The sequence below is a fragment of the Schistosoma haematobium genome, chromosome 1 (genome assembly GCF_000699445.3).
Source record: "Schistosoma haematobium chromosome 1, whole genome shotgun sequence".
Lineage (NCBI taxonomy): Eukaryota > Metazoa > Platyhelminthes > Trematoda > Strigeidida > Schistosomatidae > Schistosoma > Schistosoma haematobium.
This window is the reverse complement of record NC_067196.1, coordinates 65168048-65230714: the sequence shown is the minus strand read 5'-3', so window position 1 is coordinate 65230714 and position 62667 is coordinate 65168048. Positions and strand designations below refer to the sequence as shown.

Here is a 62667-nt window from a genome sequence, read left to right as displayed (position 1 = left end):
ATCTAAATACAGAATATGTTACTAGTTAAAGTGTTGATAAACTTCATATACTTGTGGCATCATCAGTGGCAAACCAAAAGATTGATGTAGTAGTTTTCGGATATCCCTCTAGATAGATGGTTTCGCTTGTTCCTTAATGTAGTTAAAGATCACCGAGTGGCTTTTTAATGTATAGATGTTTTGACTCGTTTGTGACTTTTTGTCTTCGATTTCAGAAGTGATAATAACTATTCTAAAGAAGAGCAAGCTATTTATGAAAATTTCTGTTATATTCATTGTCTTCATACTGAATGATCGAGAACAAATGAATTAAATAAGAAATATAATACCGTTGTTTCTGGGTGTATATGAAAGTACTTGAATTAAGTAGGATGTATGAGGCCATAAACAATCAAAGTATTATACGGCTCAGTGGACACAACTGGACTGAGATATTAGTAGTATTAGAATAACACTAGAATTAGACCTCTTTGTGATTTGATTGGATTCGTATTGTCACTAGCACTTAGAATCACTGGCAATTGTATTAGAATAGAGATAACTGTGGGGTTAAAATAGTCACCAACTGTGTTCTAGTGAAGTAAATCCGGGGCTGCATTATACCGCTCTAATCTAAATTGAATTAACTTCAAGCTGTCTGGAATAACAATTTGTCAGCGTGTCCCAAGTACTCGGCATCGATATGGTAATGGAATGTAATTATCAGGCAGATGTGTAAACAGCCAACCAATAAAAGAATATTGTAGGGATTCATATACAAAAAATTCTAATCAGTTTGATTACAATATACGTAATAGGACTGAAGTAATGGATTTGACAGTTAAATGCTCACTAAAATGTCGTTTATCAAAATTAGTATGTGTATGCACTTCATATGTCTGATATCTGCGTCCTAATGTTTACTTCCACACATACTGTTTTACTACACGGCAGGTGAGTTCCTATTCAGGTTAAAGAAATTCTGTGAGACCATGTGATAGGTTGTGTTCCTTTGAAAGCTTGACGTATTTATGTAACTGTATTTATTCCCCTCGCTGAACGGAAGTTAATTAGAACATAGCAAACCATTATTCCGTAATTAGTGTTCTGACTTCTATTTTGGGGATTACAGAGAATGCACTACTATTCCTAAGACTTTTAGTTTTCACTTTGGATGAGGTTATGTATTTTCCTCTCTACTTACGAAGTCAATAAACCGTTATTGGGTTATCGTAGACATTATTAATCTACGTGGTAAATGGATGAGTGTTACGCATTATGGTGCAGATATACTACATGCAAGTCCTCAAGGCGATATCTTATCTAAATAAAGTTTACTTCGAATAAAACGATTGTGACTGATTTCGCTGGGTAGCTACAGTATACACCGCTAACTTGTTACATATAGTAACTCGATAAACACATACGACTGTCATGAGCACTAATGCCCGTTGGAAATACCAATCTACCTTCTCATATCGCCATAATTATCAAGATAAGAAATATTTAGTGACTGCTGAGTATTTTATTCAAACACTTGTAGCGTGGAGTCGAGTCGCGATTGACTATGAACACCACTACAAGAAAACATGTACCAAAAAAATCAGAAGGCGAAGATGGAGCGTAACCAGATTTGTTTCGTTGGCGGTTTCGTGGTATCGAACGAATACCGAGATCGTGCCAAAAGGAATACAAGCGGAATTAGTGGGCAGGAGTACAAGCGTACAAGGTCACAGTCCACAGGAAAGTAATGAAGAGTAATGGAGCAGCAATATGGCTGTCTTTAGCACAGTTAAACAAACGACCACAGCAAAACAATCACTGGTACAATTGGTTATAATAATGATTGCTTCCATTACACCCATCGCGTTCTCTTGATAAAAGTAGGTCACTACACACTCTTAATGCAGGAAGTACACTCAGTCATGCTTTAATATTGAGTACGGTCATATAATTCAGCTTCCCTTAAAGTCACCTCAGTATCTGGACAACTGAAGAAGATTTATATTTCATTGGTAACGCCAACTACCTGTATGAGTATGTTTTTATGGAGTCAGTGGGTGCACGGTATTATGACTAGGGTAAATTACAGGAAAACGAAATGCTCACTTGTATATTGAGGGTCTATATTTAGTGCCATACCTTTCACGTTGCTTCGGATGAAAGGTTATTCCCAAAGCTTTCAGTATTCTCCTGCTGTGTGTCCTCACAGATTGCATACTTTGCAAAAACTCGATCGTCTCGGGAAAGGGACTAGTTTGGTTGCCGTTAGATTCGAAGTTGGTGCCAAATCCAATCGTATACAGAGTCCTAATAAATTAGCTTCTGGTAATATTAAAATTTCAATACATGCATCACCTACTTATAAAAGTCCGACGTCTCAAAAAAGCAAGCAACATTTACCGGTATGCGCAGCAGTATGTTCTTAATTTTCTGTGAGTTCATTTCCAGGAGATTAACTCAACTTCATAAGCAAAGAGCATATAATTTCGCGTTCCATACTCAATATATAAGACTTTGTTAGCAGCAAACCTCCATCAGTGATACTCACAACAGGTTTTTTCGGGTATTTCTTCAGCTGAAGATGCTGTGACTTAACTATTTTGTTGGTGGAATTACTCAAGGTTAAAGCATGAGCTTTACGTGCAAGTCCCCATATTTCTCTGTAGTACAATTAGTATCTTGTAATACAGTGTTGGGCATACCTGATATTACATGTAAATAATAGGTAAAGCAGTACAATGAGAATGGTTTACAGCTTACTATGTAACGTGTTCAGTTAGCACCGACAGACACAAATAAGATTCTAACAAGAAGTCTCGTGACTGCTTACGACTGTTTAAATGCATATCAAGTTACGCTTACCTTCTTAATAAATTTCCGGCAAATATGGAAATTTCCAAGTATTATGTTGATATATCTGTATGTTAGGCTAATAGCCATTATCTCAGCTCGAACACAACCCATCACGACTTTGTCGGTACGTTATGTATCTCATAATTTTACTGAATATATTTTATATCCGTATGACATCGACCGTCCCTTCTTTTCCCACCCTTAAAAGCACAATATGACGTTCATGTACATAGTTACCCGTTACAGTAAGCTGGGACGATGAGTATTTATGTCTGTGTTTATAAAGTAGCTTTCTTATCTTGCTTCACTGGTGTTGTATGTGGAAACAATGCAAATTACTTCAGAATATTTTCGACGTGGCCTTCTGTGACTCAAGTGGCACTACACATCAGAGAGTAGCGTCGGAATTCATTTCAGAAATTTTAACGGTTTCAGTCTTATAGTGTTTTGAAATCACTGCATCTAACAACGGAAAACCCATTAGAACTCGATAAAAATCGAGCGACTACAAAATTATGATCTAGTTCAATGTTAGTACATTTATATTTGCTACTACAATAATAGATCGAACCCTTGAATTGTAAATTTGTCATGATGTGACCACTTAATCTACAAGATATCACATGGAAGCCATATCCTTGTCTATACTGACTCGTCCTATCATGACAATTAGCAGTACAACTTCTAGTAATTCTGAAGAATTCACTTGGGCTGGGAAGAGAGTAATATATTCAACACAAAAAAAAACAAGAGGTTATATAGAATGACCATGCTTTCACGACTGAATCATGACGTTTCTACTAATTGTTCCCGCGTTCACCATTACTGACCTTTTCTATGTCCTAAGTGTTAAATTTGACTTTTCTCAGTAATCCCATATTTAGCTTTGAGGATGTGTGGTTAGAACCAATAGCACGAAAAGACCATTTTTTTACACAATGTGATTTTCATTCTGTTTCACCGTCATTTTTTATCTGATGTGTTAATCACTCAGTATAGTATTTGTTTTATGCCGGTTTGACATTCATTCAGTAGAATGTTCTTTGAATTTATATTACTAGTCCCGATGACCTTGTAGTGTGGCGCCGGGTCGCGTTTAACTACGATCACCACTGCAAGAAGATTGCGTACCAGAACAGGCTAAACCTCCGGGTAAATCAGAAATCAGACGGCGATTGAAAGTTGTAGCGAGATATATTTGTTGGCGATCTCGTGGTATCGAAATAATACCGAGATCGTGCCAAAGGAGTACAAGCGGAACTACTGAGCAAACGTAAGTTCGTGCAAGGTCACAATCAACGGAACGAAGAATGTCTTTAATACAGTTAAACAAACAAGTACAGAAAAACAATCACTGGTACAATTGGTTATAATAATAATTGTTTCCATTACACCAATCGCGTTCTTTTGATAAAAGTAGGTCACTAAAACATATTGATAATAGATATGAAAACGACTTGAATAGCATTGTTATTATCATCATCATTGTTATAGATAGAACAATCGATGACAGACCAGCTGAAGAAACTAAACTAATGTACAAGATTACAGTTGTCACCAACACATGTAGTAGTTAAAGTAAGTATCCATTTCTACAACAACGCTTGTACCTTGTGACGTTTGTATATTTTTTCTAACTCAAAGAAAATGTAGCACTGAAAGTGGTTTTTTGTACAGAATATAACTCATACAAAAATTACGACAAACTTTGACTCTCTTTTCTCAAGGATCTATCTTATCGTGATTATTCACTCAAAACTTAAGTGATACTTTTCTAGCAGTTAAAGATCTTCAATGCATCACTGGAACCAGTGTTTACCGCACACACTGGACCCTCGTCTCACAACATATTTTTAAGCTAATCACGCTTACCGTTCATTCACACTCTGAGTTTATTTTCACAGCTTAGATTTGCCATGCATTTCTCCAAAGATAAGGAAAAAAACGTTGGGATTTATTGTTACTAAATTGTGAGTACTTTTATAACCGTTAATTTGTCTTTAGGAATTAATGTGAAAATTAATATACCGATGAATGAGTTACTGTGATTCAAGGCCTTATTAAGACTGGAAAATCGGTGTGTACCAGCTTTATTAAAAATGAATATTCGTCTTCTTCTTTTTACTAGTATCACTACTAACCTTGAGGACTCTTCATACCTAGTAAACCTATTGAATAAAGATATTAAAAAGCCATCAAAACTGATAAATGACGGCCTTTTTGTAGCACTGAAAAAAGTTCATTATGATAACTGCATCTGCAAAGCCACGTTACATATGGTCACCAATTGTTGAGTGTAAGTCCTATGATCCCAGTTACATTTTAATTTTACAAAATCTCCAAAGCAAATAATATTGAATATTATGGAAGTAATGATGTCTTGTAAACTTCAGGCAAAGGTCGATACATAAATCTATGTTCTTGATCATTTGATTAAGGATGAAGTGGACGAATTCATGTTTGTAATCAGGTGATGTAATTGATGAATAAATTGTGGAAAATGAATGCATCCATTAGTTTAATTTTGTGAACTCTTAGATATAACTAGTAATGCTTGAATGGTAATAAGAATTACCAAGAGGCATACAAAATCCAAACCCGACACGACAATGAGAGCTGAAAATGTTCGACTTTCGAAATATAACACAAATAGAAACAGCGAGTGGTGAAATATCTAAATTGTGTGTTTTTGAATTCCTTTTTCTGCCCACTGGTGGATTTGGAACTTTTTTTAGCACTTCCTTTGACCTTTTTACTTTACTCTGCGTTTCGAATTTGACCTGGTTCTGCTATACCTGAGATACGATTTTCCCAAAACACCTCATAGTTAGCCTTTTCATGTCCTAATTGTTCACGTTTAGTGGTCTAGCAAAGTATCTGGCTTAAGAAACTAAACGAAATTAGTTGGGATCACGTACATTTCGAGTAAGTTTCTATTCGTGATAATTCTCCACTAAAATGTTTATATCATCATATAAACACTTTTACTCGAATTTCGTTCTACCGATTTCTTATGATTTGTAGCAATTTGACCTAATACAAAAGTGTTTTAATTGTCGAATTGCATCAATTAGTTGATTATATAACAATGTGAAGTGTTGGAAGTTTGTATTTCTGACTAAAGAACAATGTTCTTATCCGTCTAATTGATTATTCGATACATTAAAATCATTATTACAGAGCAAGTGTTCCATCAACTCAATATGAAAATTTTACGAAAATCTGTCACGAGTGTATACCAAATTTATTCTAATATAATGGGTTTAAAACTACAGTGGCAGCAATTTGTTGTTGTTATCAAAGATTAAACGCAACAAAAATCAAGATAAAACAAGAAATATGAAGTAATATCTAAAGTAAATGAGTCTATATAAATGCTAGTTCTTTAATGTGGAACTTATGTTCTTCTGATCATGATGTAATCCTAGGTAAATTAAAGTCATTATTAATCAGATATATGATTCAGGATAAAGAAACTTATTTCGAAGCACAAATGTTAAGCACAGAAAGCCAGTCAATGTCAGATTTAGAATTTTAAGACTGACTGATGATATATAAGTCATGTTAAATAGAAGTACATAACACATTGTTGATTGTTTGACTTATTGAGCATAATTCGACCATAATCTCAGAGTCTCCATTAGACAGAGATACGAGATAAAATGTTTTCTTATTTCACGATAATTCTACTATTCTAGTTAAAAATAAGACTTGTCAAGAGTGTAAACAGTCTACAATTCAAGTACTATCGAAAACCAAGAAACACTGGGTAAAACTGTTCCATTGTTTCATGAGGATTTGATGAACATTCTATTAGTGTAGATTCTATTCACTTATGAATAATCTTTCCTTTCCGCTATCAATGATAATATAAAGTTAAAAGAATTGGTCTCTAAAATTAACTAGTGAAAGGTTAGAAAAAAAAAACATAACTTATTATCTAATGATAATAACTATATTTACTGGCATAGTTTACCTTTTTTCCAAGGAATCCATCCCAGAATAATTAATTCTTACAATTTTATTGTTTGTCTAATATCATACATGGTAAAGTATTGCATTTTACTAAAGAACATACATTTCGAATACAATTTATCCAATATTAAAACGATTACCTTTATTAAAACAGGCGTTAAGCTAGGAAACTTTAGTTAGTTTTCTTTTTATAGTGTAGGCAGGAAGACTGAAAGAGCAAATAAGATTAAGGTATAAAAAATAAAGTAGAAGGAAAATTAATTATTTGTATTTCCTTTTTAAGGGTATTCATCTCTATCTGTTTTGTAAAGATGTTAATCTTTCATAGTAGAGACTATTTAATTTATTTAGATAGTTAATAGATTGGGGAACAGAAAGATAAACAGAAAGGGAAATAGGGGGAAAAGGTGCAGGTAATATGGTTTATTATATGATGTAATGCCATCAGTAATAGTGTTAGTAATAATTTAATATAAATAGAAAGTTTAATATCTAAATACATCAAGCAGATGAATGAATATATTATAAAGACAGGTGATTATGGCACAGTATGTTTAATTGGAACAATGAGAAAAGAAAATGTGTATTTAGCTGGTAATTTGTAGACTTAGGACTCGCCATAAGCTTTTTGAATAGTTTGCTCAGTAGCTTGTAAATATGGTGATCGTTCATCCATACTACGATCGAATACAGAACCCGGTGCAGGACCTTGAAAATAAAATACATAAGTTTCAAAATATTTAGATAAAATTCAACAAACCATTGAATTTTAGTAACTTGTTTGAATAAGGCCTTGAATTAATCAAATAAAATACCTATTTCAATAAACCGCTTTATAATCAATGATTAGTCTTAATATTCTCTATCCAGTACATTCATAATGGTATGGTGAGATTTCATAAATATCGGTTAATTCAAGCATATCATCTATTACTATTATCCATTCATTTACTCATTTCAACCGTCTGCATCATTAAAATTAATCGTACATAAGCTAACAAAATCAGATCTATTTTTAAATAGTATAAAAATTATGCTCAAATATGACCTAACTTGCATGAAATTAAAGAACTGCGAATTCATAATTATTATCATTATTCAGAGCTTATCTTTATCATAAAGCATAATCAAACATGCAATCAAAAATTCATGCGAAAAATTTACAAATAAACAGCTTAAATACACTTTGTAGTAAATAATTTTTTTCTCTTTTTATATAAAATTGATCAGTCAGAAAGCAGAATTATGTATAGTTATGATTCTTCTAATTAACTCTGCCTATAGCTCTTCTAGCGTTACTGACGGTCCCAAGCCCGGGTAAAGGGGTGGGGTAGGCATGGGGTTAGCAACCCCATCCCGTAGAAAACTAACTCGCTAAAAAAAAACACTAACCAGAAATATGATTTTTCTAATTGGTACTTTATAGTATTATAATATTTTTGAATAAAATGCATTTCAAAATGTTACATCATTGATAATCTTTCCATTCACAATTTCTATTCTACCAGTGAATTGAAACTAGGGAAATGTAGAAGAACTACTTCATCATCAAATGTATTATGTACAGAGTATTTATCTGTTTAATTGGGATCAGTTGTTAACTAAACATTATTAGTATCGGACACTAATATCAGATGGGTTTTGTGGATATTATAGTAATTCCAATGGTTAAGATCATGAGTCAATTGAAGCTAGACCACCGTGGAAAGCCTGGAAGCACAGTGGGTTTAGCTTCAGGTGATTCATGATCTTAACCATTGAAAGGATACTAATACATCAATTTTTTGTTGAAAACTAGACAACATAAAATTGGGTATTTGGTTTATAAGCAAAAATTTGTTAAGCTATTAGTTACCATAAGTCAAACATGCAAAATACAGTCAGACAATTTTTCTTAAGCTGTTTATTTGAATTCAGTCCGAAATAAAAACTATTTGAATTGTTATTGTAATATGAGATCATTAATTCATTATTATCTAAAGCACCAAAAATAAGCCATTTCAATAATACAGCTCATTTATAACCTCGAAATAATTAAACTTCTATATTTATTTATGTAGCCAATGCTAAAATATATTGAATCAATTTACTGAACATAAAACAACAACCCACCATACTAACATTACCTGTTATATCATAATTGTTAGCTACAACCAAAATGGGAATTTTTGTAACAGATTAACGAAATTATTCGGAAATAAATATTGAATGAAAGGTTGTTCATTCTAACCTAAGGAAGAAACTGTCAAGCACAAATACCTTTGTAAAAATCCTGATTTTCCTGAACTTTGAATAATCAGTGAGAAAGAATGATGTACCTGTACTGACAAGCTTTACCTTTCAGTGAACCTGAGTCAATCTGAATCATTTAGTATTTGAGCTAAGTGTTTACAATCACATTGATTGATAATTAAAGGGATTATTCGGAAAATGATGTGCTAGCGAGTTATATAATCTAACATAATTATCTAAAGATACAACATTTCAAAACTTTAACATATTAACCTTTACAGAAGCCTAGAAATAATTGATTTCAACATTATTGTCCCCTTTATCAATACATAATACATTTCTTACACAATGTTTTAGTTAGCTAAATGAGATCCTCTCAAATCAGTTAACTGTTTATAAACAGCTGTTTAACGAATTCATGTATAAAAATCGCTACGAGATTAAACAAAAGCATTTCCCTATCGATAAAGCTACCAGTCTCTTGATTTCACTTTTTTCCTCTAATAAAATGAAGCAGCAAAACTATAACTATGACAGACTCACTAGTTTAATATAAGATAATTTAGACTAAAATTGTTAATTTATTTTATTATGAACCCACGCCATCTTCTTAAGCTAGAGGACACTGGACAATTATTTTGTCATAACTAAGAACTCCACAGTAGTTAGTAACAAGTTAATTATACAACACTGAACCTATGAGTTTCAATATACTTTTGGAACACTGGGTTATAATCAAACGTTCCCGTTTATTCGCGACATTATTAGATTGTTATCCCATCCCATTAATGATATTCACCATACTTCCAACATGGCTGAACTCCATCAGTCACAGCTTCTCAGAAGAGTTTTGGGAACTCATCCCAAACCTAGTCACCCGTAAGCACATAACATGTTCCGTCACAGCCTACTTCACCTTAATACCTGTCAATGCTACAAAAACTTCATTATTCATCCGATGTGCCTGTACGAAATACGCGTGCTTGAGAAGTCAATAATATGACAATCATGTTTTCATGAGCCATTGCGAATAACTTAAATTTTATTTGACATTCAAATGATTTATAACTCATCAAACGTTTATTGCATTAACATTTTATACATTCAGTCTACCTATCACATTTGTTCCTTTAATTTTATATCTTGAACGTTTATGATTATCCCTAATATAGTTAGTCAATAACAAGTTCATACTGGTTATGAAGTTGAAAATACAAATTTATTCAATATGCTACTTATTTGTTAAATGAATAGTATCTAAAGTGGTTTATTGTTAGTCTAATTATTGTAACTTCGATCTATTTCTTAATGGACGTTCATATGTACCAGTTCTTTATAAATAGTAATTCGAAAAGTATGTCATTGACTGAAAGCATGTGGTAGTGTCGATTCTCAGTTGACTATGATCACCACCACAGATCGATTACGTGCCAATTACCAGGTTATATCCCTCCGTAGGATAAATCTTAGAAGGACAATTGTAGATAGGATATATTTGTTGGTGATCTCGTGTTATCAAAATAATACCGAGATCGTGCCATGGTTTACAGGCGAGACTACCGCGCGTACGTGAGTAAGTTTAAGGTCACAAACAACGGAAAAAGTGTGTTTTTGGTACAATTAAACAAAAAAGTACAGTAAAACAATCACTGGTACAGTTGGTTAGAATAATAAATTTTTCCATTTCACCAATCGCGTTCCCTTCATAAAAGTAGATTACTACAGGCACTTTGAGAGGTTATTTACCTACTGAATAACGACAGTACTTTATGTAATATTACTAAATATGGTTATACTCATTGTGCCAGACAGTTCGTGATTTTAACTTAACTTTTATAATTAAATAGTTACTTAGGTTTTATTGATTTCAGATTTTTTATACTATAGGGTTGTGGAGATTGTTGAATTTTAACTGATATCATATACCGACCAATGTCAGATCATCACTGAAAACCTGAAAGAACTGGACAGTCACTTCGTCATAGTATGGGACTCCTCAACAGTGGTTGAAGTTAGAAATTAACACCGATAGATGCCAATGTTAATGCTCTCAAGGTTAGGCATTCGTACGAAAGATCGAAGGTCCTGGGTTCTAGTCCCATGTGCGGGACTGTGGACATGCACTACTGAGAAGTCCTATACTAGTACGAAACAGTCATCCAATGGTTCCAGGATTTCAATAATGGACTAGGATTAATCATTTTATGATCCCGATTAAAACTTAGATATCTTTGTCGAAATTAAATAAATTATAGTGTAAAGATAAATTTTAGATTCCTTAGCTTCTAGTATTACTATACTCTCGCTTAAATTGAATCATTAGAATAATTGATTAACATATGTTGTTTTTTTTTTAGAAAAAAACTGAATTCGTCGAGCTCCTGCCTGTTTAAATATATTTTAGAACATAAATTACTTGTAATTCCTATAATCTTTCGGTTATCATTGAGATGTATTTAAGCAACTGTTTCAACTCCATTATATATGATTGCTGTACATTGAAAATCACGTATCACTACCTATCAAATTACTATTTCCCACTTGGAAATTAATTAAGTTATGATATTTTTATTAAATACATAATAGTGAAGTAAATTTTCATTATGTTACAGATTAGTTCTATTCAAAATAATAAATACGATGAGTACATTCTCTTTATTGATTTACCACATTTGATCAGGATTTATAGGAAAGCAGAATTATATAAATAATTAATGTAAACCAACCAATTTTATAAAACAATTACGTTTAATTAAATACAATATAATTCGGAATCATTACCAAGATCTAGTTTATAATCAGCCAGTCAGCTACAACGTAGGACAATGGCACATATATGCATCGGTCCAAGTTGCCATACCTCATTAACACAACAAGATGGACACCGGATTTATAGGAGTAGTTAATTCAGTGGTGGTAATATATAAAAGAAAGATTGCATATAAGGATGTAGTACAGGAAGAAAGAAAGATATGAAGCGATTCTAATCTCTTAGTTTAAGGGAAGACAGAGAGTGTATACACCGACGCCATTGTGATCGATTCTGAGCCATGTCACCAAGAGTCTCCAACCACTGGTTTATAATCAGTAATTACGAATTAGTATCAGAAAGGTGCCGGATCAGTGGTCTAGTGGTTGAGCGTTCACGCGCGAGACGGATAGGTCCCGAGTTCGAATCTCACGAAGCGGGGTCCTGGACGCGCACTGCTGGGGAGTCCCACAATAGAACGAAACGGCCATCCAATGCTTCCAGCTTTTCCATGATGGTCTAGCTTCAATTGACTTATAATCTCAACTATTGACATTATGAATTAAACTAATGAATTTGTATTTTAAAACGTCAATTAATTAAGAATAAAACCCATTCATTAATTAATAATATTTCTTAATGATGTAAGAATAAGAAGATTGTAAAATCAACGTTTTACATCAGTTTAATTATGCCTTGACCGATAAACATTCTCAATAAAATAAAATTTATTTTACTTTTACATGACTAACTACATTGTATTTTGTGTGTAAATAGAGTAATCAGTAATAAAATGATAATTTAACATAGTTAATATTATCACTTACCTCCCACACTTGATTGCGGTAATTGTTGTTCAAGGATTTTATATGATTTTGGTTGAACATTTTTAAATGTTGGACCACCATGTCGCCATAAATGTTCTTCAACTATTTCAGCACGTGGTTCAGGTGAATTTGAAGCGACATCAATTGGCCGATTAGAAGCAGCAATTTGTTGCATTGTTTGATTATATGCAACTACATTGAAATCACGTCTAAAATAAATAGAAAATTTATTAGTGATAACATTAAGTTCAGAATCAAGTATTTTTTAAATATCGTTTCTCTTCTTTTTTGTTTATGCTTTGAACAGTGTAAAGATGAGTAAATTTCCAAAATTTGGGATACTAAACAAAAGGTTTTTAGATGAATGATGCGTTTTACCGTAAATTCACTTGATGGGTAGCTAAGAATTACACGAAATCACTTCTTGATATAGTGTAATTGAAGAAACGACCAACAATTCGGCGTCTGAAAATATATCTCCCCATATGTACATATATATCATTTGTATTATGTTTTATTCCCGCAAGATTATCTTATTGATTAATACTAATTATCATGAAACCTTAATTTGGGATGTCTTTCGTCTACCTACAATAATCTATTATCAAAACATAGTTTATGTAATATTGGATTATTTAGACTAGTGACTATACTACAACTTAATCGATAGAATATAATCAGCACTGAAGACTAGACAGACATGATAGTGCTCATTACTCAGTTACCAATTAATGTATTATAAACACTTTTCTTACATAATTAGATTATTTTTCTGACAAAGGCTCAACAAAAGTTTCTGAAAAATGAATGACATTAAATTTCTTAAGATAAACGGTACTTTTTCTACCGGCCATTAATAGTAACCTGCCCTATTATGTGAAGTAATCAACGAAAACATTACTAATTTTGATTTAGATGATGTTGAATATCAGAATATATTGATTAAGCGGATAAGAAAAGTTACTTAGACAACAGATGAGTTGACTATCAATGTATTCTAAAACTATTTAAATTGAGTCATAAATTCAAGTTTTACTTTTGGTGCTAATAAGCAGAATAAATGCAAAATCAAGAGAATTATATTCATATCGAGGTTTAAACCTATCAAGTACATTGCTATGGTAAAGAACTGTACTGTTAAACTATTTAAACTACACCTTAAACGCATATCTATACCAGAGAATTTAAGGCATATTGTCTGATGTTGTAAAAAGTAAAAGAAATACGGTAAATAGATATGTCTGAAGCTTAAAACATCCTTTTTTCTCTACTAATGATATGTGAATAATGTTCATCAGATTGAGAAAAAGCTTTCTAAATGTTTATTAGACAATGAAGTTATTTAACATTCAGAAAGTACTGTGAGTTATCTGAATGACTCTAGCTTCGTACTGTTCATGTCTTTAATACTAGAGGTTATTTTCACAGTATACAACTTATTATCGCTGTACAGTTTTATATATTTGAACTGATAAGTTTTCAATACATGTTTCGCTCAATTCAAGGGCTTATCTGGGAGTATTTCAACAATCAATACACTACTTATAGGTGGTCAGGATCCACAAAGTGATATGCAACCTAGTGATGGCTAATTAAATTGCTTTGACATAAATGTAAAGTACCGGTGATAAATTTTGCGAACAGTTCTTATATGAATGTTTTAGTGACCGAATTTCTCTTCATAATAACACCTGGCAATAAGGAATCATATTTTCATTCCGGAATGATACTTATTACTACGTTATTTAAATGCAAATCAATAAATGACTTTTTTATAGCAGTAACTGTTTTAAAGATCCAAAAATAATGCTCACTAAAAATGTAATCGCCCCCAAAGGCCCTGATACGACAGAGGGTGAGAAGAGTCAGCTCTCCCTCTCCAAATACTCTCACATGGCCACGCGTATACAGCCAATGTCAGGGAAATCCTACTCACTGCGTTTTCGTGACGGGGGTGTTGTTCACGAAATTGCGAGGAAGAAAAGCGAATGTCCGACGCTTTAACCGGGTTGGTGGACACGAAGGATCCACCCTGATTCCAAATCAATGGTGCACATGGGCTCCAGGATCTTGAGGAAACAAAAGCCATATGAACCAGTTGTTGGTCACTGGCTACCATAGGACTGCATATCCTGACGTTGTTTCGCTGCTTTGTGGATCAGATCTTTAGGTCGAAGGCTCCGGGTGTGGCCCCTTGGAAAACTACCTGCTGTGGTTTGGGCACCCGGGCAGCATCACAGCCCGCACACAAATCAAGTGACTTTTGGGGCGTTTACCTATTTGGTGCCTCCTTGTATCAATATTTGTGTTCAAATAGAATTAAATTAAATTGAAATGTATTCAGGATTTGGTTAAATAAATCTAACTAACTTCAGTTGATTAAATACTATAAAACTAACCACAATTAATAAACCATCATTAACATTGAATATTGGACAACATAAATTTCATTAATCACATTTTAATTATCACTTATTCAACAACGTTGAAAAATATGATTCAAATAAAATGTTAACTTACTTTTTAACCATAAAATCCAAATCGTTACCAGCTCTTAAAATTTCAGCTTTCACTTGGGCATGTATCATCCCAGTGATCGGAGTTGCGCATATTTTCAATATTACATCTCCAGGTTCGAGTCCAGACTTATGAGCTATTCCATTACGTGTAACCTAAGCACAAAAGTATTAATGACATTTGTATCAGTGATCATAAATACATATTCTGTGATCATGATGAGACGACATTAGTAAAAAATAAACCTAATAAAATTTTCTAAACTAATTTTCTCAAATTATCAAAATAACATTCAAGCGCTTTCAGTAAACTCAGTTTGTTGATGTTTTCCTTGAGTAGTTTTCTAAAGTATTTTCACTTCCTGTGTTAGAAATGGCTCTGTAAAGTAACACATTTCATATAATGAATGTGACTTACGATACTGTTTGTAAGTAGTAGAGACTAACCTAATTATTTTAGTACATTTCATAGTCACCCGAAAATGACAAATTGACTTGTGACGAAGATAAGCTGTTCCTTGTATGGGATTTTATGTGTAAAGTGTTTGAAAAAGCTTCTCTCAGAGATCCCAAAATGTAAATTTCGACTAAATTCTGTATTGCTAGTGACTAATTTTGAGTTATGATTCCAAGGGTTCTATTGAGAAGTCTTAACTACTAAGACTCTGTCGGGTGTGAGACAATTATTCATCACAGGTGGTGAAGTATATTCGGGGAATATCACGAATTGAATGAAATCAAAAATGTAAACCATTCGATATGGGGTTAATCTTCTACAGGCTAAGTGCTTGCTGGTAGATCAAAGGTGCTGAGTTTGACACACTTTTGTAAATTCATGAACGCTCACTACTGAGGAATCCCATACTAAAACGAAACAACTATCCAATCCTTCATGGGGCTGGGATCAGTCTGTGGTGTAAACTAAAAGATGTTATTATTCGAAATATACCGGCAAGGTTTCGATATAACAAGCTCGGGGAAATCTTTATAAAACATGAGCACCAAAATTATTAATTTGTTTACCAAAACAAGCGCCATTCACAAGTTTAGAATAAATGTTTAGTGGTGTTTATTTAGAGTTCTTAAAACATGACGTTTAAAAAGTAATGTTAATTATGATGCGAAATTTTCCAATGGACAGAATTGTTAAAAAACTGTTTGTAGTTAGAAATAAAGTTTACACTTTATATTAACATAGTTTTGACGATTCATACATGGTTGAACAATCATGTCTCTCATTGTTTTAATCTTTCTACTTTAAAATGTGTTAAGTTTTTCTTATTTCTATTATAATATTTATTACCAGTCATATTTCATATCAAGTTAAGTTTAATAATGGATGCGCACTGCTGAGGAGTCCCGCAATAGGACGAAACGGCCATCCAGTGCTTCCAGGTTTTCGATGGTGGTCTAGCTTCAATTGACTCATGATCCCAACTATTGAAATTATAGAAAATCGCTTTTTAAGTCACAAATTATTGAAACCTAAGAAGGTCAACAAGTGACCTGATGATTTTGGATTTAGTCTTGTCATAAATATTGGACAAGTACTGTTTATATCAATGCATGTAGTTGGTTTCGGGCATGAATTCAACTGAAAAAACGTTTGCGATTTGGACAAAAGATAGAAAATATAACACTATAGAATTTTTATAAGCTTTTCATTCAAACCAATTTTTGAAGCTCAATTAAGTGATGTCTAGTTTTTATTGTACAAGATCGTTTTATAAGTTGACAAACGTTAGAGTATTTTATCACTTCTTTTAAGTTAATCAGTAGGTTTGAAAACAGGAGATACTAGTATAGATTGAGGTGTGTATAGAATTCATGAGTGAAACTTTATGTCGGCCATACACATGCGAGTAAATTTTCTAATTTAGAAAGACTATTTTGACTCTCAAGTTTCGACTGGGACAATGTTGAGATCTTGGATAAAAAAAATTCTAAAATCACCAGATAATTTTTAGAAGCTTGGCACTCAGGTCAATCAGTAATCAACAAACACATTGAAATCGATCCAATCTATCAACCAATCTGGAAAATTATGGACAAATCCAGGACCAAGAATCAAATTAATGGGGATACAGTCAAAATAAAGAAGTACATAATGGCAGGTTAAGGGTTGACAATAACTGATCAAGATCGAGGAGTCATATGAAGAGAAATTCAAACACTTTACATCTACGTGAAGTTTGTGCTGATGATGTTCAAAAGAACGATGAAAGCTCCACGACCAAAGTATCCAGCTTGGAGAACAAAGCTCCACCTAAGCTACATATCTTAGTTAATAACAGGTAGATTAAAGAAATTTGCGTATCAATAATTAGTTTAAACATGGAAAATTATTATTTAATAAATCAATTTATTTACCAGTCACTAAATTTAGATGACTGAATTATCTTCAAATGATTAGGCCACTAAGCTTTATTAACCGAAGTAGTTTAAACGTATACCTCATGACCAAAGACACCATTAATTCGATTTTAAGCATATAAGTTCTTGTCTCAGAAAAAAACAACTACTACAGACAGGTGCAACTACTGATATGCTTAGCCTTGTACCAGACATAGTAGTTACAGTTTATCCAGTTGGATGTTTGCGGCTCTGAAAAACGATAGTACTTTAAACATTCAACTTCGTTTTCAAACTTGCATTTTGTATTGCTTTCTTTAGAGTTATTTATTAAAATCTCTCATGACTTTTTGTTTTTTTGCATTCTTCCTGATTTGTTCTTATTGTGATGTTAAGTTGAGGAATCTAAGTCAGTCCAAATACTTTACTGTCAGGTACTAATTCCTATTCTATACAGAACCGCCCTTGACTTGCTTGTACAATTCAACACTACCTCAGATGTACAGGAAGCATTTTTTTCTACACATCATTCGATTAATATAAGTTTAATGGAACAGTTTAAGTTAACTTTTAAGTTTTTTTATTGAGATCATAAACCGATTGAGGTTAGACCACCATTGAAAACCTGGAAGCACTGGACGGCCGTTCCGTCCTATTGTGATACTCCTCAGCAGTGCGCATCCACGATCCAGGTTTTCAATGGTGGTCTAGCATCAACCGGTTCATGATCTCAACCAAAAAAACTTAACAATCTCCACAACCCCTAAACTGATAACTTTTAAGTGACAGACCAATGTTTATTTTCTTTTCATAGAAGAAAATTTCTCATCGACTTATTACACGCTGATTATTATTCAATAATCAGCCTCCTCTTACTTTGTAGAATATCTCAGCATATTATAAAAAATATGTAATGCATAGTTTGTAAATTTATAACAATAATTTACTTTAAGTTTGGGGTTGTGGAGACTGTTTAATTTAAGTTAGACCACTATTAAAACCTAGAAGCACACCACGGCCGTTTCATCCTAGTAAAGGATTCCTCAGCAGTGCGCGTCCACGATCCCGCCCGCAAGATCCGAACCAAACACCTTCGGTCTCGTGCGAATGCTTGAACTATAGACCACTGATCCACCGGCATTCAGTGGTGTTGATGTCTAACTTTAACTAATATACGATGTCGCTTGACCATCTTTCATTGTCTTCAGTGGATAACTGCCTCACACCCGATACGGTTCAGTGGTCTGAAGTTTAAGCGTTCTCACGAGACTGAAGATATTAGGTTCGAATCTCGGCTGTGGGATGGCGGTTGCGCACTCCTGAGGGAGCCCATACTAGAATGAGACGGCCATTCAGTATTTTAGGTTTTTAATGGCGGTCTAGGATTGATCGCTTCATGATTTCGGTGAGATTATTTATTTCTTGTTATTGAGCAAACATTAATCATTATTTTAGCTGAAAATATGTATATCCCTTCTTATGAAAAGACTCTATCATTGGAAAAGTAACTGTTGGTAAATATATAGTTAATAACTTTTTGAGATATACTAATTCTCGTGGCGGGGGTGTTGTTTACGAAAATGGGAGGACGAAAAGCGAATGTCCGGTGCTTTAACCGGATCCCAAACCAATGGTGCACATGGGCTCCAGTATCCTGCGGGAACAAATGGCGTATGAACCGATCGTTGGTCACCGACTACCATGGGAAGGCATCTCCCTACGATGCTCCACTGCCTTTTGGGTCAGGCCCCTAGGTCAAAGGTTCGAGGTGTGGCCCCCTAAGAAAACCACCTGTTTCGGTCTGGGTACCCGAGCAGTATCACAACCCATACACAAATATAATGATATTGAATATATGTGGCGCATACATATTTGGTGCCCTCTTGTACCAATATTTATGTGTTCAAATAAAACAAATAAAATAAAATACTTATACTATATTATCAAAAGTAAAAAAACTTCATAACTGTGAAACATATAAAACTTAAAGTATTTGTGTTGTTAAGACTATTTTCGTAGAAATAATTCTGTATGAAATAAAATTTTAAAGTACTTCTTAGATAGTATTTGCTATAAACAATCCTAGAACATAAAGTCCTATCATAGGTGTATATTTTTTTTCAACGATAATATATTGTTTACAGTTTGTACGTGGTTAGTTCTTCTGTTATTCACTTCACTTATATTCGAATGTAGTTAATATCACTAAATCTACTTTTGTTGATAAATAAACGTAGGTAATTAGATATACAAGAGAAGGGGAAATCATATCAATAATTCTGATAGTTGTCAATTTAATGCACCGTGAAAATATTCACATAGTTATCAATTAACTCACTAAATAATCATTCACTTATTCTACATGTAACCAATTTACTGGAAGATTACGTTTAATACACAAATCAATGATTGAATAAAGTGATAGGAAAGAAGTGAAACTTGCTTACAATAAACAATCACATTAATATATAGTAATAAATAAATAATTGTAACTTAGTAATCTTATGTTGGATAATTAGATAGAGAATATTGAAAAAAATGATTCGGAGGAAGCGAATAAGTATTACATTCATAACAACAACATAATAATAAAAATAATTATTATAATCATACTATTTATATGTTATTCTATGAAAAAATACAAAATATAGATTACTATTGTTGAGATAAGATGGTGGTTAGAGGTAGTCCACAGGAAACCCTGGACCTAGGCTTCGTGCTACTTGGCACTCCTCAGCAAGGTTTGCCTATAATCATGAGGGAACTGATGCTCCCTGACGGACTACTGAGCTATCCGGGCCGCAACTGACCTTCTGTAGGACTGAGTGGTGACGTCTCTGACTGTGAAGCTTGGTGATATGGGATCGAATCCGTCAGGGAGTATCAGTTTGCTCAAGATTATAGATACACTTTGCTGACGAGTGCCAAGTAGCACAAAACCTAAGTCTAGAGTTCCCTGTTGACTACATCCAACAACTATCTTATCTCAACATAGTGCACGCAATGTTGAGTCATCTAGACTGGTGACCATATTTCAACTTGGTCGATAAGATTCGATCTGCACTAAGAAGTACCTAGCATACATGACATTGATCATCATCCAATGACCAATCAATCGTAAGTAATAATAATAATCCTATCTATACAAGTTATTCTATAAACGAATGCAAAATACAACTATTCCTTTTTTATAGATTAAAAACTTAACCAAATTACATACCATACACTTAATGGTTACATATCACTCATTATATGTGTATAGTTTGTTTTTTTAATGAATAAAATACTTTATGAAATAATTCCTGAAATTTTAACTGTTTACTGTTCAATAAGTAATTCCTTTATCTTGAATAATTAATGAGAACATAAGTATGTAAATGTACTATTACTTCATATAATTAAATAAAACATTCATTATTCTCTTTATAAAATTAGTTTTTCTACATGAATGATAAAGTTATTGAGATTATCAAGTTGGAACAAGTACATATCAATATTGATATTAGAATGGAAATTGATTAAAGGCTTTATACATTAGTAAATAGTCTACTTAATTAGTTGTTAAAATATAATTAATTATAAGAAACAATATGAGACAGTGTGTAATACATTATTTTAGAAGCATAATACTAAAGCTTATATATACATATATTTGATGGAGTTTTGTTCTCTGAACTGGATAGTTTGGTCGTGGAGATTTCATCGGTCTTCTAAACAACATCATCAGCACAAACTCCGGGTATATATATATATAGTAATGGGGGATCATAATACTACTTACCTTTATAGTTTAGTTTCATTCTGCCTAAAAAAGCCTAATAAACTGTATAAATTGTATTTTTTTAAGCATCAGATTTACTACTTTGGTATTACTTGCAAGATTTCATATAACATTGATGATAAATGGAATTTCAAATTGAATTCTGAACACTTCTAATCTGTCAGAACTATTCAAGTTCTTCATGAAAATCCATTGATTTACACCGTACCTTTAATCATTTGTATTTTGTTATTAGTAGTATCAATTCTATATTTTAAAAAATAAAAATAAAATAGCCTTCTGTGTGAAAGAACAAACCAGCTTCCAGCTGAAGAGAAAATTAGGAAAAGAAGATGGAAATGGATAGGACATACATTACGCAAATCATCAAACTGCATCACGAAGCAAGCCCTAACTTGGAATCCTGAAGGGAAGCGGAAAAGAGGAAGGTCAAAGAACACATTACGTCGGGAAATAGGAGATATGGAAAGAATGAATAACAACTGGGAGGAGCTGGATAGGAATTCCCGGGACAGAGTTGGATGGAGAATGCCGGTGAGCGGCCTATGCTCTTTCACGAGGAGTAACAGGCGTAAGTATCAATTTTATCACCCAGACATTCTATTTTTAAATAAAACAAATCAACTACCTACGTTGGATTAACTTTTCATTCCTTTAAATATTACACAGTGAAAATCTTCCTAATCTCATACATTCATCATAGAATTCTGTTCTCCTTTCTGACGATTCACTTTCGTGAAACAAGGTTTTTTTTCTGATAAATTTAGGTAAGTTTTAATAAAGATTATGAAAATTATACTCTTATATCATATTAGTGGTTTCTCATTATTACTATACTATTCAGGCAAAATATTTCTATTTAAAAAATGATTACAATAAACATATTCCACCTAGTCTTAATGTATATTTGTTTTTGGGGAAATCTAAGTATCAAATATTATTTTGTGACTATATAAATGCAGACGACAAAAAGAAGTAAATTTTACTAAACTGAAATAAAAATTATGGATGTATGATGTTGAGTTTTGTTGAAAGCACGAGCTGATCTAAGATTTGTATGTCATTGAATACTGGCTTAAAATCTTAGAGGTTAAGCATTTGCCCGCAAGACTGTAAGTCCTGGGCTCGATTCCTGCGCGCGAGGTCGTGAATGCGCATCGCTGAAGAGTCCCATACTAGGACGAAACGGCGGTCCAGTACTTCCATGTTTTCAGTGGTGGTCTAGCCTGGATCGACTAGTGATTTTCACCGTGGAAATTGATTGTTTACAATTATTTTAACAGATTAGTTTTCATCAACGGATAGCGAAATTTACAAAGATATCTGATAATCTTACACCAAAAATGTTAAAGTTATAAGTAATGGAACAATATTTCGCAAAATATTCTTTTGCTCACATACATTTATAGATCTAACATGAATGAGTAGGATATAGCTGGTACCTTGACAGATTTTTCGAGTTTAATTAACCTAGCAACCCAACCGAGCTATGTTAGCTAAAATACCTGTTCATACGGTCTTGACTTGACAAACCGAAAAAAACTAAAAGGAGCAAGTTTTAACCTCTAGGTTTTACTTATACTGTGAAGCATACTAGATTACGGCGATAACATTGTGTTTCCTCGTTCAGTATATTTTATCTCCTCAATTTATTTATATATGATTACTGAATCATATGAGTTCATAATGTTTTGTGTTGGATCTCTTAGAGTAATTATAATGGTTTGTGTAATTTTATCGGGTTCAAAACATGATACCGGATCTAACACCAACAGATGTATATAATGACTAACATACAACGACTCCTCAACAATAATATTTACATGAAAGTACGGAGAGAAAGGATAAGATTTGCTAGAGACTTTATGTGTTTCGAGAAAAGACGATGAAGCAAGTGAGCATCACAATACATATATTAATATGCAAAACAAAACGACCGACAGAAATAGGTTTCAGTTATGTGATATCCCCAAGTCTTAATAATACTGTCGTTATGAGAACCTTCATTATTCGCATGGTAATATTTTTAGTCAGCGTATCGTTACTCGAAGTTAGCCTATCATACTCAACATAAAACCTGGTATATTTGTATATCAGTTCAAACTCCCACACCACATTAGCATACAAATCCTAGAGTAGTAAAAATAGCAACAGTATCATTGGTAGTAAAATATCTTACACATCGACAGCATGATTCAAGTATTAAGAATGAATTCAAGAAATAAAAAGTACAAGACAATTTTAAAATTCCAAATCTAAGAGAAGGTAAATAGTGGACGTATATATGTCATCATAATCAATTACGAATCATGTCACCCATTACCTCTGAGCGTTGGTTACAATAATCACACAAAACCCAACACAATTCAAAAAACAGTAAATTTTCTTTGAAACTATGATTCTGCAGAATCATTCATTGCCTAATTACTTAGTTTCTATTACTGATAAAGTTTACTTATCATAATTAACAATTCCTTTCACTCTAATCAACTTTACAATTTTTTCCGATTACTGCTTCTACTCTTACTATCTCTACTACTACGGGATTTGAATCGACAGTTGATGATTAAGCTTAAGAATTAGATTTACGGTTTTTCATAACGAACTTATATCAGTTAAAATGCCGAGACCGATATTTGACCAAATGAGTGAATGAATTCCGCGCCAAAACCCAAGACCTCTTATCCCAAATCTGATTGGTTCGTTCATAAATTATAGTCTTACCGAATTTACTTTAAAACTAGGAACAAAAAACAGTATGATAATATTTGTCTACATATATTTTAAACATGTTCTACTTATATTAAGTTAAAATAGTGATATTCTGTATACATAATTTATTTTAATATCTTAAATAGAATAAAATTAAACAAATATAAAGTATCTTCGAAAGAAAACTCTTGTGAAATTTCTACAATGCATTCATTCATTTGTAATGTAAATTTTGTTTTTAAAGAGTTTACTAAATCTTTCACTAATTAAAAGATGGTACCTACTATGAGAGAGAATAAACCAACATCCAGCTGAAGAAGAAATTAGAAAAAGACGTTGGAAGTGGATAGGACACACATTAAGGAAATCATCAAACTACATCACGAAGCAAGCTCGAACTTGAAATTCTGAAGAGAAACGTAAAAGAAGAAGACCAAAGTACACAGTGCGTTGGGAATCGGAAGCAGACATGAAAAGAATGAATAGTAAGTGGAAACAACTGGAAAGGATTGCTCATGACGGAGTTGAATGTGGAATGCTGGTGGGTGGCCTATGCTCCTCCACAAGAGGTAACAGGCGTAAGTAAGTAATATTGTGGTATAAATTGAAATTAAATCAACCTACAAGAAGAACTGCCTAATGTAATTTTTCCTGGAGGTTTTTTCATTTCATATATTGGTTTTCTTCGAAACAGTACATCACTTAGCCTTTGTACAGTATACACATGTTTCGTTTTTTCTTTTATTAAATATATAAATCTATTCGATTCATTCATTTTACAGACCTAAAGAATTAGGGATTATCTAGTTGAGTAGGGTATGGAGATTAGTTCAATGAGAATATAGTCCAAATCACAAGTTATTATAATCTGGAAAACAACAGATAACTAGGGAGGATTTGACATCTGCTTCGTTCTAGTATATGTCGAGAAGGAGGGAGAAGGCGCTAACAATGAATGACGGTCACTACATTACAAATTGATTGTAGTTGAAAATATAGGTAATTAGATTCTAACTAATTGGTTTAAAGGTAACACGCTCATTGTGAAACCTAAAGGTTCTGAATTAAATTTCTAGTGAGTTCGTGAATTTACAGTGTTTAAGATGAAATAGCTGTTCAGTGCTCTTTAGTTTCCATTGATTCCTTAGTTGATTTCAATCCCCAATAAAAACTGTTTCCATAGACGAAATTTGTGATTTGTGTCTTTGCATGTTTACACTATTAATTTAATTACACTTATACTGCTTACAGTGAAGCAAGAATGTACAACTCAACTGTACACGGCATGTTGGTCATGTTAAGAATAATTTGACTTCATTTTACGAAAACCATTATACCAAGTAAATCTTATCCATTGAGGAAACTTCAAGGGATCATTTATTAGTAAACAGTAGTTTTTTGTACAAACTGTAACCAACTACTTAGGCACAATTACCGTATTGGCTGAAAAATATTTGATAATTCGGATTTTATCAGAATGGGTTTTGTGGAGAGTTTTAGAAATTTTCACAGATTGAAATCATGAGTCAGTTGAAGCTAGACCACCATGGAAAACCTGGAAGCACTGGACGGCCGTTTCGTCCTGGTATGGGACTCCTCAGCAGTGCGCATCCACGATCCCGCACCACGCGGGGCTCGAACCCGGGACCTACTGGTTTCGCGCGCGAGCACTTAACCACTAGCCCACTGAGCCGGCATCCAACGGTGTTAATGTCTAACTTCAACCAATCCACGAAGTTGCGCCACCGTACACCATTGTCTTCAGTGAGTTGTTATCCAGGTTTTCCATGGTAGTCTAGCTTCAACTGACTCATGATTTCAATCTGTGAAAATTTCTAAAACTCTCCACAAAACCCATTCTGATAATAATCAACTGCTCATTAGTGGCTGACTTCAAGAAAAACTCCTGGAGTTCTAGTGAGAAGCCGTTACCAGTGGAGTTCAACCGGTCTGTTGTGAGATAACAACTCACTGAAGACAATGGTGTACGGTGGCTCAACTTCGTGGATTGGTTGAAGTTAGACATTAACACCGTTGGATGCCGGCTCAGTGGGCTAGTGGTTAAGTGCTCGCGCGCGAAACCAGTAGGTCCCGGGTTCGAGCCCCGCGTGGTGCGGGATCGTGGATGCGCACTGCTGAGGAGTCCCATACCAGGACGAAACGGCCGTCCAGTGCTTCCAGGTTTTCCATGGTGGTCTAGCTTCAACTGACTCATGATTTCAATTCGAATTTTATAAATTTTATAAACCAACGCTACCACATATAATTTGGGCATTTTTCTTTAAAAGTTGGTCAATAAGCGGTACGAGAATGATTGACTTTCAGTTATTAAGTTCGGTTGAACTAATACAACGAATTCGGATTTTCACACAGTGCCCATTTAAATTGCCTTCTATCTAACGTGTATACCATAAAAGGCGATACACAGTTAAATGAACGATTATTACCCTTAGCTGACCAGATGTTAAACTCTTATATCTGCAAAATATCATACAAGAGTCAAATAGATCATTGGTAATCTTTAATTGTGAAACTGGGTGACATCGGTTTGAACTCAGTGATAACCATCAGTTCCTTCAAGAGTGAAAATACATCCTGATAACGACTGTGAATTAGCTCAAAACCTGAGTTCATATCATTTCGCTGATTATCTCCAGTCATCTAACAACAATCAATTAAAAATATACATTCCTCAAAATGCAAAAATATATACTAACTTACTTTATGGACAAATACTGGCAAGCCTTGATCAACACCACCTTGTAATACAAATCCCCAGGATTTATCTGATGTTGCTCTGCGAAGACTAATTACTACTGGTTCAAGTGCCATCAATGTTATTATTAATGATTGTAATAATGATAATAATTACAAGGATATTAACACATTAACAATAATGGTTCAAATAAAGAATCCTTCTATACTAGAATATAAAATACTCGAAAGATTTTTGAATTTTCAATCTTTTATGTTGAATAGAGAAAAATGGATGGTTATTTAGATTATGAAAAAAATTTGTTACATTACTGTAACTCCTTAAAATTAGGGATGTTTTGAACTGACCAATCATAAACGCTGAAAGAGAGTGAAATTGAACATTTTGTTGTAGTTTTAATGACAAGAATAGCACAGTATAAGGTTTACGTGATTTTGCAAAGGAACTTCATTTTACTGTCTAGATAGTTACATTACACCCTAACATTTTCATGATATCCTTACATAAAGTTATATTAATGTGTGGCTATGCATTTTATAAAGCACACAAGCAATTGTGTTAAGATGATTGGTTGATTAAATAATAAATAAAGTGGTCTGCCTTTTCTTATTGATTTTTGATTTAGGTCACACAGACTCCTAGAACATTGACTTCCTACATACTGGAAGATATGTGGAATCAATAACCTAGTGCTGTGTTTTCTTAAGAATAAAGATTTTTTAGTAATGAACCAATGTCTGGAATAATAAGCAAATGCGAATCCGGTTACTTCATACTTCACAGTATATTTGCAGTTCTGTGAAAATATTAGGTTGTTCTTAATTAGAAAAATATTTAACTAGCTATCTTGAAGCAGATATGATTGCTAGGTTGATGTTTGTAAACAAGGGTAGTGCGTGGTCCAGGGTTCGAACAATTGATCTTTTCACTTTATTGTAATAAAATAAATTTAGTTGCTTACCTCATAAAACAATCGGACAGAACACTTAGTAACCATAACGAAGTCGGGGTGTGATCAGTAATCATGTTCAGTAGCTGCACATATGTTGTTTCTCGTTGGAAAGGCTATACCATACAAGGACATCTAGAGAAATTTATCCATAGGTAGTCTACATAGAATTTACAAATGATGAGTCCTCGAATAAACATCCCTGTGAACGTTATGAAGAAAGCGACTCACTCCTTTACTTTGTACCTCTTGAAAAGCCCACAGAGAACAAATTAGCAGAGAAATCCCAATTTCCCAAAATTAATTGTTGTTAAGATTTACGCGTCATAACTAATCGTAAGAAATGTTGAACAAACCAGTTCTCATCCCAAATTATTGTATCAGTGTATAAACTAAGACTCCAGAATGACGAACTGTTAAGAATCATATGGCCAGATCAATAAAACAAATATTCTATTTAGCCTTATTGCTAAATGAAAGATTGCCTTTAAGTTACAAGATGGATGGTGGCTAGCAGTGAAATCCAGAACGCGTATTTCGTTCTACTTAGGATTCGCCAGTTGGATGTATCTGCATCCTAGAGTTTATGTGTCACTCCAAGACTCGAACACAGTACCGTCCGTTTCAAATGCCACTTAGCTACTGGATCCTGATAGCCACTAACTTTTGCAATGTGGTGACAGATCAATTGCAGTCCTAATCATCAATGGGAAGATTCAAACAAACCATACAAAATGAAAGATTGTCTAGGAATTTCAAAAGAAAATATTATTTTTTTAACTTTCTAAATTCAATTCTTTTCCTATACGTTTAATTCGGTCAACTTAATGTGTAAAATTTTCTTAATGGTAAAATTGTTGTTATACAATTGCTTGACAATCATTATAACTTTTTGTGCGTGAATCTATCCATTTACCTTCACAAAATTTGTTATTTTACATTAGTGCAATTATAAATCCAAATTAATATACTGAACAATATAAAGTAAAAATTGCATACAATAACGTTTGTGGCTTTGGTACTGTTAAGTTCGTTGCTTGATTAACGCAGAATATGTTTTACGCTTATGACACTCGAACGTTGGAACTTCACCGTCTCAAATCAGAAGACAGAAGAAAAGCTGGAGTATCAAAATGTACAAAAAACCACGGGTATTTATATATATGAGCATTTGTTAAATCGACATTATAATTCGGGCAATTCGCAGAGACAAATTATGCTACTGTTCAATAGTAGCATGCCACGATATTCTAGAAAGCTCCATCATGTTCTGATTAGCTGGAAACTTGTCGTCTCTTTTTGGGCCCCTGGAGGCCCCGTTGTAGTTCTCGGAAGCCAATTCAATAGTTACACAATAATTAGTGAATCTATAAGGATTAACCCTGTTTATGTAAATTTCCCAGGTAATTTTAAAAAGGATTCATATAAAAAAAGCATAGTTCACATGAATTAGTGTTTAATTATCCTGAAAGAATGTTGGATATATTCTTTTTTTCTAATTGTTTATCATACGTACCGAAATGCGAGACTGTCCTAACATTTTGCCTTTTTTTATCCATAATAATGGAATATGGGTCGTCAGTTATCATGATTAAAATGTAATAATGTTTAGAATTATTTTAAAAACACACTTCTATAATGGTCAGTTGCTCATCTATTACTTATAGAATTAGTCAAAATTTGAGTGATTTGCTTTACTCTCACGTAGTTATAGTAGATAAATATATCGATTCATCTATTACATTCAAAGTATATCGAAAGTATTTATATGCATCGAAAACTCTTGACGATATCTTTTATAAATGCATTTTATGCTGCTAAGCTTCGCATAGTCTTTTCTAGTTGCCTTATCGTCCGTGAATGTGTCATAGACAAACCCCCACTGAGTTACCTTAACATATATTGATGCATATCAGTAAATTAACTTAATATTGAAGACCAACTTAAAATGCAACTGAGTAGTATATGTTAAGTCCGGGAGAATAAATCAGAATGGTAGAAATGTGAGAGCTATCCTATATATATATTTCTATTGTGTAATTATCAAATATTTAGTGACAGGTATTTTTGCATTGTCATTTACTTGTTCGCATTAATTTACATAAAATACAGTAAATTAATTATGCATCTGTTACTCAGTTTTTCATCACAAATAACCTAATTATGTACAGACTGTAATTTACGATTGGTGATATCATGTAGTTCTATAAGTCATCGGTATTATCATGTGAGTTAATAAATCATGAGAATAGAAAACAAATCGGTTAGCTGCACTCGTGTTCTGACTGGGCTTCGCCGAGGGGGGTATGGAATAATCTACGTGGACTAGTAGGTGTTAAGACATCTGATCATAGTTGGTGATCATTGATGTTGTTGGTCAGGTCATTAGTATAACTGGTATGAAGAGAACTCATCATTTGTAAACTCAATAATTTATTGATCCTATTCAGTGATTCATAACAGTATAGCAACTAATTTACAAATATTTTTTTCCTTTTCCATCAGTTGCGCCAAGTGTCTTTGCGCCTAATCTTGTTGTGATTTCCCCACCAGTCAATGATCACTTGAAAAAATCGTCAATCAGAATACCGACTTAAATGACGTTGTTCCTATGCTAAGTCAACAGCACATCAAGCAGAACTAGCAGCCTAAATTCAACTCCGAATCCTTACTAGTCTTCTTGTCTAGCCCAGCCTGTTCAGTCCAGAACACAATCTCGGTATCCACTGTTCGAATCGTACATTTCAGACATACTTGGTTTATATACACGCACACAAAACCGCATTTTACCATCAAATGAAAAATAATAATTATACAAGATCAACAGAAAAGTGGCTGTGTATTTGTTCATTACAGTATTTGTGTTCCTGTACTCATTCAGTGACTGAAACCAGCAACATTCCAGATAGGAATGGTAAGCCGAAACACAGTGACCACAATAAAGTGAGTTTACTTACAAACCTGATTTTAATGCCTAAATAACCATAAAAGGCTATTCATCACAGTTCTATCTAGCTATCTAGCTTACTACAAAGAATATGTCGTCAATAATTATCAGATATTTAATGTTATCAACTGGGGTGATACTGAAAATGTATCTCTATAAGGTAATTAACAGGTGAATGTGAAAGTTAATTGAGGATGGATTATTACGCCTTTCAAAAAAAACTCTTATGGTCTATATAGTTGTATTATTTTTAATAAATGAAAACAACGTGGACCGAAACCGAACCAATTTCTTAATGTCATATAATTTTAACATCTAAAAATGATAATCAGTTTGTTTGTACTAAATAGGATTCAATGTTTAGAAATATTTAGTTAGTATATTACTATAATAATTATTTTGTGGGTCAGACCTTTAGGTCAAAGGCTCCGGTTATGGCCCCCTAAGAAAACCACCTGTTTTAGTTTGGGTACCTGGACAGTATCCCAGCCCTCACACAAATCGAATGATTTATGTGGTGCATATATATTTGGTACCTCCTTGTATCAATGTTTATGTGTTTAAATAAATAAATGTTTCATATTTAGTTTTCATTCATTTTTTTTTCTCTAGAAATACTTGCTTAAACTGTCTTTTGGATAACAGAAGAGAAACACATTCTAGATGCTTATTTAAAACAAGCTTATATGTATCTTTTAGAATATGGTCATTTGTGTGAAAAGATAAAAGAATTCATCAATAAGCCATTTCTTTTTCAAATATGATCAATTGTATTTTCAATCTTATTATTTTATAGCATAGATTGAACCCGTAAAAATTGAATTGATCTATCTTTATGATTTTTTTCTAGATTATCCTCTAGAAATTTAAAGATTTACGATTATCGATATGAATATACCAATAATGGGAAAAAAATTCCAGTATAATATAATGGTGGGAGTAAAACTAGTTATTTTTCCTTCCCTACTTTCGGATTCTCATAAATATCAACGAGAATTCTCTTTCCTTGGTCAACGTTTCCTCTTTAGTTTCAGTTCATTTTCCACATTTCTAGAATATTCACAAAATAATATTAACTAACTTCGAAAAAACCCTTTAATTCAAACGAGAACGTGTGACTAGTAGAGTTAACCTATGTAGAGATCAATGCAAATATTATTGGTGGTAATAAATGGAGGCCGTGTTTTAGAATGAATAGACCTATGCTAGTAATCCGAACCGATTCAATGGCGTAAAGATAACATAGTTGTTTGATACCTCGAGAATGAAACATACCCTGTTCTGAGAAACCTCATACTAGTACAAACAGTTGTCGTGCCTTGATAATTTCTTGATGTAATCTATTATCACACTATACAAACTCAACAAACGTTCCATCTGAATTAAATTCTCATTAGCTTTGACTTTGACCTATGTAACTTCCTCTAAAAATTGTCATCGCTAATTATTATTCAAGTCATTTTTACTTCTTGTGCATATGTGCCGCTTTCTTTGATTGTGTTACTTTATTTTTCTCATTTGTCGTTACTGATTATTTTTCTTTTTTTGTTCACGTTGAGACCTGAAATTCTAATCTTAATACTGTATAGGGAAGTAGGTATAATCTACTGAGATTAAACTAGAACTATAGTAATTCCAGTTTTTTGTTTGACCTCTTGACTGATATCAGTTGATGATCAGAATTACAATCCCCTTCCTCCCACATTAAACTATGTCTCTACAGAACGATCTAATATTATATTTTACGTTTATTTGTTAACCTAGTGATATTTATTGTAAAATAACTAGTGACTTCTGCCAAAAATAAGATTTTTAAGTAACTCAGATACAGTCTGACAAATGCGCAAATAAAGAAAATATATAAATTTGAACATTTGTGTAACTCATCTTTTTTATTTGACTAAAGGTAGTTGATCTCTTTTTTCTTTATTTTTGTGTTCTATATTTTTTTACGTTCTCATAAAGATGAAAAATACGGAGCACGTACTACTCCAAATTGGTATACGAGAAACTACCATTTAAGATTATGACTAGTCATTATTGAAATTTACCCATATTTGCTCGAACTATTAACCTCAAAAAATATAGCCTTATTAAGCCAGTAGACTATCCGTTTGTTCATTTGCATGAGTCTACCTAATGTGCATATTCAAGCTAGAATGTTTCGTCAATAAATTAATATTATGAAAAGGATATATATATACAAGACAGACCTCAAGAAAACACAGTGACTGAAGTCAAACTGATAGGAAACTAGCATCTATTTCATATGGTCTAACTAAATTAGGGCTACACTGTTATCTTGACTAACATTTTATAATTACCCAGTTTTCTGTTGAAGAATATGGACTCATACCTCACAACCTTTTCCTCACATATAAAATTTTTTACTGAATTCAATCAATAGGTAGGTCATTTATTTGTATTACATTTTAATTCGGATACACAAACTGACTCATAAGTACACATATACACGAACAAAGGAACATATATCAGATTCCAACCTACCATGGTTTATTCCATTTATCTTCTTGCCAAAAGTGTACTAGGTATTAAACTTTGTTCAAATTGTACAAGATGAATCATAATATCCATGGTATTTGTATAAATTTATTAAACTTCAGAAAAAAAGTCTTAAAATTGTGTTTTTTTAGTTTTATTTTGCTTTAGAAGAATTCATATTTGTAAACTATAAAGTCTGTTCATGATGTATCCTTTGATTTCTTAATTAAACTGAATATAAACAAGTTTTTCACAAATACACTCAATTTCTTAATATCAGTATAGGATTGTGTAGATTATTGAGTTTAGATTGATATCATGAATGGATGAATTTTAAATCGCCAATGAAAACCTGGAAGTACTGTACGGCCGTTCCAACCTAGTGTATGACTCCTCAGCAGTTCGCATGCACGATCCCAATGCGGGATTCGAACTCAGGACCTTTCGTCTCACACAGTCTCTAGATCACCGGTCCACCGGCAATCAACGGTGTTAATGTCTAACTTCAACCAATCCACGATATTGCACAACCGTCCACCATTATCTTCAGTGAGTAACTGTCTCACATCAGACACGGTTGAACTCCGCCGCTCACAGATTCTCATCAGAACTCCAGGATATTGGCTTTTCCATTCTATTAGATGACTGTTCATAAGTTTAAAATGATCTGATATAAGTGTAAATAAATCATACTTTAATTTCATATTGATGGAAATTTGTGGATGGAAATTGTTGATAAATGCTGAACTATGAGAAGATTAGTTATTAAGTGATAATTTTAAAGTTCATTAAGTCTACTTAATATTCTGTTTTGTATAATTATTTCCAAGTAAGTCATGTATATTAATCTGAAAGGGTTATAAATTATCTAAAAAAACTGTTGAACTACTTCGGTATAATAATGATAGCTTATTTAAGCTTTTTGGAAATACTTCTAATCTGTAGCCTGAAACATTGAGGTAGATAAATTCATTTTTGTATTGTTTGTATGAATCTTCCCATTGATATTTGGGACTGCAACTGATCAGTCTCTTTTTGGCATATTTGCACCCTGTGCGGATTGCTTCGAGTCACAAGCATTGTAAGCAAAGATGGATAGTGGCTATCAGTGGAATCCAGGACGCGTGTTTCGTCCCACTCGGGACTCATCAGCTGGGCTCGAACCTCACCCCATTGCACAAGCTAGTGGCGATCGGGGCCCAGTAGTTAAGTGGGTAACGTGGTGGCGTTCGAAACAAACGGTATTATTTTCGAGTCCCGGAGAAAACATCAACACTAAGATGCGGACACATCCAGCTGACGAGTCCCAAATAGGACGAACCGCGCGTCATAAATTCCACTGCCAACCATACAACATTAAGAACTAAGGGAACGATGCAGTTTCATCGCTGTTTATATTTTTTCGAGAAGAAAGAAATCTCTCCCAGCATAATAATTTTTCATAACTGAGTTCATGAGTCGATCTGGGCTAGACTGCCAATAAAAACCTGTAAGCACTGGACGGCCGTTTCGTCCTAGTATAGGAGTCCAATCCGTGTCGGGTGGAGGCAGTTATCCACTTCAGACAGTGGATGAAGATTGCGCAATATCATGAATCAATTGAAGTTAGACATTAACAACGTCGAATATCGGCTCAGTAGCATAGAGGTTAAGGACCGAAGTTCCTGAGTTCGAATCCCGAATGTGGTATCGTGGATATGAACTGCTGAGGAGTCATATACTATGATGGAACGGCCTTCCAGTGCTTCCAGGTTTTCAACGGTGGTCTAACTTAAATCGACTAACTAGATCAACTATTAAAATTACTACACTCTCCACAAATGCCTATTCTGATAAAAAATTTTCAACTGTTTGTTTTCATCTGTATATTACATATATAAGTAAGCTTTTTTATGCGCACTCCTTGTGCCTTGAATTCCTTTCTGCAGCTGTAGTGGTATATAATACCCCCAAACTAAATGAAAGGGGATATAACATTGATTCTGCACTTGTTATTCTTAACGAAAATAACTCGCTGAAAGCATATGTATATCAGTAATTGTAACATTTATAACAAAATGACTATAGTTTATAGTTTCACATTGGTATGTATTGAACTATTGAACTAAATGAATACCAATCTCTGTAATTACTCTAAAGTATGATTATAGATTTTTTAATTTATCCGTGGAAATTGACTTCCATAACATTTTTTTAAAATATCGAATGTAAGTAACTGACGTATCAGAGAGAAGGAATTTGTATCCGTTGATTCAAATAGACAAATTATCAAATGATATGGAATTTGAGACATTGAAATTTGTACTAACGGATAATGTGTATTCTATCGACAAAACCTGATTAATCTGCTAATAGTTTAAGTATTATTATTGTTTATTAACCTGGTCTGTTGTGAGATAGTAACTCACTGATGACAATGGTGGATGTGTTGCTCAACTTCGTGGGTTGGTTGAAGTTAGCTATTAACACCGTTGGATACCAGCTCAGTGGTCTAGAGGTTAAGCGCTCGCGCTCAAGACTGATTGGTTCCGAGTTCGAACCTCTCGAGACAGGATCGTGGATGCGCGCTGCTGAGGAGTCCCACAATAGGACGAAACGGCAGTCCAGTGCTGCCAGGTTTTCCATGGCGGTCTAGCTTCAAGTGACTCATCATCCCAACTAATGAAATTACTATAATATCCATAAAAACCCTTGTGATAATAGTTTAAAATAAATATTACATGCTTAATATGGTAGAAAATATTTTTTTCAGTGTTTAGTTTATGTCAAACGTTTAATATCAATATATTATTAAGAATGTACCTAATATGCATACAAATATACTTTTCCATTTACACAAATGTATATTAATATATATGTACATCAAAATATTCTATAGTTTTATAGGCGAGAAATTTAAAAACTCCACTATATAGTTGTGTCGTTATTCTTTAGTTTGTTTTGTGTTAGCTACTGAATAGGTGATTGGATATAATATGACTATTTTTAGTAATATTTAATATTGATCCAAAATAGGCAAAAATTATTGAAAAACAATGGTAATACATCACTTTCCTTCCGTAAAAGTTCACCGGATAGGTACAACTATTAACTGCATCAATACCTTTTAAAAATTTATTATGAAGTAATAAAAAAATTGACCAACGTAATGTGTGAATAAAAACACTTATGAAAAATGCAGAGATATACCATCTGTAGTCGATTCTGACAGTAAGTGATCGAGTGAGTCGACTACAATGACTTCAGTTTGATAAATTTGTTTTCAACAGTCAAATGACCACATTATAATACAGCTGTATGGTTGGCAGATAGATAGATAGGTTGATTGACTGATGTCGTACTTTAATGTATGGTTCTGATATTTTGTCAAGATATTCTGTAATTTGTATTAAAATACATTTGTTTATCCCCACATGTGTTCTCGTTCTTTACATTTGGTGTCGCTGCCAACCAGGAGGCGGAGAGGGCACAGTTCTTTGGACACCGTCACGGGGCCTGGATAGGAGGTTCTAGTCGGGGCGGTCTGGCATCTAATGGAGTGTTCTGGCTGGTTGGCGTTAGCTGCGGCGGTTGCTGTCGACGGAGAGCAGAAATGGGACGTGCGGCTGCTAGACCAGCATCGGATGTAGATAGCTCGGCTGGTCGATAGAACTACGAAGGTTAGCGCGCCGCGTACTCTACATTTTGACGGAGAGTGTAGCACAGATTGCGGTAAAGGAGAAAGTGGCATGGCAAGTAGAACAACTGCAAGAATGATTGTTTAAAGGAAGAATGAGTGTGGTGCATGCTACTTATTGTCTGTCGACATAAGTAGTATGTAATACTAATCGGAAGTGGAAAACCTGTCAGCAGGAGACTATGAAGGTTGACTTGAAAAAGACAGAAAAGAAATTAGAAACGAACTGTGAATCAAGGGGATCATGCAGAATGTAGGAAGACAAATGACGGAAATTTGCAAATAATGTATTTAATGTATGGTTTTCATATATTTAAAGTCTTTAAAATACTTTCATTAATATACATTCTATAAAACAATTTACGAATACTTAATTGAGATTTTAAAAACAATATCATATAGTTAGAAATAGTAACACCAAAATTACAAAGTTTTTCCTATTTCGATTGGATTTATTAGTTGTTGTTCTAAACCCTGATTGTAATATCTGATTCTAAAGTTATCTATTTTTGTGTTAAACCGAAATATGGAGTAAAAGAAAGAGAAATATTCACAGTATTTAGTTTTAATTAGTTATCAAGCATAATGTTAACAAAGAGTTTCTCATTAAGGTCATGTCGTGTACCGATTCACTTTTATTGCAGATTACCATTAGACCTGATAGTACTTGATGATAAAAAATTACTGATAAAAATACTCCCTCTTGTAATATATAGTTAAATATTATTTACACATTTGTATCTTACACAAATTGCATATATAAGGTTTTGAGTGTTTCCGTTCTTCACAGTAAAGGCTACAACTGATTAGTCTCGTATGAGCGATCTGAGCTGCTTTACTTCATATAGCTTTGTGGTTACAATTTTTAAACATAGTAAAACCTACACAAAGCACCAGTAAACATCAGATTCTTTTGATAGCACAGAATCACTTTAAAAATTTGTTTTACATTTACAGGTAAATACTTTAGCTTGACCAAACTATTCTAGAACTGATAAGTTGATAATATACATCACTTTTAATTGGTTTGACTAACCAAACAGCAAAACGTTAGAATACCGAATTGTTTTATTAAAGATTGTTAAAGGATAGTAATAACTGACTGAGGTTTAAAAAAGTACAAAATAATAATGAAAACAAAGGTGACACTTAAACATACTGCAATAGGAGACAAGGGTCATGGAACGATGAGAAGTTGAATATATTCCGCAATTAACGTTCAAGGTTGAATTGGTGAACCACCAATACTTCAGCAATACATACGTTTTTGATTCGACTTCTCTTTTATCTAATTCTTTTAACTGTGTAGATTATTTCAAACGACGATTCTTTCGGAGCAACGTGCTCAGAGTTAATGAGGTGTTCCCGTATCCAGTTAACGATTGTTTTGCATTCTCCTCTTAAAAGTTATCTCGGATGATGTTTAGAGATACGTTTGAAAAGTGTTCGCTTCGTGCTACCAATGTGACCCGCCCCGCAAAAGCAAGTAAACTCATAGATGCGTATTAGTGCGGCTGAAAGCAGAAGTCTATTTCTATTAAGAAGAAGACATTATGAATTTTAGATGAGTAAAATGTCTTCTTCAGGGATTCTGAATCACGTTCAGTCAATATTTACGTAACTGTCTCTGCTTTAAATTTAATATTAATAAAGATTTCTCTTTAACTGACGCTCATCTCTCAGATTATAGTTCTGATGTTTAGTTTCTGCTGATGAACCAGGCGGGTAGACATTTATTATGAGTATTTGTCAAAGCTGAAGTAAATCGTCATCTATTATGTCATGAGAGTATATTCACCTAGTCGTCGAGTATAAAGAATGAGTCAGATTTCTCTTTCTACTTAATGAAACTTCGTATACTGACCATTCTAGGTCAGTCTCCTATACATAGATCCTTATAAGCAACCACCTAGAGTTCTTTTCAACAGGACATCAAAAAAATGAAATTCTACATCCACTTCTACTTCCAATGTTAATTCAATTGAATAGTGATAATTACTGAATTTATTGAAGATGTCACTGACATCCATGTTTTCTTTATAGATAATGAACGTATCATTTATATACCCCTTATGTAAATGAAATATCTCAATTATTGGTTAAAGTACCCTATTCTCCAGATTGGCCATGAAATAATCAGTATACAGGGAACTAATTAATGAAGTTATTGCAACTTCATCAGTATGTTTATAGGAATCATTATTAAATCTGAGTTGCACATTGAAAGTATGTTGGAGAAGTAGTTCTTCTAGATAATTTTCCAGGTTATGAACTTCAGAATTGTCGTTCCTAGTGTAGTCACATAAAAAACACAGTTTCTGTAGGTAAAGAATTTTAAAAGCATGAAATGGCACCCAATGAAATCGTTTTTCTTCCATTTATATTGACATTCATAACTGAATTAAAAAACTCAAATGAATCAAGTGTGTGTTGTATATATAGATGTGATTCCCGACAAGTAAAATTTCAACTAACCATTTAGAAATCAATTGGTATGAAGAGTTATTCATATCAAGTAGTGAATGTAGAGATAAATTATTCTCATGAACTTTCGGGAGCCCGTATAGTCTTGGTATATCGAAACCATATGATCTAAAATCTGTGACGAACTTCGCCCACAAAGCAAATTAGACAACTGAATGTACGTTGTACATGGGCACATTGATTGAAATGAAAATAAGTACAAAAGATGATGTTTCTTCGCCTTTATAAAATTTTTCATTAAACTTCATCCTGTCTATTAAATTATCTAGGCTGTTTCATATATATATATATATATATATATATATATATATATATATATATATGAGGTTCCAGTAGTCAGTCTTTCCTCATAACATTCACAACCATTTTCAAGGAATTTAGTTCTATTGAAATCAGTTTTGTATTCGATGGTGTTATGGCCCATCTCTTTACAAGATTTCCGAAGAGGTAGAAATAGATTACAAACAATGTTTGCATCTGTCATTCCAAACGTTTAATTATTTCTATATCTTGCTCACCCGTTCCTCACAACAATCAATACATTTAATTTTGTCAAAATGATTTCGTTGCTTGACCTTTGATAATCTTTGACTTACATTAATGAAGAACTGGGAGCATCATTTATTCGATAGTAAACACCTTTATCATGTTGATCTGAAATCTTGATTTTTTCGATTATTGATCACAGTATACCATGGTCATATTGTGAATCCAACGTATCTAGTTGATAATTTGTTTTTAATTCTACCTTTTTATTTTCCTATCCTAAAAAATATTTAGGATGGTTTATTTATAATGAGGGTAAATATGATTAAATTTAGTTCAACCTGTGTTATCGCTGTAGCAAGGTTATTTACTCTGTTTGTTTAGTTCTAGTATACATTACTTTTGTTGATACAGCACTTGTTATTTGTAATCTGAATATTTATTTATGTTACCTTCAAAAAGATACTAGTTTTTACATTATTTATTCCACATGCCACCAATGAAACAAATGAGAAATGATAATTTTTGGTCAATCAATATAATCTCTTTGATAAACTTGATATTATCCATAGTACTGTTTACATGTTCCAAAAATGTATCAATATGGTTTGTAAAACGACACTGCAGTGAACAAGAACACAACTAGGGACAATCGAATGTGCTTAACACAAAATTATAGGACTTGTTAATAAAATCTAACAATCATAAAGTAAATGTTTAATTTGCAAAATGTCCATCAATTGTCTCAAAATGACTCAGACTTCATTGTTCTTGCATTTTCATACAAATTGCATTCTGTTTCCATTCTTTACTGTTCGATCCTCTTGTCTCTCTACTGCAAGACCTTCTGTTCACGACTAACATCACATACTACTTATGTCAATATAAGTAGCACACACCACAATACTATTTAGTGTAGATTTCAATTTCTAAATAAGTATTAGTTTTATCATTAACTTTGGAAATACTTACTTAAACTCCACCTGGAGCCCCTCTGAAGCTACTGCCGGTCCCAAATCTGTAAATAAGCCTTGTTTATTAAATACAACATATGAAATCTAGTTTCCAATATGTTCGATTGAATAATTCAGAATCAACTATTCGTATGAATTGATGAATATTGTTTTTTTTTATAAAATATTAATTCAATTAGTTTATTTATTTTAAGAAACTAAATCATAGTACTGGTTATCTGAAAAGGAAACTTTAACTTTCGCTAAATTACTCAAATCAATTCAATAATGATAGTTCAATAAATAATCTATTATCTAGATAAATTGATGTATTTATTAAACGTTGAAAACAATAAAGCTTACAAATGCTCAAAAATCGCAATCTTTTTTTCTTGACGATACATTAGGAACACATTTTAAACGACTACCACAAAAAAGGAAGATAATTCTTACAAAAAATTGAGATCAGGTTACAATTTTGAAAAACAATCAACAGTATTATACAAGTGAGATTTATTAATTTATGAGAATAATTTAGATTTATTAATTACCATCTTAAGTTAAAGAGTTTCCGGTAATTGTGTTCAACAAGTAATTACTTGTTATTACAGACTAATATATCTTGGCTTTAATTGATCCTCCAACGAATTTCGATCCATGATTTCAAAATAAAACATCAATTCAATCTTATCTTCATTTAATTGTTTAATGCATCCTTGTTTTTTAACGGTTATCTAATTAAGATCAATTCATGTTGTAAATCATAAAATTTCCTTCAGTTTTAATTAAAGAAAGAGGAATTTGATGCATATATTTCAAAACTTTACAAGTGCTTTAGAGATCTAGTTTGAATGAAAACAGGTTTTCTAATATTCACTAAGAAATAAGGACGAATACATTCTTTTTGGCTACTTTCATGGTACATAAAATATGAAGAATAAATATAAACTCCCATAAACAGTTGATTAAATTTCCTTTAGGTTAAATTGATAAAGTTGACTATGAAAATTGTCCATCCTCAGATATCCTTTTAAACATTTTATGTCACAACAGAATTATTATCTTAACAGTTGAGATCATGAGTCAATTGAAGCTAGACCACCATGGAAAACCTGGAAGCACTGGACTGCCGTTTCGTCCTATTGTGGGACTCTTCAGCAATGTGCATCGACGACCACGCCTCGTGGGATTCGAACCCGGGAGCTGTCAGTCTCGCGCCATGAGTTTAACCAACTAGACCATTTAACACTTTGTTAATCAACAAAAGAAATACTTATATTTCTTATCTTATTTGATCTTTTCACACTTTCAAATTCAATGAAAAAATACAATTACATACATAAATTTGACAATATATGTCATCGTCTTTCGACACAGTAAACAACTGTTCTCTTCTCAGTTGAAATATTCTATATCAACTACTGTTCGATGACAATATTATCAAAACATGGAAAAATATGCTATTCATTCTTCTTCTTAGTAAATATTAGATTGGGTTCGAATGTCGCGGGGGGCGGTATCGTGGATGCGCACTGCTGAGGAGTCCCACAATAGGACGAAACGGCAGTCCAGTGCTTCCAGGTTTTCCATGGTGGTCTAGCTTCAATTGACTCATGGTTTTAACTATTGAAATATTAGATTGTTGAAGATATATTTCCAAAACAAATTAAAACAATTATAGTTCAGTTTATATTGTAATAGATTACGTAAAAAGAAATACAAAGCTGAATTAGTTACTTTCAAAATGATATCATTATGATGGTATGTTTTTGTTTGTGTATGTGCAAAATTAGAAAAAGTAGAAAATGCAAGTGACCTTTAATCGATAGCTAAAAGTACGATTTATCCTTTCATTATAAAACAGTTAGATAATTACCAAATGATCACAAAATAAAAAGAACATGATGATGAAATATAAACAATAGATGGGAATAAACAAAGCTATCGAAAAATAATAACACACTTACATGAAGAAAAAAATGCAAAAAACAACTGGTTTCTCTCTCTCTCACACTCTGAATTTTCGTGACCATGTTTTTTATTTCTTATCTTCTAGAAAATACCATTACTGATTTTATTAACTGTCAATATACTGTAAGTATGGTTAAAACTTATTGTGGGATTTTCACAGTTGAATCCACGAGTCCATCTAAGTTAGACCACTATTGAAAACCTGAAAGCACTTGACGACCATTTCGTCCTAGTATGGGACTCTTCAGCAGTCCGCATCCACGATCCCACATGCTGGACTCGAACCCAAGACCTTCGGTCTCATGCGCGAACACTTACCCTTTAGACCACTGATCCACCAACATCCAACGGTGTCAATGTCTAACTTCAACAACTTCAAAATCAGACAAAGGATTAAGTGCTTGGCTTGGGCCAAACTAGTTTATTTGTGAGTTAATGGGCTACTTGCTGTCCAAATTAGATAAAGAGAAGTTCAACTCATCTGCATGTTGATCGAAAGTTTGGTGTTATAGCCGTTAAAACATTACACTGGTAAACACTAAATTGACTTAATAATTCTGAATTACTTCAAAAGTCTATTTCGTATTTACAGGTGGGCGTTTTAGCTCAACGAATTTATTTAACTGCTAATCAGTTATGAATGCTGTTCGGGCTTAATTGATTTGATGGTAAAACTATTATTTACGGACGACCTTTGAGCGACGCCAAAGTGACCTTGAGAATGTCCACCTACTAACCAGGACTAAATATGAGGGTTATAAAGCAGTGTGAGGAATTAGAATTATGATTTACAATTAACAGTTAGGGTTACTTTCATTTGAGAGATTTCGTCTACTTTGAATAACAGGACAATTCTTACTACATTACGTCTCAGATTAAGTCTGTATTAGAAGCAACGAGTGTTTAGTTTACTTAAAGAAACAAAGATTTCTAGCTCAGGAGAATGATTTTGGTGGGGTTACGTTTTTTAAGTTGAGTGAATTAATTGTGAAGCTTTTACTGTTTTTCTAAACAAAATCATCAGCACAAAATCCAGATGGAAGTGTTTTCATACCCTGTCATTTTTAATGTATGATGATACAAGAAGCCTCTTCTGATCAACCTCAAGCAATTTCAACGTTAAATAAACCTATTTTTAACAAATCCATTAATAGGGTGGTTGCTAGCCAGAGTTATATCTTGAATTTTGCATGAAAAACTATAAGTTGCTATCTTCATTCTGATTAGCTCGGTGGTAGAGCACAGGTGCATCGATATAGGTATTTTTTCTAAAAATATGATAAAACCCAAAGCAAATTTAAGAACAATACATTTGGGCTGCCCATGCTCCTCCACGAAAAGTAATAGGTGTAAGTTAATCAAAGCAAATTTATTTGTGATTTGACACTCCCATTCAATGTATATATAGTTGTATCAAAGAAAAATATTTATTTAAAGATGTTATTCATTACTCTTTGTAGACAAAAGCGCTATAATCAAGCCACCATTTATGTACTAGTGTGGTGTATGTTACTTATACCGATAGACATAAGTAGTATGTAGTACCAGTTGGAAGAGGAACGCCTAGTAACAGAAGGTTGGGAAGAGTAGAACAAGAAGGTAATCGGATGGCAATCGAAATGACAACAAAATTAGAGGAACAATGCAGCACATGAATGACAACGTAACGAAAATGTGCAAATGATGTACTTAATCTATGATTTACATATTTTACCAAGCCCCTACGTGATGGATTTCCCCGCCTGTATTTTCGTTCACCGGAATGGGTCGAATAGGATTTTAAAATTACCGAACTTCTGATATCATGAATAAAAGTATTTCAACGTTAGGTGTAAGGATATTCTTTTCAGTGATACTAAATGCGATGGCCTTGGTTAGCAATAACTTACGAGTCTAAAGCATAAATTAGTCTTTAAGTTTATCGATATGTGTAGAATTATTCTCCTGGTAATATGGAGCTAAATAACCCAGTCATTTGAAATTCTTTCTGCTCAGAAGCCCTGAACAATACTCTTCCATATGATTAGACGGTAATAGTGAAGTTGCTTTGAAAATCCATTCAATAACAATAGAATTTCACCCAAGGTCACTGAGAGGTGAAAATAAATCCACAGAAAGCTGTATGAATTCGTCATCTCAGTACAGCTGACGTTATAAATAAGCATGTAGAACGTCTCTAATCACATGGACAAAAGACTTATTTGGCCACTATCTGTTATACATTAATTTATATCCTTGCAAATCACCCTATTTTCCGACTCTAATCTAAATACTTTATAATCGTGCATAACTTACCATCCAATCTCTCTGGTATGTCATTGATAAATCTTCATTAAATACATCGCTATTCTGATTTATTCTCTACACTTAATAAATTTTTCTATCCGACGAAAACAATGTTAAGGTCTAAGAAATGAATGAGCTTGAGAAGACAATAGTGAAAAGACCATCTCATTGAATTACTTGTTTGCGAAATGGTTTATTTCCTGAATAATCTCATGATTTGAAAGCGATTCTCAGTGATGTATGATATTATTAGCTTTATAAATTTGTCACTCTGTTTTATGACTCCTACTAATGGAGTCTCAAACTAGATAGAAACAGCTGCCCAGTATATTCAATGTTACACACCTCTAATCTGACTTTTTCCATAAGGACCACGAAGCTACTTACGAGTACTATGAATGTTTGTATAAAACATTTCACATAACGATGCAACATAGGTGATTCCAATAGAATTCCAGTGACACTAATTTCACCAGTGAACCGTATTTTATTTAAATGTACACTCTTTTTTAGCTGAATCTAAAACTTCGGATAGAACACATGAACAACACCCTAGTGCATCAATTATAAGTAATTTACTGTCAGTGAAAAAAATTACTAACAATTTTCTTTACAAAGAAGTGTACAAACTAACAGACTTTGGTCAAATGATATGCTCAGTACGATAATCATCGTGTATCAACAAAATGACCGATCTCCAAGTGTAGTTTAGAAAGATGTTCTCTGGGAACTGTTTTTGTCAATTTTCAGCTTCTGAAGCATCACTTAACATTTTCTACACTCAACAATTCCATTTCAAATAGAAAAAACCCACTACCCTTAAAACTTCGAAATGCTGTTATCCAAGTTACTCCTATGCTACTATCAAAATTTAATTAGTTACAGTTTCGTGTCGTCAGTTTTAAGTTACACTGTTTTTAATGAAAACTAGCTATAATACTCGGATATTTTAACCGAAGTATAGATTTTATCTACAAAAAGTGACTAAACGTCAGTTGCTCTAACTACACTGCTGCTAAATACGAAACGCAATCAATTTGAATGCTGATATATCGCTGAATAGAGTGAAATATAAGCTTACTGAAATTCATGTTTGTACATAGTTAGTTTTGAAATTTTGTACATAGAAGTGACTGGAAAGTTCATTTTAGATTAAAAATGTAAGATAATGTTTACTGATATATATGAAGTCTCCGTACCTTGAGATCTATGATTGATCAGACAATCATACTATTACAGTCTTGATTCTAACTAGAAATGAGTATAGTTTACTTTCCAAGGTAGCCATCAACAAAACGTACCCTGAAAATTCCACTTACATCTTCCATAACGGGATAGAAGTATTAGCCAGTTAGATCAAATTAAATTCATTTCAGCTTCTAAATATAGGAAGATGTTAAGACTTTTAAAGGGTATCTTGACCTAGCTCAATTTAACACAGTATTACATAAGCATTTTACCAACCTCATATCAAAATTTTCGTAGAATAATCAAGAATATAAGACATTCGAGTGAATAAAAAACACGTATTTTGAAGCGGCATATGGCACCAAAAGGTGCAAGATTACGTAATATGTGGCTGAAGTAATTGGCACCAATTCAGCGGAACCTAACTTACATATACTAAGACGATATATCTAGACTCGTTGTCTACCTTAGCTCACATTAGGTTCGTTCCATTCGTAGTTCCAATGTCGTCCCCTGTCTCTTCATTATGAGTTGCACTAATTCCATGAGATTTTTTAATCTCTCATTGCTGAATCATCTTATTTTACATGATATTCTTACTAATAGTTGTTACTGTTGTCGTCGTTCTTCCTTCTCTTCTTCTCCTTATTATTACAACTGAGACAACAGCTCCTATCTTGTATTAGCTTTCTTTCATGTACGATTTTAACTTATTGATTAGAACTCATTACCTTAAGACATAATTTTCCTTATCCTCTTAACATTACTGATGACGTCACACTTTTTGCTAGTAATTCTTAGTATTTAAGACTCAATCGACGTGATATTTGCCACTTTCAATTGATGACATGGATTAATCTCACTTAAGTACTTCTTCTATTGTAACACAATAATAATTTTGGATTTATAACTATACAGCTTGACGAAGAAGTTATTGAAAACGACTATTCGCTCCAATGCCTTGAATACAAAAAAATATAAGATAGGGTTGAATATGACAAAATCGTTATGAAGCGTCTATTCTTTTGTATTTAAAATCATATTGTATATAAGCCACAAATGCGCTAATGTTGTGTATGTGATAACATAGATGTACACAACTTAAAATTTGTTATGAAAGTCTATTTGCAAAGTACATACCTAAATAATGTCCGTCCTAAGATAGTTAAACACTCCATCTTCAACCACCTACTAGCAGTTTATTTCACTTGATCTCCCATTTGGTCACTTAAAGTATTGGCTTAATCCCAGATCTATGTATAATTTTCGAAAAGTTACTAAACAGTATTTAACGGTACAGTTTTCTCTAAGATAGATAAATTAACAGTGAAGTTTTCATCTTATTTCTAAACAATATCAATCCATGGTCCTGGAAATTTCGCAAATAATAAGTAGCTATCTTTCATTAGACATTAAGGTTAAAATGTATTTAACCAATTCCATTCAACAGTAGACCTTGAACTATGCTCTGTTAAGTGACTAAGAATATCATATATAGGTCAACCAGTCAAAATTGTGTAATATATAAAATAACAAGTACACAAGGGTGATACAACGAATCCTTGCATCAAATGAATTGTCTTTTTAAACAAATGGGAATACAACCATAGCCATAACTTTTAAAAAAATTCAGAAGGATTGCAATGATGATCATATTCTTTTTTCCGTTAACAAGATGAAATGCCAACAGAAGAGATTATATAAATATTGATTTCGTTTAATTCGTCTTCGTTTGATTATCGGGTCTGTATTTGTAATTATCCCAACCTTCACAACACGGCTGTTTAATATGTCGAAATTTTTGACAGCATTCAATAAGTGAAGTTATTTCCCTTGTACATCGAGTAACATCGAAATCATTCCCTAGTCAAATTGTAACAACAATAGATGCAATAAGTTTAGGGATGGAAAAGAATACTTACTAATTAAACAACTTTGAATTTTACATGCTAAAGGTTTACAAGGTAGATCCATGCTGCATGTGGAATCACTAAAAAACGAGAAATTTGTCTGTCATTATCACATCACATATATTCAGTGACAGTATAACTGCTAACTTTCTAAAAATGATTAAATAATTTATCTTCGAGTAAATAACATTACTAAGTCAACAAAGTAGGAAAAATTTCGTTATTTTGGCATAAAAATTAATTGAAACAGGTTTTCAATGGAGCATGAACAAAAACTAGAAATTTTGTGAAAGGCTAAAATCAGATTCTAGCAATGAAAATAGTAAGTACTACGAGGGTACCACTGATGATCAAGAAGAAATTATGTATGCTTCAAGAAATGATGAAGAGTAAAAGCTTTACTTAGTAGTAAGCTTGAAAAAGCAATACTTTGTAGCGCATAGACATACCTTTTGAGGGGAAATGGAAGCATTTTGTGGATATATTTCAGATGGTTTACACAGTTGAAAACAGAAGTTTCTGCCTAACGAGCTTACATATCTAGTAGTAATGGATAACCGATGGCTCCAGGCAGAGATCTAGGTTTATGAATGTAATAAAGTCTTTTTTGAATGACTCCCGGGGAATTCGCCTAAAGGACTTCAGCTAGTAACAAGATCAAAAACTTGACTATTCGTAAGGAGTAGATGCTACGCCTGCAGTTCGGTTTATTGTACTGTACCTTTAATTTACAGTTATTCTCCCTAGGGTTGAGTTAGGTTGGAAATGAACTTGAGTATTTCAGAGGATTCCAGGAATGTTTAGAAGCCAGTAAGTCATTAAAAGGGTCGTCTCCAAATCGTTTATATGCTATATAATCTTTCAGGTCATTACGGTCAGGATAGTAATAGAATAAAAAAGTAAATAATGAAAACAAACTCAATGCAGCTGTTTGTAGATAATTTGCAGTGTTTAGTAATAATTAGAACAGGAACTGTTCTAAGTAATTAGCTCAAATAACATTTCTGAGAGGCTATACAACAAAGAAAGCGAGGTTTCATCGTGCAGTTGGATAAAATGGCCAATTAATACTATCCCTACCGTACCTACTGCCTTGATATGATACATGTTTATCTATGATCCAATCGGCTTATACTTGTTTGAACACATATTTCTCTAGGTCCTATAACGTCAGACGGATCGGCTGAAAAAAATCAAGACTAAAGGCAACAACTCAACGCCCTAGGGTGAAACCGTACTGTCGACTGTACTGTGTTTTGGAAGTCAGGTGCTTTCTTTAAACAACGAGCATCCGCAGTGGAGCTGGCCTCTCATAACAGAAGAAAAGGTTCAGAAAAGGTAGACTCGAGACATATTACACCTTACCTAAAATCTCGGAGGTAAAGGTTACTAATTACGGAGCGAAACCTAATAACTCATCACGAATAAGTTTTGTAACCAGCCTCGAGCAGTTGTCTCTGCAGATCTGCTATCACGCCCTTTAGTAGTCACGATCAAAACTAACCCAGTCTCATTTTCAAATGCCGAATGAATAGGCAACCTTCCTCGGCGTAGGCGACAGGGAAGTGGCATCCTCTTTCTAATACGTTAGTCACATTAGTCTAATCAATATAAAAGTTTATATATATATATATATATATATATATATATATATATATATATATATATATATTACTTTGGTGATGGGAATTTAAAAATAAGTTAGTTAACGACAGCACTGAGAATCAATCAGGAATACTGACTAATTTAATGAATCTCCTAAAACCTGGGTTTCAAGCTTTGTTGATGGAAGTCTATCGGAACTTCTGAAATATAATAAAGTAATAAATACAATAAAAGCGGTTTGTCGCATCTATATAAATATGTTTAGTTAGATTTATTTTAGAATTACTAATAACTGCATATTTTCATTCTGCATCTAGTTTCACAAATACTCATTGACGTCTATATAAATTGTTCCACATAAAATTCTCTAACTCCTGTACATTCTAGAAGTTTCGCTAGACTTTTAGCAACTTCTTTGGCTACCTAGTCTATAAACCTTTAGCAAGGTGACTCCAGAGATTTCTTTAGGCGTTAACTGGTTTAGTATCTTTTTATCAACCCAATGTCACGCTCAAAACGAGCTCTGGGTTCTGAGCTTCACTATATGAATCTATGAAAGACAACTGACCGGTCACTAAGGTCAGTCTTTAATTTTTCAGCTACTGTTTTTTTTCATGGGGGAGAATGATTTTTCTTTAGTAACATTAGGTCGTTTTTTATTCTTGATGTGTACCCATTCATCAACTTTCATTGGAATAGCAATCACACTAGCAATACGCACACTGTGGAGTCCTGGATGAGTGTCGACGACATGGGTATTCAGGTTGTTGTTTTTCCTGCAAGAAACAGACCTAGCCTTGCAACTAGGCTTAAAGGCGTTTGAGATGGTGGTATTCCTCGCTTCTTACCATTCGGTGGGTTGAGGACAGAAGAAACTTTTCTTGAGTCTTTGTTTCCAAAATGAACATATGACAAATTACTTATGAAAAACGACACATTTGGTGATAACTTTAACTTAAATACGTTCGATTAAAGCGAAACTATCAAAGCTCCCAACTTAGGGGGAATTCTGGGGAAATCCCCAGAGTGAAATAGATTTCCCCAAAGTTTACTATAGAGGCTCCCCCCAAATCGGGACCTTGGGTAGTAATCTTGACGCGTGATTAACGATCGAAACAATAAAATTAACTCAGCAATGAAAAATATAAATGCCCTTTTAAAATAAAGCCCTGTATGTGAACAATATCAAGAAGACAGATCGGCAAGACCTACTATAGTAGGTCTGTGGACATGTAATAAGGATACATTCTAATTACTGAAAACTGAATATGGGCTGCATCAGTGAGACGATTCGTGGGTCTAACATCGTCTCTCCTATACCCAATCTCCCAATTCTGGGGAAATTTTGGAGAAGCCGTCATAGTAAATTTTGAGGAAATGGCACAACCCCAATATTTCCCCAAAACTCCCCCTTAACCCTGATCAAGGTCATTTGACTTTGACGATTTCCCCGAACTTTCGCAAAGTTTTCCCAAATGGTTCAAATGGTTGTGGACGGAATAGAAGAAGCTTTCGCTTAACAGGCTTCCGTGTCTAGTAGCAGGGGATCACCAAATCCTCCAGGCAGGAACCTAGGTATGTTAACAATAAAAGAGGAAAAGAGATTGGTAAATCATAATGTGATGCTGTTCTTGGTCCTTAAGAATAGGTCAAGTTGCCTCTTGAAGGACTCCTGAGAAGTCGCTTGGACTAGCTCGGCTGGCAGCGAATTCCAGATTTTGACAACTCTTAAGGAGTAGAAATTGTGTCTACATTCCGTCTTGCTATGTTGTGTTCCCAGTTTCTGGGTGTTACCCCTTAGGTTGTTATTCGAACTAAGCTTAAGTAGGTGTTTAAGAGGATGTCCAGAAGTGTTAAGAATACTATAAGCCATTAATAAATCACCTCTAAGACGCCTATATTCTAATGGGTAAAGGTCTAGTGAACGGAGGCGTTCTTCGTAAGGCTTAGATTTGAGTCCTCGAACTGATTTCGTGGCTCGCCGCTGGATACGCTCCAAAGTGACCTTGTCCTTTTGGAGTGAGGGGGAGTACTATGTTTCCGTACTCTAAATGGGGACAGACGAAACTATTGAAGATTGTGTGGAAAGTTCTTCCGTCAAACTGGCCAAAAATGCGCCTCAACGTTACCAGTGCAAGGTTTGCTCGAAAGGCATTTTTGTCACAGTTGGCGTAAGACTTCAAATCATGGGGCACCAGGACTCCTAAATCTTTTTCGACTTGGGATACTACTAGAGAGGAGTTTCCTAAGTTGTAACTGTAGTTTGCAACATGTCGCAGATGGACTACTTTACACTTTGAAGTGTTAAAGGTAAGTCCGTTATCGTCTGCCCAACTTTGAAGTCGCGTCAGATCCTCCTGAAGTGCCTGTGTATCGTCTTGGTTGCGTATCTCTCTCCAAAGTTTCACGTCGTCGGCAAAAAGTAATAAATCTGACGTTACCTGTTGAGGAAGATCATTTATGTAGATCAAGAAGAGAAGAGGCCCTAGTACTGAGCCCTGGGGGACCCCACTAGGACATTCCATAGCCTGAGATAAAGTGAAATTAACCCTAACCTTAAAGTGTCGATTTTTTAGGTATGAAGTAAGCCAATCGATTAGAGGTGGTTTGATACCTAGTCGTTTGAGCTTGTTGATAAGACACAAGTGGTTAACCTTATCAAAAGCTTTTGAGAAATCAAGGTAAATGACATCAACCTTTCCCTTGCAATCGAGGATGCTTGTCCATCTGTCCACCGCAGTCAGCAGGTTGGTTATACAAGAGTAACCCTTCCTGAAACCATGCTGTTGGGGTGAGAAGAAATTTAAGGACAGTAGATAGTCATTTAAACCGTCGCATATCAGGGACTCCATGAGTTTTGAAGGTAATGACAGAAGAGCCACCGGCCGATAACTTGAAGGTTCATTGCGTCGACCACCTTTGAAAATTGGTGTGATGTGAGCCAACTTCCAATTTTCCGGTAATTTGCCTCGGCTAAGCGAGTGAGAAAACATCACGCTAAGCGGCGTTGCCAGGATTGAGGCTGCCTCTCTCAGTATGGCAGGATGAACCGTATCCGGGCCAGGAGAAGTGTCAGCCGGTTGAAACGTTTGAGAGTAATGTGCCGCCAGAAGGTTAGCGGCGTCGCCATCGTTGTTGGTCGGGCCGTTAAGACCTAGCAGTTGAGAAACTCCTGTTTTGGCTTGACGAAGAGAGGCTGCATAACGGAATAGGCTTCTAGGGTTAGAGGCGAATTTGTCCATAAGCTTTGTTTGGTACTGAAGCCTGTCTTCTCTTATAGCCTTCGTGCATATGTTCCTGATATGTTTATATTGCCTATACGCTCCATCGTTATTAGTTCGTTTGTATTCCGCCCAACAGTGCCTTTTGCGGCTTAGCAGGCGAAGGGTACGGTTCTTGATTACTGTAGGTGGCTTGCAGCTTTTGGGAACCGTTTGAGGAACTGAATGGTCTGTAGCACATAAGAGCGTGTGCAGTAAGAAGTCCCAATGACCATCCACATCGAGTTGAGGGTGAACATCCCAAGCCACCTGTTGTAGATAGTCATGTAGAGCTGGGACATTCAGCCGTTTAAAATTCCAACGCAAATTATTGTTGGGATACCTTAGCTTAGTTTTGATGACAAAACTGAAGGCTATGACGGCATGATCGCTCTTTCCCAGAGGAGCCAGGATTGAGAGGTTGTCGACTAGGAATTCTTCGTTAGTGAATACACAGTCTAAGCGCGATGGTGTCTGACTGTTTCTCCAACGAGTTGCCGACCTCACATTTTCATATAAGCCCAAGTCATCGATGAGGTTGTAGAACCGAGCTTCAATTGAGTTGTCGCCTCCAGTGTACGTGTGTTCCGCGAAGTTGACTCTAGGGAGATTAAAGTCCCCTAGAATCAGGATGTGTGTGAAACCGAGACGGATAGAGCGGGATAGTCCTTCCAGCATACGACTATCGTACTCGATGTCGGCAGTTGGCTTCCTGTAAATGACTCCGACTAGACACCTCGAAGTACTAGACAATCTTACAGAGCACCATATGGATTCCTCAAGATTGTTAAACTCGAGGTTGTGAACTTGGTGCACCTCCAAGCAAGAGCTTATGTATATGGCTACTCCACCCCCAATTCCTGTTTTTCTGTCGTTGCGGAACAAAGTCATCCCAGGTAATGCTAACTCTTGGTCCGAGAACTGAGAAGATATCCAGGTTTCAGATATTCCTATCAGACGGGCCTTATTAGCGTTACTAAGTTCGCGTAATTCATCCAGTTTGTTTGGTAGACTCGCGGCGTTCATATATAAGCAGTTTATGCTTTCAATTTGGAACGCGTGAGCTTCGTCCTGTTTTTCTGTATGAACCTTATGTGAATGGACAGGTAGCCCACATATATGAGGTTTGCCGAGGTGGTAGGCCCTGTCCTTTACACGTTTTTTTTATCATTTAGACAGTCCACAAGTGGAATGGTCAACTCCAACTTGCCTTTGTTCTTGGTCCTAGCTTCGTATGGCCTATCCGGGTGCATGTGGATTCCAGGTGGCAATCGACGTCTATTAGCACGAAATGCTTCCAGAACTGCAGCCGCCATGTGGGAAGATGGGAAGGTTATCTTCATTAGACGGGGTCTGGGGTCACCGTCCTTCTTGGCTAGTCTCGTCACATGCTGAGTCAGTATGTGTTTGAGCCTCAAGGACTGTTTGATGAATTTCCATTCCCTGATGTCAGAATTTGATTGAGTAGGGTCTGCATTTTCCGGTATACCTTGCACAATTATGTTTCTACCGCGGAAAAACTTCTCGCGAGATTCTTTAGGGATGTTTCGTATGATATTGCCCTCAGAGTACGGTATGTCGGGCAATATTCTTACGTTACCATCTGATTCCAGCAAGTGACTTGCTAGCATGACGTCCTCTACGTCGGTAGCATTCTTAAATGTTACTCGGAGAAGCCTCGGGTGATTTAGATGCTTAGAATCCTTTCCTCGAGTGAGCCGGGTGACCGTCAAAGACTGTATTCTAGGAAGTTCGAGCTTCTTGTTCAATTCACCCCAGAGCATCCTGTCGTTTTTGTCCTGCAGACTGAGAGGAAGGTCAGGATTGTCAACGAGGTTCATGATAATGAGAGAATCGTCACGAACTGTTGTTAATTTACCAGGTTTCACGATGAGTTCAGGTTTAATAACTTGTTGTTTAGAGGTCAGTGTGCGTTTTTGAATCTTGGGCTCTTTATTGACCGGACGGACAGTCTTGGGGGTAGACTGTGCGACCAAATCACCAGTTATTTTCCGTGCAGCAACACTTGGGTTGCTCGGCTTAGGCGGTGATGCCTGGTTCTTATGGGCTCTCTTAACGTGGGTCGAATCACCTACAGGGTTTTTGGGAACCACTGTTGTGTCCAGGGACCCTGAGCTGGGAGACCCGAGTTTGCTTAGGGAGTCTAGTACTGTCGACGTAATGATGGTGCTGAGCCTCAACACGTCGTCATTAGTGTTGATGGATGCTCCATCGTTGGTATGTCTGTCGACATCCCTATTTTTGTACCCGTCGCACGCTCTTGTTTGTCGACCGGTTTTTACTATCGTTATCCAAGTTAACTGACAACTTGTTCCGAAGACCTGTCAGTAGGACAATGATGTTACTCAGCAAGACAACTGCGTCCGTGCTGCACGTGACACATACCCACTTTTGGTCTGACTTGCTGAGTTTGTTGTAAGAAGTTGCTGTCAGATCTGTGCATGCTTCGTGGAACCAACCTTTGCAGTCGTCGCACTGCATGCCAGTTGTGACAGCAAAACGGCATCCCGGACGTTTGCATGAGTTTTTCATGACTGTGTTGAAGCAAACTATGTTATAGATGCTTGCAAGAGCCTAAGCCTTTTAAAAAAAACACTAAAAAGCACACTGAAAACGGACAATAATGGACAAAACGAGTGATATAAACTGAAACTAGTCTATACGTGAAAAACAAAAAAAACCGAATAGTAAGCTGAGGCAAAACCACAGGTAACTATTTAATATAGTGAGACTCAAAAAAAAGTAATCTACCGAACGTATAGCTCAGGATAGATTCTTTAGAACTGAAATGGTACTTTTGTTGCGTAAGAACACAGCAAAAGTTTGATAAATGCAAATCACGTTAGGACTAAACTCCCCGTTCGAAAATCGCGCGTGGATTTTCCCAAAATTGGGAGCTCGGGTATAGTTCAGGTTAGCCCAACAACTGTGTTGAAACTCTATATTCTTTGTAATCACATAAGTTTCTTGTGAAACAAAACTCTCACGAAGTTCCATTGCGATTGAACAACGCGCTACTTAAAAGGGATAGTGGTACTCTTCCTCTGAATATATTTTATGGTATTGATTGCTTAATTACACATCAAGGCTGCTGTTTTGCTGTAATTGAATTTAGTTCAGTTAAAATAATCACCAAAAGTATCGCTTTTTCATAGAGCAGTTTATCGTATGTACTTTTCGAGTACAGATACAAAAAACAAAAGGCACTGGTATTTATTTTTCCTCGTTGAGTATATCTTTTAGTATGGTTTGCATCCAAAGGTGCTAAGATCCCTTTGCAACTGCTGAGGTCGAATTTTTTATTGTTGTTAGGTTCAGTGTGGGGCCAGTGAAATCTCACTGAGCCTGAAGATGGTACAGGTATTCAGTGTTTGACAACGCTTTTACCAGCAACACCTTCTAATATAACTTGTACCCCCCAAGAGGAATCAAAAGACAGAAGTGAGGAGATCAGAAGTTGTATTTGACGATTGTCAATATATCGGAATTGTCTGATCTAATCTGGCTAGCGATTGCAGTAGATGTCGAGCACGGCGTTCCCACTCGTGATTTGGTGAGGATGCATGACCGAACGCCTTCAGCTAGGTGGGTCCACTAAAACCAATGTGGTTAGCATCCAATGTCGAAAACTTACAGAGCTATTTATTTTGGGGATTTATTTACCGCTACAGATCACTCCCCCCCTAGTGGGGTAGTGATGACCCTAAGACGTGGCCAGCCAGAAGTTTAAACCCAACGAGCTTTGTCGTTGGTAAACACTTTTCTGATAACTTGCTAGGTTTAGCAGCGTCTGGTCGTCTTTCCTTATTGTATAGGACCATGAAATACAGTGTAGTAGAAAAAGAAAAAGTAATAATTTAGTCGCGCGCTTTTCGAACGGGGAGTTTAGTCCTAACGTGACTTGCATTTATCAAACTTTTGCTGTGTTCCTACGCAACAAAAGTACCATTTCAGTTCTAAAGAATCTATCCTGAGCTACACGTTCGGTAGATCACTTTTTTTTGAGTCTCACTATATTAAATAGTTACCTGTGGTTTCGCCTCAGCTTACTATTCGGTTTTTTTTGTTTTTCACGTATAGACTAGTTTCAGTTTATATCACTCGTTTTGTCCATTTTTGTCCGTTTTCAGTGTGCTTTTTAGTGTTTTTTTTAAAAGGCTTAGGCTCTTGCAAGCATCTATAACATAGTTTGCTTCAACACAGTCATGAAAAACTCATGCAAACGTCCGGGATGCCGTTTTGCTGTCACAACTGGCATGCAGTGCGACGACTGCAAAGGTTGGTTCCACGAAGCATGCACAGATCTGACAGCAACTTCTTACAACAAACTCAGCAAGTCAGACCAAAAGTGGGTATGTGTCACGTGCAGCACGGACGCAGTTGTCTTGCTGAGTAACATCATTGTCCTACTGACAGGTCTTCGGAACAAGTTGTCAGTTAACTTGGATAACGATAGTAAAAAACCGGTCGACAAACAAGAGCGTGCGACGGGTACAAAAATAGGGATGTCGACAGACATACCAACGATGGAGCATCCATCAACACTAATGACGACGTGTTGAGGCTCAGCACCATCATTACGTCGACAGTACTAGACTCCCTAAGCAAACTCGGGTCTCCCAGCTCAGGGTCCCTGGACACAACAGTGGTTCCCAAAACCCTGTAGGTGATTCGACCCACGTTAAGAGAGCCCATAAGAACCAGGCATCACCGCCTAAGCCGAGCAACCCAAGTGTTGCTGCACGGAAAATAACTGGTGATTTGGTCGCACAGTCTACCCCCAAGACTGTCCGTCCGGTCAATAAAGAGCCCAAGATTCAAAAACGCACACTGACCTCTAAACAACAAGTTATTAAACCTGAACTCATCGTGAAACCTGGTAAATTAACAACAGTTCGTGACGATTCTCTCATTATCATGAACCTCGTTGACAATCCTGACCTTCCTCTCAGTCTGCAGGACAAAAACGACAGGATGCTCTGGGGTGAATTGAACAAGAAGCTCGAACTTCCTAGAATACAGTCTTTGACGGTCACCCGGCTCACTCGAGGAAAGGATTCTAAGCATCTAAATCACCCGAGGCTTCTCCGAGTAACATTTAAGAATGCTACCGACGTAGAGGACGTCATGCTAGCAAGTCACTTGCTGGAATCAGATGGTAACGTAAGAATATTGCCCGACATACCGTACTCTGAGGGCAATATCATACGAAACATCCCTAAAGAATCTCGCGAGAAGTTTTTCCGCGGTAGAAACATAATTGTGCAAGGTATACCGGAAAATGCAGACCCTACTCAATCAAATTCTGACATCAGGGAATGGAAATTCATCAAACAGTCCTTGAGGCTCAAACACATACTGACTCAGCATGTGACGAGACTAGCCAAGAAGGACGGTGACCCCAGACCCCGTCTAATGAAGATAACCTTCCCATCTTCCCACATGGCGGCTGCAGTTCTGGAAGCATTTCGTGCTAATAGACGTCGATTGCCACCTAGAATCCACATGCACCCGGATAGGCCATACGAAGCTAGGACCAAGAACAAAGGCAAGTTGGAGTTGACCATTCCACTTGTGGACTGTCTAAATGATAAAAAAACGTGTAAAGGACAGGGCCTACCACCTCGGCAAACCTCATATATGTGGGCTACCTGTCCATTCACATAAGGTTCATACAGAAAAACAGGACGAAGCTCACGCGTTCCAAATTGAAAGCATAAACTGCTTATATATGAACGCCGCGAGTCTACCAAACAAACTGGATGAATTACGCGAACTTAGTAACGCTAATAAGGCCCGTCTGATAGGAATATCTGAAACCTGGATATCTTCTCAGTTCTCGGACCAAGAGTTAGCATTACCTGGGATGACTTTGTTCCGCAACGACAGAAAAACAGGAATTGGGGGTGGAGTAGCCATATACATAAGCTCTTGCTTGGAGGTGCACCAAGTTCACAACCTCGAGTTTAACAATCTTGAGGAATCCATATGGTGCTCTGTAAGATTGTCTAGTACTTCGAGGTGTCTAGTCGGAGTCATTTACAGGAAGCCAACTGCCGACATCGAGTACGATAGTCGTATGCTGGAAGGACTATCCCGCTCTATCCGTCTCGGTTTCACACACATCCTGATTCTAGGGGACTTTAATCTCCCTAGAGTCAACTTCGCGGAACACACGTACACTGGAGGCGACAACTCAATTGAAGCTCGGTTCTACAACCTCATCGATGACTTGGGCTTATATGAAAATGTGAGGTCGGCAACTCGTTGGAGAAACAGTCAGACACCATCGCGCTTAGACTGTGTATTCACTAACGAAGAATTCCTAGTCGACAACCTCTCAATCCTGGCTCCTCTGGGAAAGAGCGATCATGCCGTCATAGCCTTCAGTTTTGTCATCAAAACTAAGCTAAGGTATCCCAACAATAATTTGCGTTGGAATTTTAAACGGCTGAGTGTGCCAGCTCTACATGACTATCTACAACAGGTGGCTTGGGATGTTCACCCTCAACTCGATGTGGATGGTCATTGGGACTTCTTACTGCACACGCTGTTATGTGCTACAGACCATTCAGTTCCTCAAACGGTTCCCAAAAGCTGCAAGCCACCTACAGTAATCAAGAACCGTACCCTTCGCCTGCTAAGCCGCAAAAGGCACTGTTGGGCGGAATACAAACGAACTAATAACGATGGAGCGTATAGGCAATATAAACATATCAGGAACATATGCACGAAGGCTAATGGGTGCTCGGGTGTCCTGATGTGCGAGCATTGTTGCTTTAGCAATCAGTTCCTTAACTGTGGAGAATGCTTTTCGTGCGGTGTCGTCCAAATTAATGGATTTCGCATTTCCACGAAGTTGGTCGGTAAGAGGTTTCATAAGTAATGCGCATTTGGGTATGAAACGTCTAGAGAAACTTACGAGGCCGTTGAACGTGCGTAATTGCTTGACGGTGGTCGGTTCTGGGTAATCCAGAATGGCCGCCACTTTGGTCTTAAGAAGTCGAATGCCTTGAGCATCGATAGTGTGTCCCAGAAAGTCTAACGAGTCGGTTCCGCTTTAACATTTCTGAACGTTTACAGTAATGCCATGTTTTGTAGTCGTTCGAAAACAAGATCCAGATGCTTGAGATGTGTTTCTCTGTCCGGACTTGCGATTAGACAGTCATCAACATACGCGTGTACGAAGTTGAGACCTCGAAAAACGTCGTCTATGAATCTTTGGAATGTTTGAGCAGCATTTCTTAGACCGAACGGCATTCGCAAAAATTCATAGAGTCCGAAGGGAGTTATGATAGCTGTTTTCGGTATGTCGTCAGTAGCCATAGGGATTTGGTTATACGCTTTAACCAAGTCGATTTTCGAAAAGACAGTTGTACCTTTCAAGGTAGCTGTCAAATCGTGAATGTGAGGCAACGGGTAACGATCGGGAATGGTTTTCGCGTTCAATCGCCGATAGTCACCAGTTGGACGCCAATCGTTGCTGTCCTTTTTAGGGACCATGTGCAACGGAGATGCATATGGGCTACTTGACGGTCGTACGATTCCTAAGGCTATCATGTGGTCGAGTTCGTTTTTCGCCAACCTTAGTTTCTCCGCAGCTAGTCGGCGTGCTTTAGAGAATACAGGTGGTTTTGTAGTCGTGATGTGATGTGCGACGTTGCTGGTTACATACGGCAATTTCGGTTGCGTTTGATGTATTCGAGGATACTTATCGAGTAGTGGTTGATAAAATGGGTCTATCGTATGTTTAACTGTGACTGGGGATAATCTGCAACCAGTAAAAGAAGTTACGCGAACGGATAAATTAGTGTTTCCGTCTACTAGCCTCCGTTCGCGAGTATTGATGATTAGATTATGGTGTTGTAGAAGGTCCATATCAATAATTGGCATAGAAACATCTGCAACAACGAAGATCCAGTGAATGGGTTTGCGTAAACCCACGTTAAGGTAAACGTACCTTTTGCCATACGTAGCGATAGGTTTTCCGTTTGCCGCCTGTAAGTTTAAAGCCGATTCGTGAAGCCGATCGTTCGAATTCGCTGGGAGAACGCCAACTTCTGCGCCAGTGTCGACGAATTAGCGAACTCTCGCTGTCACATACGTAACGTATAACAGACGGCTATGTTCGCCAGCTACGGTGGCCGTTAACGCGTGCCGGCTTGGAAGTTTCCCGAGTTGTTTTTCGAGTCAGTCAGTTTCGTGTTATGAAAATTGCAGGGTTTTCTGCAATTTCTGGAAGACTCTCCATACTGGTTGTGATACCAGCACAAGTCGGGGTTATCCGTCTCTCGTGGTCTAGAGACAGATCGCTTACGTGAAATGCTTCTACGTGGGGTGCGCGATCTCTTACGGTCGGTACGAAGACTAAGATAACGCGTGAGTGTATGACATAACTCGGTTATATCATTCTGAGTCGTTTGAGGTTTTTCTTTGACTGAAAATACCTCGGTAGTAGAAGGTTTCGTAATTTCTAAGATACGATTGGCAGATGTACCCAGCTCGTCTAAGGCGTTGTTCTGGAACGAGACCAGAACTGCTTGCACCTGTTGGGGAAGTTTTGACAGGAAGAGTTGTTTGAATAGACCTTAGTCGAAAGTTCTTAGGCCTATAACCTCTCTCATCCGTTGCAACATGTCCGTCACAGAACCGTGTTGCAGGTCGATGTTATTAAAGGGTTGGTCTAACCTTTGTCGATCGGTTAGGTCTCCTCGTTTAAGAATCGAACGTTTCAAGATTTCGCAAGGTTCGGAAACATCACTAGTAAACATACTAGGTGTTACGTACCTGTTGAATTCGCGCGGTAGTGCCTTGACTACTGCGAGGAATTGTGCACGTGTTTCGTTCACGCCGTGTTCGTGGAAGTCGGCCTCTGCGTAGCAGAACCAGGCTTCGATATTGTCGGGCCAGAAAGGCATGAGTTGGAACGAGGGTGAGGGCATAGTCTTAATCTTAAATACCTTGGGGGTCTGTTCAGTCACAGTAGAGAATTAAGTGCGAGAATACACGAGTGAAAAATATATAGATATCAAAAAACGCGGGAAAAATATCACAATGTTTAAAAAATTAAAATGAAGCAATTATATATAGAATCCCAAAATGGAACAGACTCACAGTTTACGATTTGGTGTACCGATGAAGATGGTGCAGGTATTCAATGTTTGACAACCCTTTAACCAGTAACACCTAATATAACTCATACCCACCAAGAGAAATCAAAAGACAAGCCCTGGTCAAATCATCCGGCAGTTATGTCACCGAATATCGAACAAATCATTGATCCCTGCCAAGGTCAAGGACAACCAACGCGCATTAGTTAATCGCACGCCATGGACTGGCACATGCGGCGGTGGTCTTACCTTCGCTTGTATCTACTTTAACTAATATATTTCTGTAATAACGTCCTTTGTGTTGTACAGTCTTCAAAGCATCGATAGTACCTTGATGCGTCAGTGGGGTGATCCACGTCAAGTGCTGACCGCGAGGTGTGACTTCGAGGTTAGCCAGTTCGTCACACCATTCCCGTCTAACTCGAGTAGGCTTCCAATCATTTCGACATAGATCATCTACGCTGGTGATCTACAACAGCAACATACAAACCTCTGTTTCTGTTTGTGTTCAGTGTCTATAAACTATAACGCCTTAAAAGACACTTATTCTAGAGATCAGTTTTCGTTGTTGTTCTTCCTGTGAGATCACAAAACAATTTTATGGCACAAGTAAAACATCGTTGT

The 62667-nt window shown here is 35.4% G+C and overlaps 1 protein-coding gene across 2 annotated transcripts; it reads right to left on the bottom strand.

Moving 5' to 3' along the window:
- Positions 1 to 6063: 6063 nt before the first annotated feature.
- On the bottom strand, positions 6064 to 26811 carry ZASP52_1 (PDZ and LIM domain protein Zasp; the record flags this gene model as incomplete). 2 transcript variants are annotated; one of them, XM_012937729.2, is made up of 5 exons in its annotated part: positions 6064 to 7518; positions 8937 to 8957; positions 12619 to 12827; positions 15139 to 15290; positions 26701 to 26811. In XM_012937729.2, 5 exons carry the CDS (start codon positions 26809 to 26811, stop codon positions 7418 to 7420), a joined length of 594 nt encoding a protein of 197 aa, XP_012793183.1. In that variant the 3' UTR covers positions 6064 to 7417. The 2 variants fall into 2 exon arrangements, with proteins under 2 accessions (XP_012793183.1, XP_051074834.1); XM_051209381.1 differs by lacking the exon at positions 8937 to 8957.
- Between the last annotated feature and the right edge of the window lie 35856 nt (positions 26812 to 62667).